The sequence below is a fragment of the Pan troglodytes genome, chromosome 15 (genome assembly GCF_028858775.2).
Source record: "Pan troglodytes isolate AG18354 chromosome 15, NHGRI_mPanTro3-v2.0_pri, whole genome shotgun sequence".
Classification (NCBI taxonomy): domain Eukaryota; kingdom Metazoa; phylum Chordata; class Mammalia; order Primates; family Hominidae; genus Pan; species Pan troglodytes.
The window spans coordinates 22,250,350-22,322,438 of NC_072413.2; the positions used below are offsets into that span (position 1 = coordinate 22,250,350).

At 43.9% G+C, this 72,089-nt stretch overlaps 1 protein-coding gene and 1 long non-coding RNA gene across 5 annotated transcripts; one reads left to right on the top strand and one right to left on the bottom strand.

Moving 5' to 3' along the window:
* Positions 1-28,893: 28,893 nt before the first annotated feature.
* On the bottom strand, positions 28,894-43,481 carry LOC104001980 (uncharacterized). The gene is made up of 3 exons (XR_673981.5): positions 43,405-43,481; positions 43,054-43,313; positions 28,894-30,449 (listed from the first exon to the last, which is right to left on the bottom strand). It is a non-coding gene; the product is annotated as an uncharacterized LOC104001980 (long non-coding RNA).
* On the top strand, positions 43,066-58,514 carry LOC452804 (dehydrogenase/reductase SDR family member 4). Of its 4 annotated transcripts, XM_001164663.7 has the most exons (8): positions 43,066-43,196; positions 44,313-44,490; positions 49,169-49,270; positions 54,998-55,068; positions 55,168-55,219; positions 55,524-55,658; positions 56,454-56,509; positions 57,997-58,514. In XM_001164663.7, exons 1-8 carry the CDS (start codon positions 43,069-43,071, stop codon positions 58,109-58,111), a joined length of 837 nt encoding a protein of 278 aa, XP_001164663.4. In that variant the 5' UTR covers positions 43,066-43,068; the 3' UTR covers positions 58,112-58,514. The 4 variants fall into 4 exon arrangements, with proteins under 4 accessions (XP_001164663.4, XP_063649343.1, XP_009425813.4 ...); XM_063793273.1 differs by lacking the exon at positions 49,169-49,270; XM_009427538.5 differs by lacking the exons at positions 54,998-55,068; positions 55,524-55,658 and having other exon boundaries at positions 57,997-58,506.
* The last annotated feature ends 13,575 nt before the right edge of the window (positions 58,515-72,089 follow it).

A 72,089-nucleotide genomic window follows, 5' to 3' on the forward strand; every position in this document is an offset into this window, starting at 1 on the left:
CCTAAGCACAATCTCCCATATACTTTAAATCATCTATGTATTACTTACAATACCTAATACAATGTAAGTGCTATGTAAATGGTTGTTGTACTGTATTGTTTAGGGAATCATGACAAGAAAAAAAGTCTGTACATATTAAGTACAGATGCAAGTTTTAACAAAACATTTTCAACCTGCCATTGGTCAAATCCATGGGGTGCAGAACCCATGGATACAGATGACTAGCTGTACATCCATAAAGTAGATTTCTGTGTCAAGGACTTATATCAATGTATACCTGAAGAGATTCCCCATATTGCCTTCTCAATGTGTTCCTTCCTGACCCCACTTAATGACAAGGGTCATTCAGTCCTATGAGGATGAGAATTCTCTATTTCCCTGCTGTTCTTTGTCACAAGAAGCTCAAAATAACCAAATGGCAGCCATAGATTATAGCTGAATAAGGCTTTTGCTTATTCCCAAATAAAAGCATTCCCCTTTGAGATCTAAGACCTCTAAATTAACAGAGTCCACAGATGTAGGAATGCAGCAGGGTACGGGGTGGGGGAGGTCCCCAAGTTGGCCACTGGGCATGATGGTAAACAGAGCCACTCCCGCTTCTACCCCTTGGTTCCCAGGGAAACTGGAAAGTCAAGATCTGGGGGCATCAACTCTGATATGTGTCAGGGTCCCACTTCTTCCCACCCAGATCCCCTGTCCTTGGCATAGCAGACCCACCTTATGTGGGAGTTTAACCTCCTTTGGAGCTCCTCTACTCTTTTTTAAAAGGTCCTCCAGCTTTGACAGTTTTTTTTTTTTTTTCTTTAACGATGTCTCGCTCTGTCACCCAGGCTTGAGTGCAGTGGTGCAATCTCAGCTCACTGCAACCTCCACCTCCTGGGTTCAAGCGATTCTTCTGCCTCAGCCTCCCCAGTAGCTGGGATTACAGGTGCCTGCCACCATGCCGGGCTAATTTTTGTGTTTTTAGTAGATACAGGGTTTCTTCATGTTGCCCAGGCTGGTCTCGAACTCCTAACCGCAAGTGATCCACACCACCCCCCCACGCCTCAGCTTCCCAAAGTGCTAGGATTACAGGTGTGAGCCACCATGCCCAGCCAACACTTAGCTTGTAATACCTGATTAATTACTTTCAGCTTTTTATTATCCTTTTCCTGAGTGTCAGTATAGTTACCACACCCCCCATATTTCTCAAATGCCTAATACCTTGTTCCAGTTAATGCACTCCCTTCCACAAGTATACCATCGCAGCTCATCACCAGTGAGCGACTGCACCACCACCTTCTGCTACTAGCTATCGATGCCCCATCTACCACCAGTGATGCCAGCTGGGTGGCTGGTAATCCCACTCTAAGACACTGTCTCCTCATCTGCTTTCCAAGAACATCCCTGGAACAACCCACTGTCCCTGTTTAGGTTTCCAGGAAGCAGACTCTGAGATGGAGGTTAGCATGCAGGAGGCTCACTGGGGAGTGCTTTGAGTATCAACACCTGTGAAAGGGAAGGGAGGGACGTGGGAATGGGCAGATGATGAAGTTCAGCTGCAATGCAGTCTCAATGAATGCCTCAGCCAATCCTGCAGAGTTCCGAAGATGGGGTGGCCATCAGAGCTCTCCTGAGTTGGGGTGTAAGAGCTGGGCTCTATACCACTCATTAGTCAATCCTGGATGTGGGCTGCTGGGAAGGGGCATGACCCTGGGCATGATGGCTCTCTTCAGTTTAAGAAATCACAGAGGAGGTTGATGGGTGAGGGCTCTCTGCCAGCAGCGCTGCCAGCAGCTGGGATAATAAATCCTCTAACCCTGAAGGGCGATTGGGTAGCAAATATCAGCAACCACCACAAAACCCAAGTTACTGAAAATAGACATACCTGTTATATACACCCTTAGGTACTGTGTGTCAATATAAAAATGTGCCTGGGGATTGTGTGCTCTGTCCTCTTCTCATTTTCCTGTACCTGGGAATCCCGAATTTCAGAATATCTCTGACATCTGGGAGCCTATGCCCTCACAGGTGGCAGAATCCATTACAATAATCTCTTTATGGATCACTCACGTGGCTGTTGGCGGGAGGCCTCAGTTCCTCAACACACAGCACTCTCCTTGGGTTGGCTTGAGTGTCCTCACAACGTGGTAGCTGGCTTCCCCCAGAACAAGGGGTTGGAGAGAACAAGACAGGAAGCCTCAACACCACTTACATCCTAGTCTCAGACATCATAAATCATCACTCCTGCCACATTCTATGCTTTAAACGTGAGTCACTAAGTCCATCCTGCACTTAAGGTGAGGGGAGTGGGTTCCACCTTTTGAAAGAAGTCATATCAAATAGTTGTGGACATATTTTTAAAACACTACCTATAGAGAGAAAGATATTCTCCAAATCAATGGTGATAGATACTTCTGAGGCAGGGTGTAGATGGGAGGAGTAAAGTAAAAGGAGGCTTTTGTTTTTTCTCTGTTTTTTATAAGAAGAATTTACTTTTGTAAATAAAAAATAAGAATATTCTTGATTGTTGAAAACATGGCAACCAGTGAAACTGGGTGGGAAAAGAGATGCTTATCTATGGAGCAGATTGTGATTTACTATTCTCCTCTACCATGGTTTATCCTGCCTGACCCCACCCAACTAAACACAAAAGAATGAGAAACTAAATGATCGTTGCCAGCAGCTTCTCCGAGGAGTCATCATTTTCCTAGCACGTGAACAAGGAGTCTGATGACTGCACTATATTGAGATGTGAAAGGTTGGGGAAAAACATTAGAGCCATTAGTCTGTTCCTGCATCCCTATCCTTCATCCACAATTTCATTTAATGCAGAAATTATCTTATTAGCTTTGATGGCTTGATCACAGGCTCTGGCTGGGGCACAGACATCCCAGGAATATCCAGGAGGGCAGAGCTACTCGGTGGGAGATTCTACACCCTCGTGGCCCCTTCCATCCAGGCCCTTGGGTGCACTCCCTCTCCTGAATCCCACATAGACTGCCATTCTCCGACATCTAGGGCCAGCCCAAGTATCTCCAGGCAGGTAGGGAACGCTGTGGGAGGATCTGTCAATGTCCAGGCAGAGAAATCACACAGTTGCTGGATAGGAGCTGTCTGTCTCCTGGGTTTTTTTCCCTCCTGGGAGTCAAGATGTCTCCACCCTATCTGGGCCTTTGCTGGCCCCTTCAGGCAAGGGAAGGAACTTCAGCTTTGTCCGCAATCACAGAGCTCATTCCCATCTCCCCAGGCTCCCACACCTCCTTCACCTGGTCCTTTGCATTAGAAAGACAGAGTCCCCAGATGCTAAACTATATGAAGGAAACCTGGCCTGTCAGAGCAACAATAGGAACAAATAAGACCTTCTCCCCTGCCTATAGGAAAGTACTCTGTAAATGTGGGCTATCCCTGTCAATTTACAGATCAAGAACCATCCTGTGAGCCTCAAAGGCATTGCGAGAGATACTCAAAGCTCAACCACTAGCTATCCCCAGTCTCTATTTGTCTTGCATTTGTCATTTGCTTATGACTCTCTCCCTTTTGAAGGAGATCACACTGAAGAATTCCCGGTCTTGGAGACATTTCTGGATTGGGCAAGGCTGCTTCCACAAATTGGGCCTACTGTCGGTGTGGGCCAGACTGCAGACAAGAGGCAGCCACTCTAGAGAGTGTAGGTAGTCACAGTGTCACTCCAATTCCATCTACTACCCCTGCAGGACTTAAGAGGAAAATCTCCCTCTGACCCCGTTCCCTATCATAATACACCCTATCTCTAGACTCCCTGCTTTTCTGAGAATGTTTACCAGGGTCAAGGTCTGGGGTCAACAAAGCTCAAGGGTCTACCCTACTTTAGGAATGAGAGTATCACCTCAGCAGCTTCCATAGAAGTAGCTCCACACATAGGCCCTGATGTTTGCTTTCAGCAATCAGGTGGTGAGGATTTTCCCAGCATCTCCCTGGTCAGACCACAGATATGATTAAAGATGAGTTAACAAAGGGCAGACTGAAGCCTTCGAGCTAAGGATTAGCTCTGCACAAAATCGTAACAATCATCTAAAGGGTCATCCTTCCCCCAGCTGCCTAAGCCCTTTATTCAAGAAAAAGCATGGCCCATGTGAGAATGGGCTTAACATGTTTAGGCTGCTATACTGGGGATGCCTTATAATCCCACACAGGAAGTGGATGACTTCTGCCCAGTGAGCTTTTTCATATAGTATCCAACCTGGAAGTTGTTCCGCTCTCTTCAAGAGCCAACACTACGTATAAATACCTCAGTGCAAAGCAGAAGGAGATAAGCCTTTCCTAGATACTAAGCAATATGCATTTTCACAGAGCGAACAATATACCATCTACAGTAGGCCGAATAATGGCCCCAAATATATCCACATTAATCCCCAGAGCTTGCAAATGTTTTCTTATGTGGCGGAAAGGACTTTGCAGGTGTGATTAAGTTGAGGATCTTGAGATGGGGAGATTATCCTGGGCTGAGTGGGCACTAAATGTAATCACAATGTAGTTATAATAAATGTACTTGCAAGAGGGAGAAGAGAAGGGGAGGTGATCTTACCACAGAGGAAAGAAGGTGATGTGATGCAGAGATTGAAGTAACTCAGTTTGAAGATGAGGAAGAGGCCACAGAGAAGGAAAACAGGTGGCAAGCAGATGTTGAACAATACAATAGATTCTCCCCTAAGATGCTGCAGAAGAGATCGGCCCTTCCCATGCCTTGACTTGAGTCCAGTGAGACTGGTCTTGGTTGGACCTTTGACCTGCAGAACTGTGAGAGAATACACTTACATTGTTTTAAGCCACTAAGTGTGTGGTAATTTGTTACAGCAGCAACAGGAAAGTAATATACCATCTTTAAACCCACCATTTTGTGTATTTTTAACAGCTTTATTGAGGTGTAACTGACATATTTAAATGAGCTGCACATATTTAAAGTGCACAATTTGATAAGTTTTGACATATGTATACATGCGTGAAACAATCATCATAGTCAAGATAGTGAACATATTCATTATCTTCAAAAGTTAACTTACACACCTCGTAATCTGTAACTCTTGGTCCTCCCTGAGCCCTTGTCTTCCAGGTAACAGCTGATCTGTTTTCTGTCACTATAAATTAGTTGCTTTTATGTATAAATAGAGTCATATAGTATGTACTCTTTTTTGTCTGGCTTCTTTTGTGCAGCCTAGTTATCAAGACCCAACCGTGCTGTTGCGTATATCAATATTTCATTCCATTTTGTTGCTAAGTAGTATTCCATTGCTTAGATATATTTTAAGCACTCACCTGTTAGTAGACTTTTGGATTATTTCCATTTTTTGGCTTTTTAAAATAAAGCTGCTACGAACATTCATGTAAAAGTCCTCATATGCTTTCGATTTTCTTGGATAAATACCTATGAGTGGAATGGTTGGATTGCATAGTCGATGTGTATTTTACTTTTTAAGAAACTGTCAAACTGTTTTCCAAAATGGTTGTACCATTTTACAGTCCCAGCAGCCACCATATCTTGTTTTTATGTTATTCAAATTATTTGTTTTTCGTTAACTGAAGCTCATCTCCTAACTGAAGCTCATCCCTAAACAAGGTAAATAAATGCAGTATTACTTTTTGTTTGTCTGTTTGGTTTTGGTTTTGGTTTTTGGTTTTTGGTTTTGTTTGTTTGCTTGTTTGTTTGGAGATGAAGTCTCACTCTGTTGCCCAGGCTGGAGTGCAGTGGCATGATCTCTGCTCACTGCAAGCTCTGCCTCCGGGGTTCACACCATTCTCCTGCCTCAGCCTCCCCAGTAGCTGGGACTACAGGCGCCCGCCACCATGCCTGGCTAATTTTTTTTTGTATTTTTAGTAGAGACGGGGTTTCACCATGTTAGCCAGGATGGTCTCAATCTCCTGACCTCATGATCTGCCTGCCTCGGCCTCCCAAAGTGCTGGGATTACAGGCGTGAGCCACCGCACCCAGCTGTATTACTTTAATAGTAATACTTTAAAACAACAGAGAAAAAATTGAGTATCAGATGGAGGAGACAGGGATAGAAAGAAAAAATGGTAGACACGGAGAGGAAATTGGAGGAGAGGAGTGAGACAAAGGAGAATAAGAGAACAAAAAAAAAGGAGGGAGAAAAAGTGAGAGAGAAACACAACAAAGTACTATCAATTAGAGCCCCCACAAGAAACTGATGGCTTGTGCACAGACTAGTTGAGGAATTTTTAATACAGGGACTATGACAAATATGTAGGAAGAACTTATGAAACCAACAACGTGTCATGTAGTTCCTTGGTTACCATCTCTAAGCATGAAGGCTGTCAGGGAAGAGAGATTTTGGGCACCCTGAGAGAGCAGCTACTGAAAAGGACCACCCACCAGAAGTGGGATGAGCTAACCCTCTTGAACTGGAAGGGAGTGAGCTGCAGTAATAAACTCCCCAACTCACTCTGCACGCCACCTCCCAGTGCCTGCTGATGACTTCCTTTAGCCAAACCCAGCTAGAAGCCAGAAAGCCTAAGTCTGTTGATGATGTTCATTTGGGCCAGCCTCCCTCCCTGGCCTGGAGTGGACAGGTAAAATGTGGATCTAGAAAGGAAAGAGAAGACACCTAGTACAGGAGCCAACAGAGGAAAGGGACAAGGAGCTGAACTGCTTTACCATCTTCCTCCATTTGTGACAGGAAAAGGTTGACAAAACAACATGTAAGTATTGAGAAACATGCCTGGGGGTGCAGTGCCTTGTGATGCACAGGGCTGCTTACTCTGTGCGCCAGAATTCTGACCACAGTTGTCAGCATGGGCCATTCCATTTTGAGATCCGTTTTGAAAGGTTATTAACTTGGGCTTTACAAACAAACAAGTCTAATTGTATCCTCCTTAGAAAGGGAAACCCTCTTCTAAATCATGAAACAGTGTCGTGGCTTTGTGTGAAGTGTGGACTATGGAAGCAGGGTCTACAGCAGGAAGGCCCGGGACTCATGACACTGGAGACGCTTTATGGGGAAGACAAAAAATGTCCGTAAACCTTGGAGGAGATAGATGCACACATTTTAGAAGGACAGGTCATCTCATTGGGTGTTTATTCTTCCAGTTTATCAGATGACCTTCCTGTCCGGGGGTTAATCATCTCCATTTTATCCCTTTTAACACAAGGACTGCAGGCAAAAAACAAGATGATCAAAAGCAGAATTCAAGCACCTGTCAGATCCACTGGAAGAGCTGAAAACTTTCTTTCTCTGCAACCTTTTTATCTTTTATGTTTTATTTTATTTATTTATTCATTTATGAGGCAGGGTCTGGCTCTGTCACTCAGGCTGGGGTGCAGTGGTGCAATCTCAGCTCACTGCACCCTCCACTTCCCGAGCTCAAGTGATCCTCCCACCTCAGCCTCCTGAGTAACTGGGCCTACAGGTGCATGCCAACACGCCCAGCTAATTTTCGTATTCTTTGCAGAGATGAGGTTTTTCCATGTTGCCCAGGCTGGTCTCTAACTTCTAGGCTCGAGGGATCCGCCCACCTCAACCTCCCAAAGTGTTGGGATTACAGGCGTGAGCCACTGCTCCCAGCCCTTTTTTATTTTTTAATCTCATAAAACTCTAAAATTTATCTCCTTTAAATTATATCTACATTTCATCTTTTATGAATCTTTGTGATGACCATAAACAAGCCATTCATAATCGGATTTTTAAAATGTTATTGTTTTATAAATTTTTTATTTTATTTTATTTTATTTTATTTTATTTATTTATTTATTTATTTTGAGATGGAGTCTCGCTCTGTCGCCCAGGCTGGAGTGCCGTGGCATGATCTCGGCTCACTGCAAGCTCTGCCTCTGGGGCTCATGCCATTCTCCTGCCTCAGCCTCCCAAGTAGCTGGGACCACAGGCACCCGCCACCATGCCTGGCTAATTTTTTGTATTTTTAGTAGAGACAGCATTTCACTGTGTTAGCCAGGATGGTCTCGATCTCCCAACTTCGTGATCCACCCACTTCGGCCTCCCAAAGTGCTGGGACTACAGGTGTGAGCCACTGTGCCCCGCCAAATTTTTTTAAAAATTTAATACTTCTATAAAGACAGGGTCTCCCTGTGTTGTCTAGGCAGGTCTCAAACTCCTGGGCTCAAGTAATCCTACTGCCTTGACCTCCCAAAGTGCTGGGATTATAGGCATGAGCCACCATGCCCAGCCAACAAGATATTTTTAGAACACTTTCTTATCTCAGGTGGGAATACCGAGGTGTTTTCTTCTCATCTATTCTATGAACATATCAGTGGCTAATATTAATACATTTTCCATCCATTTTTTACAACATAGACACTGAAGGGAAACCTGGAGGGTTGGTAGTAATTTTAACAAATGGATATGCAGTCAAGTTCCCTTTAATTGGAGCTTTTTGTGATCTGAGTTCCTTGTTCTCTTTGTTCAGAACATCTGAAGAGGAAAGTTGAGAAAAGTCGAGCTTACTGCTATTAATTGCTTCTCCCAGTTTCTGCAGTCCAAGAATCAAATGAGGTGATACGATATGGATAGGGCAAGTAGCTTGCTATGGTTCCAAACATTTTGATAAGTGGAAAGATAGTCAACAAAATTTCCTATTCACAAATGTGAGCCAATTCACAAATGTGAGCCAATTCACAAATGTAAGCCAATTCAGGGTGGAGTGGAAAGAACAGCTAGATATGAGGTCAGGAGTTTGGGATTCTAATTCCAGTTATTCTGCTAACTAGCTGTATGTTCTCAAGTAACATTAACTTAATTCCTCTGTGTCTGTTTCCTATATCCTCCTAGCAGAATTATTATACTTACCAAGACTAATATACATGAAAGTGGGCATCAAGCCGTTCAACAGAAACAACCTTACAGGCAGGTACTGCCCAGGAGAGGCTTAATGGTGTTAAACAGGAAGAACGAAGGTAAGGAACGACCTAGAACAGCACAGCAGTTAAAAGACCAGGCTAGGATGTGGTACAAAGAAAGCAGGCTTTTTAAAAAGGCTTGAAGCAGAGCAGCAGCACAGGCAGAATCCCCACACCATGGAGAGCCAGAAGCCTTCCCCAGATGAGTAACTTAGTAGCAGGGATTTTGTAAAACACATTAGAGTCTCCTCGGGATTACAACCGATTACGACTCTGGAGAGGCAAACTTTGAGCAAGTGCATAAGCAAAGGCCCTGACATCAGATAGAGCCCTGTACAGAATGACATGGGGCAAAAATAATAAGAGACACCAAGAATAAAAATAAGCAGAACATGAAAACACAAGAACAAGGGAAGTCCCGGCAGGGCAAACAGTATTCTCTCAGCCCTGGGTAAGGGTTTTTGCCAATTCCGTGAGGGTGAATCCACTTCATTAATTCATTCAACAAAAGTATGTGGAGCATCCTCTCTGTACTAGGAACTTACCAGTTTGGGAGCAGGGATACAACCATGAGCACAAACAGCTGACCTTGGAGCTTACAGCTAATAGGGAAGACAGATCAAGGACCATGAAGGAAAGCAGCCAAAGTGCTGTAGGAACACATAGACCAAGAGGCTGGGGAGACGACAGATCCAAGCACAGAACAGCAAGGGGAGAGGCCCAGACAAGACAGCAAGTGCATTCAAGAAACTGAAGGGCTAGCCCATGAGAGCAAGGAGCAAGGGCTGTGTCAGATGAGGCCAGACAGGACAGGAGCTGGGCCATGCAGGACCCAGGAGGCCTGGTTAGGGATTTTACTCTTTGCCCTAAGAATAGGGGGAGGCCACTGAAGGGTTTCAAGCACACATGTGTTTTGGTAAGACCACCCTGGCCCATTTGGAAAACAAATCAGAACCCCCTGTACATCATTTAAAGTTCATTCTCTGAAAGCATGACCACATTACCTGTATTCCTGTGGTGTTGTTTAATAAAGAATTTGTCTGGTCTTAGTCCAGGGTTCCTGGCATGGAGCTTCTAGATAGAACCCTTGGAATTTCCCAAGCGACAGAAGTGTCTTCGTTATTCATGAGCCAGCTGAGTTCATGCTAATGAGAAAACCCATGGTAGCCCCCTAGATAGCTTCAGGATGGGGCTGTTCACCAGATAGACTCAGCAGAAAGACCAACCACACGATTAGAGGGTTGGGACTCTGAGCAATGTGATGTTAGCGCAGCCTGACCTCTGGAGAGGAAAGGAGGGTGGAGATTGACTTCAATCAGTTGGCCACTGATTTAATGAACTATGCCTACATAATGAAACCCCAATAAAAACTCTGGACACCAAATATTAGTGTAGCTTCCTGGCTGGTGAACACATTGATGTGTCAGAAGGGTGACAGCACCCTGATTCCACAGGAGAGGGCACAGAAGCTCCACACTCTGGACTCTCCCAGAACTCACCCTGTGTATCCCTTCCTTTGGCTGCTCCTGATCTGTATCCTTTACAATAAAATTGTAATTATTTTTTTTAAAGTGTTTTCTCAAGCTCTGTGAGACATACTAGTGAATTTTTTAACCTGAGGGGGTTGTGAGAACTCCCAAATTTGTAGCCACTTGGTCAAAAGTGCAGGTGGCTTTGGGGCCTCTGAATTGCAGCTGGCAGCTAAAGTGAAGGAAGTCTTATGGAGGACTGAGCCTGTAACTGATGGGGTCTGCACTAGCTCCAGGGGGTTACCACCAGAATTGAATTGTAGTATGCCAGGTGGTGTCAGACCAGCTGGGGTTGAAACAGAATGCATGCTAAATTTTATTTTAGTCATTCTTAATTTCAAATCCAAGAATCCTTTGTTTAAGGAAGAAACAAACAAAATCCTCGTCCCAAAACTAAGAAATGGGAAGATTTGTCTAAATTTGAGAAAAAACACTGGCTTTGGACAGCTCAAAACTCAGACCTTGTTGCCTAGCACCCAGAAATGAGCCCCCAGTGGGTTCAATACAATCGATGCTTTCTTGTTACTAGCCCTAACATAACTTGGGGGGTAAAATCTTGTTATTCCCACACTTCAGCCTCTTGTCATTTGTTTTTGAGAAGTGTTTTCCCATGGCCTGAGTGTGCACCCCTGCCACCTCAGACGGTCCTGCCATGGGCTCCCCTCCCAACAGCTGATGTGGACTCCATGTTTTGGTAACCTTTGAAATAGAACTCTAAACTTTCATACTTTAAAAAAACTAGCTGCCTACATAAGCATCATTTATCAACTCCACAATTCCTCATTTTCATACCCTTTCTGGATGAGCAGACTCATTAGTTATCTTCTTAACAAATTAACAAGCATTGAATTGGGCTTGAGAGCAATTCATCTAAAAATGTTTATTGAACATTTCCTAGGAATGACTATAGTAAAAATTCAAATTAGTAGTGGGCAGGAAGTACCAAAACCAGGGAATAAAATACCTCTTATAGAATGGGGTCTTAATAAGGCATTTCAGTCCAGATAGATTATATTAATAGGCTATACACTTGATATGCCCAAACAAGGCACATTAATTAGCAAGATACTGGTATTTATAATTAACACATCATTTTAAAAATTCTGTCACGAGTGGTCTTTAGGTCTTTATAATCGTTTGTATTATAAATTTGTTTATCAAATTTTTCCTAATTTGAAGTAACATCTCATTATAAGTGATTCTCAATAATCCTTCTCTTCCATGTTGTCCAAAGTGGCAATACTTCTGGTCCCAGCAGTAATCTGTGTCATAATCATTGTCCAGAAGGAAAACACCTAGTTGTTCATTCTCTTTATCATAGATGGAGCTGGAAGAACACAACCAACCTTGGAGTAATTCAATTTTTTTCCCACCCCTTTACGGCAAATGCCATTTTACCACTTTCTTCTCCCCTCATGTCCTTGGATATTCCAATCATTCCTTCCAGAAAAACACATACTGAAAAAATGGTTTTTAATGTTTAGAATTGGAGATAGAAAGGAATGAGCTAGCTAGTATTGTCTTCCTTGTCTTATTGGGTGTAGAGCTCTTAATTAACTCACTTCACAGTCTCCAGGCTTCCTTCTGATTCATCTCCAGGGTCTACACCCTTAGTTACTGCTGTTATCTACTGGTTTTACAAGGACCACATAGAACCACAGGGCAGAGAAGTAGCTATTGGACTCTGCCCACAGTTTCCTGGGCTAGTCCTCCCTTATTTTATGCCACCAAAACTAACACAAAACTTAACTACAGTTTCTTACTTTGGGTAGACTTTATCAAGATTTCTAGGGGATCACTAAAAATATGTAATTACCTATTGCGTTCCTGAATATAAAGAAGAGAATGATAATATTCTCTATTTCAGAGTAGAAGAAAGAAAGTATAAGGCATATAAAAAATGTGTGCGTGTGTGTGTGTATGCACACACACTCTTTATTTATATTTTGGCTCTGTTTTGTTTCTATGCGACTTGTGATTCTGTACTTCTTCACCCAGCTTTTCACTTTTTTCAAAACATTTTCCCTTAGAGACTATATTCAGAGATACTTTCAGGTATCTCTGATGCAGTTAACAGTTACCAGTATCGAGTGTACCCTGACTAATTAGAAAGTCAAAGTGCTTTAGGCTGGGCACAGTAGTCCACACCTGTAATCCCAGCATTATGGGTGGCCGAGGTGGGCAGATGGCTTTGAGCTCAGGGGCTCGAGACCAGCCTGGGCAACATAGTGAGACCCCTCCCCTGCCATCTCCACAAAAAAATATAAAAATTAGCTGGGTGTGGTGGCACACACCTGTAGTCTCAGCTACTCAAGAGTCCGAGGTCGGGTGATGGCTTGAGTCCTGGAAAGCGGAGGTTGCAGTGAGCCAAGATCATGCCACAGCACCCCAGCCTGGGTGCTCAAAAAAATAATAATAAAACAACAACAAAAAAATCTGGTAATGTCATTGATGAGGTTTTTGTTATTTTTTAATCCTTGACTACATGACAGAGCCAGCTAAGATTTTTAAGTGTTATTTTCATTCCCATTAAGAGATAAAACATTCTTGGTCACAGCAAGAACCCGGACAACTATTTCACCTCTCTTTGCATGAATTTCACCTCAAACACACACATACAAAAATCTACTTCAAACAAACCATTATCATTAACTTTAAAAAATCCATAAACTCAGCAGAAGAGAGCCTTTCTCCATGCCATGACAGAGAAAAATACACCACTATTATTCAAGAGACCTGGGGAGAAAGGTTTGAAATTTTTTCCCCTTGAAAATAATAAGAAAAGCAAATAACAGTCTTTTAGATTCTGTGAATAAGGCAATATAGCTGAAATTTATTATACAAGATCTTCATAAAATCCTCATGCTACTTCAAATTTCATTTTAGGGCTTTGTTAAATCTGATGGCAGAAATAATTAAAACACATGCATTAAGAAATGAAACAATAAATTTTCCTCTGCTAAGTGATATGAACTTCTCATCCACAGAAATCAGTTGTTATTCCCCAGGATCTAAAACAAGACTGCACTGGTATTTGTGTAAAGGGCTCAGGGTAGACACCAACCAGCATCATCTGGTGCAGCTGGAACTCATGAGAGCAGGATCAGCCCAGCTAGGTCCCTGCCCTCCCAGCCTCCTGTTGAAAAGTGTGCTTGGGCCAAATGGATAAATGTGCCATGGGGATGCCAGCAGGGAAACTCCACCCCTTGATATTCTTCCATTTAATGAGGTATGTATAAAGGTAGTCTTGCATGGGGGAATAAACATGTTAGATAACACACCAAGCAGTTTCAACCTGACGTGTCTACTGGGTAGGCAAAGTCTCTCAGATGTCACTGCATCCAGAACTTGGAGACCTTGGGAGCCCTGCATCCCACGGGACATTGAGACGGAGAGCTGGCTCATTGTCAGGCAACTTAGAGGCCCCAGGGCCAGGGTCAGATAGCGCTGCTTGTCTCCACAACTTCCAGCAGTATAGAGTTGGGTATACACACACAACATATACAAGTATACAGCTGCGTGTTTGTAACATTTGAATTTAGACAAATTTGCTTATACGTGCCTTTTCAAACATGTCTCATAACATATGTAACCTAACATATATGGGTGAAAACTGTTCACATGATTTTTTTTACAGATCCCACCTTGAAACTGCAATTATTGGTCCCCTCAAAGATTCAAGAGAGCTCATCAGAAGTGTTAGCAATGACAGCCTTGCTTACAGGCAAATTATTAAGAGAAAAAACTCATTGACATCCACTGGGTACTTCACATTGCGTTGTTGTCCTAAACTTAAGCACACTGGTCTTCCTCCTCTTTTCCTTTCATTTTTAGTAGTTTTGCCATCACCCTAGCTAAAAATATAAAGTCATCTTTGCTTTAACTTCATCCATCTCCCCCATCAGTCACCAAATACTGTGACCCTCCTTCCCAAGTTGGAGGGGAGTGTGACCTTCCCCCAGCACCTCCTGCTGCCTCTGTCCACACTCTCATTGCTCCCACCTGGGCTAGTGCAACAGGCCCTGGGTTGTCTCCCTGATGCCCCTCTGGCCTCCATAGTCTCCGGCGTTGTCTTTCACTCATTTCACAAATGCTCATTGATTTCTTACTATGAGTCAAAAGATGGGTGACTTACTGATGACACAAGGATGAATAAGACCCCCGCCCCCGCCCTGCTGTCAAGGACCTCGAAATCTAAAACACAAATTCCATTTTGTCGCTCACCTGCCTAAAATTCTCCAGGGGACCACCATGGCCTATAGGATGAAATCAGAATGTATTAGCACAGCACAAACTGTTATTGCCCATACTCAAGGGATCTGGCCCCAATCTGCTCTGTCTCATCTCCCACCATTCTGCCCCATGTGCCCAGGTTGCAGCCACCCCAGCTACCTATAGCCTGTTCACCCTTCCAAGACTCAAGCAAACCACGCCCTCTACCTGGAATGCCCTTCCTCTAGCAAACTTCTAGGCAGCAGCACCCTGAGCAGGCTCACAGAGTCTACCGTGGATGAATCAGAATGCCAAGTCAGCGATTTTCCATAAACCCCACAAACGTGTGTACGGCACCTACCAGGCCAGGCACTGAGGGCCCTTACATGATTTATCATTATTCCTCACAAGGAACAGGAAGCTACTCTTAGTATCCCATTTTACAGATGAGGAAACTGATACAAAGAACGTCATATAATTTGCCCAAGGTCACCGATAGGAAGTGGCAGAGCCGGAATCTCAACCTGGTTCCAAAATCAGTGCTTTTAACTACTTTGGTAAGCAATGAGAATTTCTGGAGGACAGAAAGTTCTATCCCTGAGGGGCAGGCTACATGGGAAGCCAAATAACGCTATGAGAGGTTACGTGGTAACCATGCAATCGGAAAGGCGTTACCGTAACTCAAGTGTTTGATGGGGGTCAGGGTAGCATAAAACATCCTTTTCCACAAAAACACAATGCCTGTTTCTGCACCCAGAGACACCATGGCCTTGGGCTGGGCACCTCACCTGAGCAGGGCATAGACTAGCATGTACGCCTGCCTCTCCTCCTCCTGGGGTCTGTGGGTCTTTAGCCCTTGTTCTAATTAACAAAATACCTTCATTCAGGCCTGAGAGTCACTCCAGCTCTTTAATGTGACTGGGCCCCTCTCTGCTCTGATGAGTTATGCTGGTTTTACAGTTTACAGCTCAGAGAGCGCTTATCTCTGCTATTTCTTGCAGATGTTTTCACTCTTGCCTCCACGAGGCGGCTAATATTACCCATTTTGAGGATGACAAAATAGTGAGGAAGGTCACAGAGATGGTCCTCAAAGCAGGACTTGAACCTCGGCCTTCTGACTGCCAATCCTGTTCTTTCCATGCTACTCGTTGTTTAAGAGAAGAAGCCTTCAAGATCTGCAGCTAACCCAACCCCACTGGCTCCGCAACCCTGGGCCCAGCCTGTGTGTCTGCTTCCTCCCCAACTCGCACTGGTCTCAGCAGCCATCCCAGGAGGCGCCCCGGCTCCACGCTTCCCTGGTGCCCCAACTTTATGCACCCAGCATGTCTGGCCACAGCAGCCACCCACTGCATGCACCATACCTCAGTGTCTGTCCACACTACACCACAGTGAGCGGTCCTGGCCTGCCTTGGCGCCACCCTGCGGCTCCTCTCCTTGCCATCCACTCACACTCTTCCTCTGCCGTCTGTGCCACCATCTTTGCAGTTTTCTGCTCCCTTGGCCACAGCTCCAAGATTCTACCTGGTCTCCACTGCTCCATCTGGACTCCTAGGCAGGCTCACTCCCACCTATTGTTCTCTTTTTAGCCTTGGCATTGTCTCCCACTCTCTGCCTTTCCATTTATATGGCACAGTAACTAAATGTTTTGCATTTTCCAACACCACACTGACTTCAACTCTTCTGTCCCACCATCAGACCATTGGGGAAATTTTACAGGTCAGAAATATGTAGATTTATTGTGCCTAGACATCATGTTTTCATTGGCACCACACGCAAAGAATACAAAATCCAAAAGGCACCAACGAATATAGCACATATAGTGAAATTAAGTCACTTCCTAGCCCTCTTCCCCAGGCCCACAAGCCCCCACTTCCCCTACTCAGGGGCAGCAACTGTAAGCAGTTTCTTATGCTTCCAGACATAGTCCATGAACCTCTGACTTGGGCGGGATTGCCAGTGTTTCAGCAGCAGCATTGGCAACTTTCTAACCATTTGTAAATGTAATAGTATATAAAGATTTTTTAAAATTCAGCTTCGATTCCACCACCCTAAATTAACTCATGTCATTTCTCTACATTGCATCCCAATTTTTATCTACATACACACATTTTTCATTGTTTTAATCATAGTATGATTAAAAGTTTAGTTCTACTTCCATTGCTAATTTCTTACACATATTTCATCTTCATTATTTTTAACAGCTACATAATATTCATTTGGGGTAAAACTCAGTTCTTCAGTTTTTATTCCAAGTTTTCACAATTGTAAATATCAGTATAACAATCTATAATTTTTTCTTCTTTGAATTATTGCTTTAGGACAAGTTCCCAGAGTGGTAGTATTGAATCTAAGGAATGTTTTATGTCACATTTAGCCAAATAACTCTCTTAGAAAGGTGAGAGCAGTTGTAATTCCTCATACAGGTATAAGGACACATCTTACTTTTGTTCCATCAAATACAATAATTATACTTATCAACAAAAAATGCTTCCTCATAATGTTCTGTTTATGTATTTCTGTAATAAATAAATAACTCAGGTCAATGTCTTCTCTTTAGGTTTCTGTGTTTAATGCAGACTTCTGTTAGAAGCAGTCCTCAGAGCCTGTTGGAATAAGGTGAGTGAGTGACTGGTTGGATTTCTAGGACCTCAAAGAGCTTTTAGTTCTTTGTCGTGCCCCACATGAAAGGCAGTTTGGCAAGGTCAAGTATGGTGGGGATGCATTCTCTCTCTCTCTCTCTCTCTCTCTCTCATCCTTGGTAACATTGTTTCATATCCACTGAGCTCTTTTTATGTTACTAGAAAATCCAATCGTGTTTCCAATGTATATTCTTTTAAGAGTGATCTTCTCTTTTTGCGTGTCATCAAAGATGTATTTCCCTTATTATTTAAAATATGTATAAGACCCCTCCCACTTTGGAGAGCAGGACCTGGACTTGAACTTGGACTCTTCACTTACTAGTTATATCCCTTGGGCAAATCACTCCGTTTCTTGGAGGTTAATTTCTATCTGTAAGACGGGAGATTAATAATATCTGTCTACCTCACATTGTTGTAAAAATCAAATGAAAAGATGTGTAAGTGTGAGAACTGTTTCCTAAATGTTCATAACTATTCTGTTAGACCATGTGACTCCTCTCTATTTCAAGTCTAATCTCTTCTTGATTCTGGAATAAAGTATTCCTGCATCTTTAGTTATTGATTTAGGACCTTTTCTTTCTTTGGCTTACTCAGGAAGTCTAACTATTCAGAAATTGCAATACTCAGATCTATTCCCCAGATCTGCCCTCCTGAAGTGTTTCATTTCTTAATTTAGTTTCTTTAAATTCTGGATCTATTGCTCAGGTTTCTTTACTGATTTAAGTGCCATTTCTGCTTTGTGCAGTTTAAACATGATTTTCAATGTGTCTTTTGCAATAATCATTACTTTCATTCTTTTTTATTCTGACTTTCACTAGGGAGGATGTAATGTCCACTTCATTTCTTTGAAAAGAGGCTCCAGCCATTTTCTGAATTCTGTGTATGGTTCCCCGTGGTTGTTTCTTTCTTTGGGATTAATTGAAATAAAGTTTTTTGTGTGGGCTCATTGGGTGTTTTTTGAAACTTTTTTAGGAAACCCACATTGATTTTTTTTCAGTTTAGTGCATTCTCCCTTAAGTTACTTCAGTGACTGGTCTTTGCTGTACTGCTGAAAATCCTTTAGTAACATTTTTCAATTAATTTTAAGAGAATTTGCCATTAGGAGTTTGACTGGTTTTCTACTCACTCCAATATTTTCCCGGATAATTTTTTTCTACCATGTCAGGCCTTTCTATCTTCTGATTCAATGGAGTCTGGAAAGAATCCAAAGTCTAATTATGGGATTAGAACAAGAAAGCCAAGTACTTTCAATGGAAAACTGAAAAATGCCTTTTTGTGCTTTGTTGCTGCTGTTAAGGCTCAGGCTGAGTCTAAGAAAAGGGAAGAAAGATTGGAATACTGAAATAAAATCTTACCAAAAACGCTTTAATAACCTTACGTATTAGCTGCATTCCTAAAGGCTCTGAACCTTCCAGGCATCTTGCAAGCAGCAAGGGCCGCATTCATTTCTTTGGCTATAAATGAAGGGATGCTAAATTATTTCCAAGGTCACTTTTCCACCTCTGAATTTCTACAACATTAAATAATGTTTAAGCTGCGAGTTCAGGCATGAATTAATGTAACCAGAATTATTCCCACTTCTTGCTACCCTGCCCACAAAATGCACACACACACACACCCACTTTGATTTCCCGATTTTTAAATTGTTCAAATCAATTGTTATGAAACATAAAATGAAGCCGGGAGAGAGAAAATGAGGGAACCGAATACAAAATTCCTCCCTTCTGGAATCAGGGCAGCCTCTGCACCCCCAGATCTCCACCAACACATGAGGTACTTAAGAGGAGACCCCTCAAGGCAGCACCCTGCCAAGGCATGGTTGAGTCACCAAATCTCAGCCGTTTGGACTGTGAGGGGAGACCCTGCAGCCCTCTGGTGGACAAAAGTGGCATTACAGCCTTCTCTGCATCCAAAAGGTCACAGCCCATCTGAGATGGAAGCCTCCCAGGGTTCTGATCTATCTGCAAGCGTGACCTGAAATCCTAACCAAGGGCCAACCTGCCCAGGACAGGCTGGATCTTTGACTCAGAAATGGTGCTTTTGTCATTTTGAGAAACATTATCCCTGCAGATTTCAGATTTGAAACTCAAGAAGGCTATGGTGGATTTCAAATAGGGTAATGTTAAATGGCCTACATTTTTACTAGTATTGTGGGCACTCCTACCAGAAGAAAAATTTTTTAATTCCATATAATTCAGAATGAAGTTAATCAGAATGAAGTTGTTCCCCACTCCTTTCTTGTGTCCTTCCAGCCCTCAGGGTGGTAGCAGCTTCCGCTGCCACTAATAGGTGGTTGTTTCACCAGCCCATTTGGCTTCTCAGCCCAGTCCATCGTGTAACCAATTTCCTGTTTTAAATTCCCTGTTTGATGTGCCTACAATGATTTTGTTGTGCTTGGCAATAGGAATATGGCAGTGACCAAGACAGATTTCGTTCCAGATCTTATGGAGCTCATAGTCTAGCTCAGGAAAATAAATATTAAATAAGCACTCATTCAGTTAATAATTATTTCAAAAAGGAAGTACATGAGGATGCATAGCAGAGGAACTTAACCTGGAATAAGGATAAATTTTGTAGTTCCACAGGTGACACTAGAAGCTAGAAACTCTAGGCCAGCAGGACTTTACACAGAGACAGTCCCACAGCTATGATGGAAGCACAGAAAGTTGTGATGTTGCCTCTCCTCCTCCCTGGGTCCAGCAGGGAAGAAAGGAAGGGTTCCTAGCCAAAGGCGGAAGTGGAGGACTTCAGGCAGGATTCAGTGCACAGTAGTGACAGAGAAGCAAGGATGGAGTTCTTCTGACAGCCTGCAGGCACCCAAGAAAACTTGGCTCTGCTAGATCTGGCCAGGAAAGAAACCAAAATCTTGAAGGAATGTGTCATCGCCCTGGCAACCTCCAAGCCACGGGAGTCAGACAATGTCCAGACCAAGCCTGACTCAAAAAATGCTTTCCCAAAGATTTAACCTATAATATCACAATATTTCCCCAGTCTCCTCCTGACCAGCATCATATGATAGGGTACGAGGATGGGAGAACCAGCCTGCTGCTGTGCTCTCTTGTCCCAACAGGTGTCTGCTCCTGTCTTGATGAGCTCAAAACATCCTTATCTTCTCTACCTGTCAATACTGATGAACACCAGATTACTCAACATCTTGATGCGCCATGCCAAATCCTAACAACTCTCAATTTATATCAGATGGGACAGGCATACTTTATTCAGCTTTGCTATTTAGATCAGGGGTCCCCAATCCCTGGGCTACAGACCAGACAAGTCCATGACCTGTTAGGAATCAGGCTGCACAGCAGGAGGTGAGTGGTGGGCGACCAAGGGAAGCTTCATCTGTATTTACAGCCACTCCCCATCACTCGCATTACCGCCTGAGCCCCACCTCCTATCAGATCAGCAGAGGCATTAGATTCTCATAGGTGCATGAACCCTATTGTGAACTTCATGTGCAAAGGATCTAGGTTGCACACTCCTTATGAGAATCTAATGCCTGATGATCTGTCACCATCTCCCATCACCCCGATGGGGCCATCTAGTTGCAGGAAAACAAGCTCAGGGGTCCCACTGATTCTACATCATGGTGAGTTGTACAATTACATATATATATATATATATATAATGTAATAATAATAGAAATAAAGTGCACGATAAATGCAATGAGCTTGAATCATCCCAAAATCATCCACCCACAAACCCCACAGTCCGTGGAAAAACTGTCTTCTACGAAACCAGTCCCTGGTGCCAAAAGATTGGGGACTGCTGATTTAGATCACTGTTTACAAGATCTAAAGTTTTTTGAACAGAGAACTTCTACTCCCTTACCACAGAGGGAAGTCATTACTCGCCAACCTGCTTTACAGAGTCCCCGATAAGGAATGAGGGAGAGAGCAAAGTTTCAAATATTCTCTCTCCAAGTTCACTGCCTATTCTAAGTTAATATTAGATGACCTTAGAATGCCTAAACCATTATAACTCCACATACTACCCCCCACAGGGCCTTGGTCTGTCCTTTGAACTCCAATTACATTTAGTGTACACTGTCAAACTCATGACTCAAGAAGTCATTATGGGTCAGTTGCAGCAACTGAGGCAGGCCAAGAAAAGGAGGGAGCTCTGATGTTGCTTGAGACCTTTGGATGAGGGCCCAGAGCAGCCCTTCTCAATCTGGGCTACATGAGCAAACTAAGCCCTAATGCCCAAAGGCATCTATTTTATGTAATGAATTAACTTATATTTCTCGTTCTTCTAGAATGGAACTAATTATGTCACATCCTAGAGAAACTGAGAAGACAGTCACTCAAATAATGTTCTGTAGACCTTAATTCTTTCCTGGAAATCCTGTTCAGAAAGGCTGGCCTAATAGCAAAAGTAGGTTCCAGTAATACTTTTGTCACTCTCTTGAACCTGTCTAATTCAGAGGATCGTACACAAATGATGACAGTCACACAAGCATCAGCACAACTAGGGAGAAATGTATATTGAAAGGACATGGGTATAAAGACATAGCGAGAAAACATGGAAAAGCTACTAGGCAACCAGAAGAGCCCCAAGAAGGCCACACCCAGGTCTCCCGATGGCCTTTTATCTTCCTTCTGCACAAATGAGATACAGCAGATGCTTATCAATTTAACAAGAGATATCTGACCCCTCCAACTAACCAGACCCATTCCATTTTAGCAGAAGACAACCGAAGAAATTAAACCTATTTTTATCTAGCATGATCGCCTTTGCAGTGTCCATTTTCTGGATATATCCACACAAAACCACCTTCTCCCCTCATCACCCTCACACTCTCCCACCCTCAGTCCACTGAGCCCTGTGGGAAGGAGTGAAGGGGTGCAGAGGAACTAGTTACCAACAGTGACTATGTTCCATGGGATAAAGAAAGAGTGGGACACTGGAGGGAAGATTCATATGATCTGCCTCGTGGTCCCAGAGTTCTGCCGACTGGGGCAAGGTTGAGCCACTCTGTGGGAGAGATGCAGTGGAAGGGTGGAAAAGAGGTGCTGATGAATCCCATTTAGTTTAGCGCTTTTTTTGGCAGTTGTTTTCTAGGTGTTTCACTGATGCATCCTATTTTCTCAGCTAGCTTGTAAATTCCTTCAGTGCAAAGATGAAGTTTATGCTGTAAATCTTTAATTTTCTACAGTGTTTAGCACACTGCTTCTCCTGCAGATGCTTGATCAGCATATTGTTGATTAATTAGAATCTGCTTGGGAGGAAAATGGTATATCCTTGCAACAATTACAGTTAAGGTTTATGTTGAAGTACTGTATGAATATCATGTAGCTTAAAATATTTAATACTTGTGCACTATGAGCCAAAGCTCTCCCCCACATCCTGCCCTGCTATGCCTCATGGGAACCACCCACCTTGAAAATTGGACAGAAACAGAATCCTGAGTGGGGAGGGGGCCTCCTCACTGCTGGAATTTAGCAGAGCTCCTCCTGGAAACAGCCCAAAAGTCTCTTTCTCATCTAACTCTTCGGGAACAGCAGGCAAACCAGAAACTGACTGCCCATCTCCCTTCCACCCCTGCTGCCCCTTCCAGTCAGAGGTTTGTCTCATGCTACCCCCATGTGAAAGCAACGCTTTGCTGCTGAACTCTAGAGTCCCAGCAACACTCACCTCTTGCTACTCGCAGTGAGCAATCAACTTGCATAGCCCATCCCCAGGGCCTTCAGCTCAGCCTCAGGACCACCTCTCGTGGGGTCCTAGTGCTCCTCTGTGGTCTGAAGCCTGTGAAATCTGACTGCCAGTTTCAGGCTGGGGATCACAGGGCCCTGCCCCCTGCTGTGGCTCCCAGATCAGTCAGCCAGGAGCTTGGATATCAAGACCTTGGAGGGAGTTTGATGCTGAAAACTGGCACCAAACTCCCTCCAAGGTCTTGATATCCAAGCTCCTGGCTGACTGGTTCAGAGACTTTAGGAATGCAGCTAAGTAACCTAAACACACATAAAATTGACTGAGTCTCAAAACCCAGTGGAGTGGCCTGATGCCTGTAATCCCAGCATTTTGGGAGGCCAAGGCAGGTGGATCACTTGAAGTCAGGAGCTCAAGACCAGTCTGGCCAATATGGTGAAACCCTGTCTCCACTAAAAATATAAAAATTAGCCAGGCATGGTGGTGCGCGCCTGTAGTCCAAGCTACTTGGGAGGCTGAGGCAGGAGAATCTCTTGAACCCCGGAGGCAGAGGTTGCAGTGAGCCGAGATTGCACCAGTGCACTCCAGTCTGGGCAACAAAGCCAGACGCTGTCTCAAAAACAAAAATAAACAAATAAACAAACAAACAAAAAACAGTGGATTCAGTTTCAGTGGGGAACATGCCCTTCCAGTGATGAGAAAAGGTGTTGTCCATCATCCATCCCTCCAACCTGGAGTAATAATTAGAAAGTAGCAGAGTGAACATGGAACCAGGAGAGAGAGTTGGCTGGTGCTGAAGGATCCTTCAACCAGACAGGAGGACAAGCCTGCAAATAGCCTTGGCTGACCCTCCGTTGTTTGCAATTCTTGGGCAGAATGTACAGAGAATGCAACATTCTGAGATAGGAGGAAATGCCCAGAATAACCCAGGCTTTGTCTCTGTCATTCCTAGAACAGCCTGCAATGCTTGGCTCATCAATCCAAGTGGCCTCTGAGGTATAAAACCAGAGCAGAATGCTTTCAGGGTCCCTCAGTAGTGGTGCTATATCAGTCCATTTTGTTTTGCTATAAAGGAATATCTGGGCAATTTATACAAAAAAAGTTCATTTGTCTTACGGCTTTGCAGTCTCTACAAGAAGCCTAGCACCAGCATCTCCTCAGCTTCTGGTGAGGTCCTCAGGAAGCTCCCACTCATGGTGGAAGGCAAAGAGGGAGGCAGCATGTCACATGGCATGAGAGGGGGCAAAAGAGAAAGGAGAAGGTGCCAGCTTCTTTAAAACAACCAGATCTCACATGAACTAATAGCTGAGAGCTCGCTCATTACCACGGGGAGGACACCAAGCCATTCATGGGGGATCAACCCCTGTGACCCAAACACCTCCCTCCAGGCCCCACCTCCACACTGGGGATCATATTTCAACATGAGATTTGGAGGGGACAAATATCCAAACTATATCAGATGTATAGTGGAGCACATACAGATAAGACTGCATCCACCCTGGGCAGCCTCCCTAAGCCTTGGGGGACCAGCACATCATGGATCCTAGACTTCTGTTGGCCCTTGCTCCCTGCCTGGGAGTACTAAACTTGCTTTGCCTGACATGTTGCACAAGTGCTCTGTCTCACCAAACTCATACACTGGCAGCTGGGTTTGGGCAAAACCTCCTGCCAGATCTAGAAACCTGCCAAATCTAGGAACCTTAGTAGAAGCTGGCAAGGTGTTTAGAGTTCTCCTCTGGGATTCTTAATAGTTGCACAGAATTCCCCACCAGGGATTAATACCCATGCACAGTATTCTGCTTAACAGAGGTGCTGGTGATGCTGATGTGCACCCACTCTCCACGCTGTATCGCACCTTCGGGATGTCCAGAATATTCATGCCTACCAGAACATATGGATCTTCTTTGGGACAATATTAAACTCTAAAAATTCCACTTTTTTTAGAGACAGGATCTCACCCTGTCACCCAGGCTGGAATGCAGTGGCACAATCATAGCTCACTACAGCCTCCAACTCCTGAACTCAAGTCATCCTGCCTCCTCAGCCCGCTGAGTAGCTGGTAATACAGGTGCACGCAACCATGATCAGCTAATTTTTTATTTCTTGTAGAGATAAGAGTCTCACTATATGGCCCAGGCTGGTCTCAAACTCCTTGCCTCAAGTGATCCTCCCATCTCTGCTTCCCAAAGTGCTGGGATTCCAGGCGTGAACCACTGTGCCCAACTCCCTATAAATTCTTAACTCACAGCCATCTTCATCCTAAATTTGATGAGTTTAGATCTCCCTCCTTGTGTCTTAATCATTCCATCAGATTTTTGAACATATTTTTGCTCTTTTCTAAACGTGTAGACAATGTTACGTCATGCACTGACAAATAAGGGTCATCAGCGGACATATGTGATGGCAGGGATCCCATGACTTCCCTGAGAAGATGAGTCTCCTGCCCTTTCCTTTGCACTACCTTCCAGATTTCATCTCCACTGTACTTAGAAATGATGTCCTCAGCCCTCCACTCATGGCCTCCAGTGGATTCTGGCAGTCAGGACTGCCCCAGGATCCCCACAAATCTGACAAGGATTTGTGTGACGCCTTTGCTAGGTCTCATTGGTTGGTAGTGAGTATGTGGTGTGTTATCTTCCCTTCTTTTAACTACCTTGTCTTTGGGGGTAAATGCAAAGCAATTCTGTACACCTTGCCTCTCTCCATCTAAGCCAAGCTGAGGGTCAGAGTCCTGGCATGACTATCCTGCCCTGTGGTCAGGCACACCTTCTGGCTCTGCTACAAGGCAAACCTGGTCTTCTCGTTTCTGCTAGTCTGCAAAAAATTAACACTCAACTAACACGACCTTTACACCACACTTATCAACTTTGGCAAAGGGAAGCCTGAACTTTGGAAACTGTTTAGTAGGGTTGGCTGCCCAAGAAGTCAAAGACCAGCCTAGCCAATAGTATCAAAATTGACTGTGTTCTTTACAGCCATAACTAACACTTGTTGTTGTTGTTGTTGTTGTTTGTTGTTGTTGTTGTTTTTGAGATGGAGCCTTGCTCTGTCACCCAGGCTGGACTGTAGCGGCCCGATCTCAGCTCACGGCAACCTCTGCCTCCCAGGTCCAAGCTATTCTCCTGCCTCAGCCTCCTGAGTAGCTGGGACTACAGGCACATGCCAGCAGACCCGGCTAATTTTTTTGTTTTTCTTTTTTTTTGGTAGAGATGGGGTTTTGCCACGTTGGTCAACCTAGTCTCAAACTCCTGACCTCAAGTGACCCACCCACCTTGGCCTCCCAAAGTCCTGGGATTACAGATGTGAGCCACCGTGTCCAGCCTAGATTTTTATTAACGTATTTTAAGTCACTGTACTCAAATGAGCAATAAGATTTGGAATCTGATCTGCAGTTCTTATTTGGGGGCATCAAGAAGAATTTCCAGCTCAGTGAACTATACCCAAACAGGCAGTTTAATGTAGTATAGAACAGCCAGTATAGAGCTTTCAAACTGGCTCCACACTAAGAAATACATGTTAAATGATAACGGAATGCATGCACACACACACACACACAGACACACACACACTCTTCTACATCACTACAACAGAAGCTTCTTAAAGCAGTGCTGCCCTAGAGGAAGATGAACATGAAAGTGATTTATTAGGAACTATTCCCAGAGAAAAGACATATGGGAGAAAGTAGGAGTAGAAAGGGGCCAAGTAAGGGTACAACATCAAGCCAAGTCCCATGGAAGGCAATTTTGATACATTCCCTCAGAGGGCTTGGGGAACATCATAGGTCACACCTCAGTCATCCAGTGAGAGGGCAAAAGAGCTAGAGTATGTCTATCCCCACCCCCATCAGTCATTGGTTAAAGGCGTGAGGGGAGGGAAGGGACATAAATTCCCAGGCACTTCTGGCTCTCTTGTACCTTCCAACAGCATGCTGGCTTTTGGGAAAGAATGCACACTGGGATTCAACTGGTCTACACAGAGATAGCAGAGGGATCCCAGGTGACATAGGTGGAGCAGGAACAGCTTCTGCTACAAACACCCTAACCATAGGTGATGAATTGTGGTATTTTCTATTCTGATTTTTTAAATTGCTGGTCATCCATTTTAATCTCAATCCAGCCACTTTTAGGTGTTATTTAAACTGCCTGAGGCATTTTCCTCATTTCTAAAATGGGAATATCAACTTTGCTCATTGTAGTGAAAATTAAAAATGACATAGATACCCCTATGTCTATGGGATAACAGTAGTTATTCAACGTGTAGCTATTATGATTAATAAATGTGTCCTCAAAATGCCTCAAAAGAGTAACATGAAAATTTCTTTATCCTCTTAACTGTGCTCAAGACACGCATGCATAAAAACACCGGTGGTGGAGCATGAGTTCCTTCGCAGAGACACGATGCAAATGTGCACAAATATTTACCACCTCCATGACTTTGTTCTTTATTCCCTTTGCCCAACGTAGTGCTCATCATTCAAGCTTCACCTTAAATGTCCCTCTTTCATGAAGCTTTTTCAGACCCCAACTAAAAATACTCTCTCCCACCTCTGAACTGCCATACTCTTCTATTTGAAGTTATTTTATGGCAATTTTAGCACTTTCTTTTTCCTCTTTGCAATATCTATTAAAATCCTGACTTGGGAACAGACAGACAAATCAATGAAATGAACTAGAGTCCAGAAATAGGCTCAAATACATATGGTAATGATAAAGAAACCAAGGCATGGAAGAGTTACTCAGACAGTGCTGAGACAACTGGTTAACCATTTGGGAAAAAAACTAACCCGGATTTCTATCTCAATTCCCACACAAGCACAAATATCAGATGGCCAAAAGATTTAAACATGCATACACACACATTGAATAACTACAGGAAATCTTATAATTGAATATCTTATACTTTTGGAGTAAGAAAGGCCTTTCTAATCATGACACAAAACTCAGAAGCCATAAACAAAAAACTAAATAAATTTATTCCATAAAGATTTTAAACTTCTACAATTCATTAAAAAGACATAAATTCAAAAGTCAAAATGGTAAAAATATTCACAACATATGACAATCAAATGGTTAATTTCCTTTTATAAAGAGTTTATAGGAATAAATGAGAAAGAAGTAAACAACCAAATAAAAGTAGACAAAGGTCATGAGCAGTTCATTTAAAAAGAAATACAAATATCTATAAACATACGAAAAGATAATCACCTTAATATCATTAACAATTAATGTTTTCTCCCACATCAGCAAAAATCTGTATGTTTGTTAAAGCTGAGTGTTTTAAGGGTGTGATGAAATGGACACCATCACACAGGACTGCCTTTCAGGAAGGTTCTCTGCCACTGGAAAAGGGCACAGCTTTTCTAGAGGGCAACAGGTGATTTCTATTAAAATATCAAAGACACACTCCTCTGCCCTTGTACTTCAACTATTTATCTGGGCTTAGTACAAGTTCTCCTAGCTACATGTACAAGGATGCTATTGCAACATCATGCCTTAGAGAAAAACCATAAACAACTGAAGTGGATTCCAATAGGGGACTGGTAAGTGATAGTTCATCCAGATAATGAACAAAGGAACAAGAATGGAGTAGATCTGTATGGCTCGCTAGTCAAAATTCTCCTAAATACATCAACAAGCAGAGAAGCACAGACACACATTGACACACACAAATGAGTGCATGTAAAAAATAATGAAAACTGAATAAGGTCTATAGTCTATTTGGTATTGTACCAATGTCAATTTCCCAGAATTGATATTATACTACAGTTGTCACCATTGGGGGAAGAGTACTCAGGGACTCTATGTACTACTTTTGCAACTTCCTATGAGACTATAATTACTTCAAAATAAAAAGTGTTTCTTTAAAAAAAATCATGGTGCCTAAGTATTTATGGTTTCTTACAAAGTATGAAAAGGTAAGGGCAATCCTTGTTTAATTAAATTCAAAATGAGTGAGCAGAACATATGTAACCAGAAGGACAAATCCACCCTTCCCTTTTGTCAAGCACGTCTGTGTGAAGAGACCACCAACAGGCTTTGTGTGAGCAACAAGGCTGTTTATTCACTTGAGTGCAAGTGGGCTGAGTCTGAAAACAGAGTCAGTGAAGGGAGATGGGGAAGGGGTTGCTTTATAGGAGTTGGGTAGGTAATGGAAAATTACAGTAAAAGGTGGTTATCTATTGTTAGCAGAGGAGGGGGTCACAAGGTACATGGTGGGGAGATGATAAAACCCATTGTCCAGAAGAAGACTGTCACAAGGTCGATTGATCAGTTAAGGTAGGACAGGGACAGGTCACAATGGTGGAATGTTGTAATGTTGGTTAATCAGTTAAGGCAGGAACTGGCTGTTTTACTTCTTGTGTGGTTTTTCAGCTGCCCCAGACTTCTTGGCTTCTGCAGGCCATCTGGACATATATGTGCAGGTCACAGGGATTACAATGGCTGAGCTTCGGCTCAGAGGCCTGACACCTCTTACTTCTGAGGGATTGCTCAAGGTAGAAGGTTAATAAATTCTTAAACTATCCCCCACTTTCACTACAGAGATTAAGAGTACAGTTCTGTCCAAGGATTTGATCTGGCCCAACAAAGAGCCTTCTTCAGAAGTGGATTAGTTTTGTCCTTTGGTGAGGCTTGTGATGGGCCTTATTTATTCGTATTGTAGGCCTCTTATACTATTCCAAAAACAAGACAAGGGAACTGAAACCACTTTGCATAATAATGTCACCTATTATCTCCAGTGAGGCTAGTCTGGTCACCTCTGGATCAATAGTACTCTTTTTTTTTTTTTTTTTTTTGAGATGGAGTTTTGCTCTTCTTGCCCAGGCTGGAGTGCAATGGCGCGATCTTGGCTCACTGCAACCTCTGCCTCCCGGGTTTAAGCGATTCTCCTGCCTCAGCCTCCTGAGTAGTTGGGATTACAGGCGCCTGCCACCATGCCCGGCTAATTTTGTATTTTTAGTAGAAACGGGGTTTCTCCATGTTGGTCAGGTTGGTCTCTAACTCCTGACCTCAGGTGATCCATCCGCCTCAGCCTCCCAAAGTTCTGGGATTACAGGCGTGAGCCACCGCACCTGGCCATAGTTGTCTTTCTTATTGTGGATTTAATCTGCATTGTCCCTAAGAACTCAGAATTACTGTTGATGCTTCAAAGGGGTGTGTGTGTGTGTGTGTGTGTGTTCAGTTAATCCAGAAATTCCTCCCAGGAAAATAGAAGACCCCAGGAGGAGTGGGGCAACAACTCTTTATCTGCTACTGGCAGACAGATCTTCATGAAAACACACATGAACCTCCAGAACTCGATGTGCTCCACCAGCCGGCCTTAGCTTGTCAAAGCCAACCTTGGAATTTCCTGCTGAAGCCCCCATGGAATAGCTCAGCTAGCAGGAACCGTAGAACAGAGGATCCTTACTTAAGTGCATCTTGATGTTCTGAGTGAAGGAACAGCACAGACCCTCTGGGAGACCATCCCCTGTGTGTTAGTGAGGTCTTGCATTGTAAAGATCTTGAAGAAAGGAGACTGTGTCTGTGAGTCCTCAACAAAGCAGACACCTGATTGGAGTTAGGAGTCCAAAGGGTTTATCCGAAGTGGCACCTGTGAAAGGAAAAGGAAGGAAGCAGGATTGAGAAGAAAGTGTTAGACCGTGAGATGCAGGTCTGACAAATGCCTGAGAGCTCCAAAGCAAAGAGGACCTTTAGAGAAGCCACATGTTGGGCAGAAATAGTGAGGTCCTTGACCACACTGTCCTGCTCAGTAAATGGCTAGATCCACCCTGAGAAGAATGTAACCTCCTTCTAGAAGCTGAAGTAGACCAGAAGGAGTTAACAGCTGGACACTCACAGCTAATCAGGCTCTCAGCAGCTGGGCCATGAGTCCTGTCTAGAAGGAAAACCTGAGCTTTGACCTGCGTCTCCACATCTGCCACAGGGACTATCTCTGGAGGACAGAGGAAACCTCAGTTTTGAAAGCAGGCCTAGGAATTTGCTGGTGCCAATAAAAGACCCAATGGGAACTTATATTAGGCATCCTATGCCTGGTGGATTTGTCCCTCTGTATTGTGATTCATTCTGCCCCCAAATCTTCAGTGAATTTCTTAGTGCCATGGCATTGTGAGGAATAAAGAATAGGCAGCTGGGGAAGTGTGTGAGTCCATGTTACATTGCTATAAAGGAATACCTGAGACTGGGTAATTCATATTGAAACAGGATTTATTTGGCTCACAGTTCTGCAGGCTGTACAAGCACAGTACCAGCATGGAGGAGGTCCCAGGCTCCTTTTAACAACCAACTCCCGCATGCACTAAAAGAGAGAGAACTCACTCATCACCAAGGGGAGGGCACCAAGCCATTCATGAGGGATCCACCCCCATGAACCAAACACCTCCCACCAAGCTCACCTCCAATATTGGGAATCACATTTCAGCATGAGATTTGGAGGGGACAAACATCCAAACTGTATCAGGAAGTATGGTATTCCCCATCTCATCCCTGCCCCAAAGCCTGCATCTCAGCATCCATGTAGAAATAATGTAAGGGCCATAATCTTGGAGTTCCCAGAAGTGGCCAGCCCCAGAGAGTGCTGAGGCCCAAGATGGAGCCACCTGCTATTTGAAAATAGACTGTGGAACTGCACAGACAAACCCCCTTCCAACACCACCCCTTCCCAAATACAGCAGAAGAAAGCAATCCTAGGCATGAGGGGAAAGAGAAGCCCATACTTGTTTTATAAGAATATTCTGCCTGCTAGGACCATGCAAATACTGGGATATTTCCAACCAGTATTCACAAACAACTGCTTAAATACTTGGCACTCAGTGAAAAAAACTGAAAAACCAAAAATTTGAGTAAGCTACACAACAGAGTTACAAAATTCTAGGAGTCGCTTCCAAGATGGCTGAATAGGAACAGCTCTGGTCTACAGCTCCCAGCATGATTGACACAGAAGACAGGTGATTTCTGCATTTCCAACTGAGGTGTGTGGTTCATGTCACTGAGATTGTTTGAACAGTGGGTGCAGCCCAAAAGTGAGCTGAAGCAGGGCAGGGCGTCACCTCACCTGGGAAGAGCAAGGATTCGGGGGATTTCCCCTTCCTAGCCAAGGGAAGCCGTGAGTGACTGTACCTGGAGAAATGGTACACTCCTGCACAAATACCGCACTTTTCCCATGGTCTTCGCAATCAGCAGACCGGGAGATTCCCTCCCGTGCCTGGCTCAGCAGGTCCCATGCCCATAGAGGCTTACTCACTGCAAGTGCAGCAGTTTGAGATTAACCTGGGATGGTGGAACTTGGTGGAGGAGGGGCGTCCACCATTGCTAAGGCTTGAGTAGGTGGTTCTATGATCACAGTGTAAACAAAGTGGCAAAAAAGCTCAAACTGGGCAGAGCCCACCACAGCTCAGTAAGGCCTACTGCCTCTCTAGATTCCACCTCAGGGGGCAGGGCGCACCTGAATAAAAGGAAGTAGACAGCTTCTGCAGACTTCAACATCATTGCCTGACACCTCGGAAGAGACCAGTGGTTCTCCCAGCATGGCATTTGAGCTCTGATAATGGACAGACTTCCTCCTCAAGTGGGTCCCTGACCCCTGTGTAACCTGATTGGGAGACACCTCCCAGTAGGGGCCGACAGACACCTCCTACAGGTGGGTGCCCCTCTGGGACAAAGCTTCCAGAAGAAGGATCAGGCAGCAATATTTGCTGTTCTGCAGCCTCCGCTAGTGATACCCAAGCAAACAGAGTCTGGAGTGGACCTCCAGCAAACTCCAAAAGACCTGCAGCTGAGAGGCCTGTTAGAAGGAAAACTAACAAACAGAAAGGAATAGCATCAACATCAACAAAAAGGACATCCACGCCAAAACCCCATCTGTATGTCACCAACACCAAAGACCAAAGGTAGATAAAACCACAAAGATGGGAGAAACCAGAGCAGAACAGCCAAAACATCCAAAAACCAGAACAACTCTTCTCCTCCAAAGGAATACAAGTCCTGGCCAGACAGGGAACAAAATTAGACAGAGAGTTGACAGAAGTAGGCTTCAGAAAGTCAGTAATAACAAACTTCTCCGAGCTAAAGGAGCATGTTCTAACCCATCGTAAGGAAGCTAAAAACCTTGAAAAAAGGTTAGACAAATGGCTAACTAGAATAACCAGTGTAGGGAAGAGCTTAAATGACCTGATGGGGCTGAAAACCACAGTAGGAGAACTTCATGAAGGATACACAAGCTTCAATAGCTGATTTGATCAAGCAGAAGAAAGGATATCAGTGATTGAAGATCAAATTAATGAAGTTAAGTGAGAAGACAAGATTAGAGACAAAAAGAGTAAAAAGGAACATTCATTCAGGAAATACAGAGAACACCACAAACATACTCCTCAAAAAGAACAACCCCAAGACACATAATTGTCAAATTCACCAAGGTAAAGGGAAGCCAGAGAGAAAGGTTGGGTTACTGACAAAGGGAAGCCCATCAGACTAACAGGGGACCTTTCAGCAGAAACCCTACTATTGCGGGATCTGGCCAGCAGCCCGCAATGCAACAGGGCTCTCTCTCAGTTCCCAGGTGGATCAGCAGGTTGAGAAATAACAGACACACACAAGATAGTGAAAGCTGGGTCCAGGGGGTCACCGCCTTTTGGTCCCGTGGTGCCAACAACACACTGGATATACCAGCATTTATTATTAAGTTTAGTGAGGATGGGGGTAGGTTAGTGAGGGATTTAGGGTTATTTGATTATGATGTGAGATGGTCACATGGTGATGAAGTAATTCTTTAACATAACATCTGTATGCAGAAGTACAGTATACAGGGATAAGGATTTACAATATAATGTGTGCATCAGTAATTTCTAACAGAGCCTTAAAACAGAAACACAGTCTTTTCATAACCCATGATTAGCAAGATATTAATCAGCAGTAACAGTTGCAGCAAAAGATGGTTACAAACAATCCATAGAAACAGGACATGAAGCTAGACAACCGGTTAGACCAGAAATTCTCAGAAGGGAGTATGCCTTAACCCTAAAGAGGCCTAGAAGAGCCATGGCAAGATGAGGGCATTTATGGCCCTATCTTATCCATATGGACAGGTGCCCCTCATGCATCCATTTATAGGCTCTCCACAAGGGCCGCATTCCATTCCCAGAGCTATGAACATCTGCTTTTCTGGGATAGGAATCTTGGTGATGTGAAACCTCCCTGGCTGCATGTCCATTCATAGGCTCTCTGCAGAGGGAAGCACATCACGTGCTGTTGGTTCATTCTGGCAGTCCAACCTGGCATTGTCTTTAAACAATCCTGCATGCAATTTTGTATTTACAATAATCAGGAGCATTTCATCTTTTATTCCATAGCAATAGTTTCAGGGGGTCTTCCTACACCCTACAAGCCAGAAGAGAGTCAGGACCAATATTCAACATTCTTAAATAAAAGAATTTTCAAAACAGAATTTCATATCCAGCCAAACTAAGCTTCATAAGTGAAGGAGAAATAAAATCCTTTACAGACAAGCAGATGCTGAGAGATTTTGTTGTCACCAGGCCTGCCTTAGAAGAGCTCCTGAAGGTAGCACTTTACGTGGAAAGGAACAACCTTTTTGTTTTGCCACTGCAAAAACATACCAAATTGTAAAGACCATTGATGCTATGAAGACACTGTATCAATTAATGGGTGAAATAACCAGCTAACATCATAATGACAGGATCCAATTCACATATAGCAATATCAACTTTAAATGTAAATGGGATAAATGCCCCAATTAAAAGACATAGACTGGCAAATTGGATAAAGAGTCAAGACTCGGCCGGGTGCAGTGGCACATGCCTGTAATCCCAGCACTTTGGGAGGCCGAGGCGGGTGGATCATGAGGTCAGGAGATCGAGACCATCCTGGCTAACATGGTGAAACCCCGTCTCTACTAAAAATACAAAAACTTAGCCAGGCGTAGTGGCACCAGCCTGTAGTCCCAGCTACTTGGGAGGCTGAGGCAGGAGAATGGCATGAGCCCAGTAGGTGGAGCATGCAGTGAGCCGACATTGTGCCACTACACTCCAGCCTGGGTGACAGAGCGAGACTCTGTCTCAAAAAAAAAAAAAAAAAAAGAAAAAAAAAAGAGTCAAGACCTATCAGTGTGCTGTATTCAGGAGGCCCATCACACATGCAAAGACACACATAGGCTCAAAATGAAGGGATGAAGGAAGATCTACCAAACAAATAAAAAGTGAAAAAAAGCAGAGGTTGCAATCCTAGTCTCGGATAAAACAGAATTTAAACCAACAAAGATCAAAAGACACAAAGAAGGCCATCACATAATGGTAAAAGAATCAATTCAACAAGAAGAGCTAACTATCCTAAATATATATATGCACCCAATACAGAGCACCCAGGTTCACAAAGAAAGTTCAAACAGACCTACAAAGGGTTTACACTCCCACACAATAATAATGGGAAACTGTAAACCCCACTTTTAATATTAGACAGACAAAAAGACAGAAAATTAACAAGGATATCCAGGATTTGAACTCAGCTCTAGACCAAGCAGACCTAACACGCATCTACAGAACTTTCCATTACAAATCAACAGAATATACATTCTTCTCAGCACTTCATCACCCTTATTCTAAAATTGACCACACAATTGGAAGTAAAACACTCCTTAGCAAATGTCAAAGAACAGAAATCACAACAAAATGTCTCTCAGACCACAGTGCAATCAAATTAGAACTCAGGATTAAGGAACTCACTCAAAACTGCACAACTGCATGGAAACTGAACAACCTGCTCCTGAATAACTACTAGGTAAATAACAAAATGAAAGCAGAAATAAAGATGTTCCTTGAAATCAATGAAAACAAAGACACAATGTACCAGAATCTCTGGGACACATTTAAAACAGTGTGTAGAGGGAAATTTATAGCACTAAATGCCCACAAGAGAAAGCAGGAAAGATCTAAAATGAACTCCGTAACATCATGATTAAAAGAACTAGAGAAGCAAGAGCAAACAAATTCAAAAGCTAGGAGAAGACAAGAAATAACTAAGATCATGGCAGAACTGAAGGAGATAGAGACACAAAAGAAACCTTCAAAAAATCAATGAATCCAGGAGCTGGTTATTTGAAAATATCAACAAAATAGATAGACCACTGGCAAGACTAATAAGGCAGAAAAGAGAGAAAAATGAAATGGACACAATAAAAAATGAAAAAGGGGATATCACCTCCCATCCCACAGAAATACAAACTACCGTCAGAGAACACCTCTACACAAATAATCGAGAAAATCTAGAAGAAATGGATAAATTCCTGGACACATAGACCCTTCCAAGAGAAAATCAGGAAGAAGTTGAATCTCTGAATAGACCAATATCAGGTTCTAAAATTGAGATAATAATTAATAGCCTACCAACCAAAAAAAGTCCAGGACCAGATGGATTCAAAGTTGAATTCTACCAGAGGTACAAAGAGGAGCTGGTACCATTCCTTCTAAAACTATTCCAATCAATAGATAAAGAGGGAGTCCTCCCTAACTCATTTTATTAGGTCAGCATCATCCTGATAACAAAGCCTGGCAGAGACACAACAAAAAAAGAGAATTTTAGGCCAATATCCCAAATGAAAATCAATGCAAAAACCCTCAATAAAATACTGGCAAAACGAATCCAGCAGCACATCAAAAAGGTTATCCACCACGATCAAGCCGACTTCATCCCTGAGATGCAAGGCTTGTTCAACATATGCAAATCAATAAACGTAATCAATCACATAAACAGAACCAATGACAAAAACCACATGATTAATTATTTAGATACAGAAAGGCCTTCGATAAAATTGAACACCCCTTCATGCTAAAAACTCTCAATAAACTAGGTATTGATGGGACGTATCTCTAAATAATAAGAGCTATTTATGACAAAGCCACAGCCAGTATCATACTGCATGGGCAAAAACTGGAAGCATTCCCTTTGAAAAAAGGCACGAGACAAGGATGCCCTCTCACAACTACAACTCCTATTCGACATAGTATTGGAAGTTCTGGCTAGGGCAATCAGGAAAGAGAAAGAAATAAAAGGTATTCAAACAGGAAGAGAGGAAGTAAAATTGTCTCTGTTTGCAGATGACATGATTGTATATTTAGAAAACCTTATCATCTCAGCCCAAAATCTCCTTAAGCTGATAAGCAACTTCAGCAAAGTCTCAGGATACAAAATCAATGTGCAAAAATGACAAGCATTCCTATACACCAATAACAGACAATAGAGAGCCAAATCATGAGTGAACTCCCATTCACAATTGCTACAAAGAGAATAAAATACCTAGGAATCCAACTTACAAGGGATGTGAAGGACCTCTTCAAGGAGAAATACAGACACTGCTCAAGGAAGTAAGTGAGGACACAAACAAATGGAAAAACATTCCATGCCCATGGATAGGAAGAATCAATATTGTGAAAATGGCCATACTGCCCAAAGTAATTTATAGATTCAATGCTATCCCCATCAAGCTACCATTGACTTTCTTCACAGAATTGGAAAAAACTACTTTGAATTTTATATGGAACCAAAAAAGAGCCAATATAATGAAGACAATCCTAAGCAAAAAGAACAAAGCTGGACGCATGATGCTACCTGACTTCAAACTATACAGCAAGGCTACAGTAACCAAAACAGCATGGTACTGGTACCAAAACAGATATCAAGACCAATGGAACAGAACAAAGGCCTCAGAAACAACACCACACATCTACAACCATCTGATCTTTGACAAACCTAACAAAAACAAGCAATAAGAAAAAGATTCCCTATTTAATAAATGGTGTTGGGAAAACTGGCTAGCCATATGCAGAAAACTGAAACTGGACCCCTTCCTTACACCTTATAAAAAAATTAACTCAAGATGGATTAAAGACTTAAACATAAGACCTAAAACCATAAAAACCCTAGAGGAAAACCTAGGACATACCATTCAGGACATAGGCATGAGCAAAGACTTCACGACTAAAATACCCAAAGCAACAGCAACAAAAGCCAGAATAGACAAATGGGACTTAATTAAACTAAAGAGCTTCTGAACACCAAAAGAAACTATAATTAGAGTGAACAGAGAACCTACAGAATGTGAGAAAATTTTTGCAATCTATCTATCTGACAAAGGGCTAATATCCAGAATTTACAAAAAACTTAAATTTACAAGAAAAAAAAACCATCGAAAAGTGGGCTAAGAATGTGAACAGACACTTCTCAAAAGAAAACATTTATGCAGCCAAGAAACATGAAAAAATGCTCATCATCACTGCTCATTAGAAAAATGCAAATCAAAACCACAATGAGATACCATCTCACACCAGTTAGAATGGCAATCATTAAAATGTCAGGAAACAATAGATGCTGGAGAGGATGTGGAGAAATAGGAATGCTTTTATACTGTTGGTGGGAGTGTAAATTAGTTCAACCATTGTGGAAGACAGTGTGGCCATTCCACAAGGATCTAGAACTACAAATACCATTTGACCCAGCAATCCCATTACAGGGTATATATCCAAAGGATTATAAATCATTCTACTATAAAGACACATGCATATATATGTTTATTGCAGCACTGTTCACAATAGAAAAACCTTGGACCAACCCAAATGCCCATCAATGATAGACTGGAAAAAGAAAATGTGGCACATATACACCATGGAATATTATGCAGCCATAAAAAATGATGAGTTCATGTCCTTTGCAAAGACCTGGATGAAGCTGGAAACCATCATTCTCAGCAAACTAACAAAAGAACAGAAAACCAAACACTGCACGTTCTCACTCATAAGTGGAAGTTGAACAATGAGAACACATGGACACAGGGAGGGCAATATCACACACCATGGCCTTTTCAGGGGGGTGGGGGGCTAGGGGAGGGATAGCATTAGGAGAAATACTTAATGTAGATGACCAGTTGATGGGTGCGGAAAACCACCATGGCACATGTACACCTGTGTAACAAACCTGCACGTTCCGCAAGTGTATCTCAGAACTTAAAGTATAATTATTTTAAAAAAGAAATTAAAAAGTGGGGATTGGAGCATAGAAGAAAGAAAAGAAAAGAAATTTGAAGGACAGTATGTATAGTGTCATTTCAATTGTGGAAACAATTTTTAAAAGAAAAATGCATGTAAATGTACAGGAAACTTCTGGAAGGATACACAAAGCCAAGAGCTATATGGGAAGAAGGTAAAAGAACCATAGGGAAGAGTTACCTTTTACTTTTCAAATAATTTTCTGTCCCTTTTTAAAAATAATAAGCATGTGTTATTTATATAATTTAATGAGTAGATGTGTTGATTTGAAAAACACACTGATCCTGAAAGTTTAAATTCCAGTTGAGAGAAAATTGATTTCTATGAAAACTATGGATTGCCCAACAATGCCAGAAAACTGAAGTGTAACTATACAACACATACAGTGGTCAAGGTTGTCATCAGTCACTCTGATTTCACATAGAGAATTTAAAACACCTAACTGGGTGCAGTGGCTCACGCCTGAAATCCCAGCACTTTTGGAGGCCAAGGCAGGAAGATCACTAGGTCAAGGGATCGAGATCATCCTGGCCAACATGGTGACACCCCGTCTCTACTAAAAATACAAAAATTAGCTGGGTGAGGTGGTATGCGCCTGTGGTCCCAGCTACTTGGGAGGCTGAGGCAGGAGAATCACTTGAACCCAGGAGGCAGAGGTTGCAGTGAGCTGAGATTGTGCCACTGCACTCCAGCCTGGCGACAGAGCAAAACTCTGTCAAAAAGAAAAAAAAAAAAAGAAGAAGAAGTTAAAATGCCACAGTCCTTGGTGGACTTAACAAAAGAAGATGAATGTGGGAATAAAGACAAAGACAAAAGAGTATATTTGGAAGAAGGGGTCAGGAGGCTCCTTGCTTCTAGTGAAGAAGGGCCCTGAGCTTCTATAGCCCTTTGTATTTATTAAGTAAAGAAGATAGGGAGAAGGGGGTAGTTGTCAGTCAGCTGCTTGGCTTAGTGCAGGCTTGCATGACTGCATTCTTTGAACAGTAGTCTCCAGATGTTCCTGTAGATAACCTCAAGGAGCACAGCACCAGGGAGTCATTGCCCTCAGCAAACCTTCTGGTAGCAGGCGCAGAAGTGAGTTTGCCCACATTCTGCATTCACAATAAACAGTTTGCTGTTAGATCATACAGCCTTCAGTGGAATGCTGAGTTGGTCACGACCCTCAGGCCTTTGGCTCCCTACATTAAAACACCCATTTCACCAGATTAAAAATGTTCAATAAAATTTATAAAAAGCACTTAATGCTTGCCAGCATTTAGTAAGGAAGTGCTCAATAAATACTGTTAACACTCTTACTATTACTTTGTCTGCTTGGTAGTTGTCCTAACCCCACACCAGCCCTCCCACATTGCCTAATTCTGACTTGTGTCAGTGATGCAGGACTCGACTCAATCTAGGACAGTTATTGCAAAACGCAAGACTTAAATTCCACCCCAGGTGAAATCTCTTCTGGACCACAGGCAGCCCTTGAAAAGGATGGGAGTAGTGCCCTCAGTCATGAAGGCATTTGTCCCTCAAGATAGGCAGATGTTACCACCTCCATATAAGAACAATCCCATTGCCTGTTACAGTTCCCATTTCAAAGAGATACTCCCACATATGCATGTATTTCCCTGAAAGATTTCCCGTTATTTATTTATTTATTTATTTATTTATTTATTGAGATAGAGTCTTTCATTCTGCTGCCCAGGCTGGAGTGCAATGGCATGATTTTGGCTCACTGCAACCTCTGCCTCCCACGTTCAAGCAATTCTCCTGCCTCAGCCTCCTGAGTAGCTGGGATTACAGGCACATGCCACCAGGCCCGGCTGGTTTTTGCATTTTTAGTAGAGACGAGGTTTCACCATGTTGGCCAGGCTGATCTCGAACTTCTGACCACACCCAGCTAATTTTCGTATTGTTAGTAAAGAGGATTACAGGTGTGAGCCACCATGCCCAGCCCAAGATTTCCTGTTCTTATCTCCAATAAGCGAGCTTGATGAGGAGTAGTGCTAGACAGTCCCATTCTTCTTGACTTCCTTCCATCCTTTTCTGCTCACAGGCCCCCTCCCTAATGTCCCCTGTGCTCTCCACAAAAGAAATAGTGCTAGAGGCCAAATAGCAACCCTGCCCACACAAGGAAGGGCCATGTAATGTTCACCAAGCACCCAAGCCACAATTCTCTCTTCCCAGAATCCTTTGCTCTTTGAAGTGTAGTCTTCCTCACCTTCCTGCCAACCTCAGCCCCTGAGTCCACCTGTCTACCTCTGAAGAGAAGGGAAAGAGAGATCAAACGCCCCCTGCAGGACTGTCCCTTTGAACCAAGCCCTGAGAACCCCCGCAGCAGTCCTCCTATGTACCCTCCCCCAGCCGCACACACAGATGGAGAGCCCTGGGAAGGGTTCCCACAGTGCATTAGCTCCAAACAGTGCAAGAGGACAAGCAGTGTGGCGGTTCCAGCCTCTGTCAATAATTCATGAGGCTCAGACTGAGGAGCACCAGAGTCAGTTTTCCCTGGACATGGGGAAAATTATACTGAAGCTCTCCTGTCTCATCGGGATGTGCTGAGTAGCAAAGCAGAGTACTGCAGCTGTAACTTCTTGGCTGAGGAAAACACTAGAATTCCAGTGCAGGCCGTTCTATTACTTGCTCTCCATACACCCCCTTTTGAATGTTGAAACCCTTTTTCAGCTGCTCAGCTGACCTGCACATATACTAAATGAATCTTGAGCAAACATGAATTCTATTCAAAAGTCATGCCTAGAACTGGATTTCACAAACCAGGATTCTTTCCCCTTTAATTGTAGGGACTGGCATAAGGCTGCCAAACTGGTGATTTCACCAATAACACATCTCTAAACCTACCCATCTGCTTTCATCATATTTTCTGAAAGAAAACACTAACACACACACAAAAAAAGAAGCAAACGTATACTCCACAATAAAGGACTGTTAAATAAGCTTAGCTTTATGAAACTCACTGTAATTGTTTCCTTTTCTCATTTTGCCTTGAACTAGTGAAAACGCTGCCATGAACCAGCACTGCTTCTCAGTCTGGCTTTGGAGGCCAGTGGGTTAAACCAATTCAGATGCTTGCATTTGGGTCTGTTGGGGCCTTTCTACACTGTACCATAAGCCATCCAGATTTATTCATTCTCCCAGAAACCCAGGAGGGAGATCATTTCAGCCCACTTGGCAGAAGTGGAGACTGAAGTCTTGGACACAGAATTTATAGCTGGCAAGGACTTTATTCATCTACTCCATACCCTCAGTAATTTACAGATGAAGAGTCTGGCCCAGGGCACCAATAATAATCACTACATGGTGGCAGTAACTACTATGTGCTTAGTAGCTTACAGTTCATAAAGAGATTTTGCATTCAACAAATATTTATTGAACTAGGATGGAGGCTAAGACCTGGGGACAGAGGGGTTAGGGAGAACTTGAGTGCCCCGAGTTCTTTGCATTTCCACCACTGCTTGAGGGACTCTCCAGCCTCCTCGCTACCACTTAGCCCCTGTAAAGGAGGAAGTCCCTTTGTCGACGGACATGAGATGCTGTTTGGCCAATGACCATAGTCTGCCCTCCAGGGCGTGTGAAGATGGAAGAGACCCTGGGCAGAGTGAAGGGCAGTGCCAGGCCTGGCGCAGCTACTCCCTATCACGTCTCTCTCCCAGGCTCTTCCAGCCTCACCTGGTGGACTCCATGGCGACCACAGGCCTCACCTCCATGGGCAGTCTCAAAACATTTGCCCTCCTGTGGGCTGTCACATACATAGACCCAGACTTTCTTGGAGAAGGAATTCTGAAGAAGCAAAAGCAACCAACTCAAAACCCCCACTTCCCAGAGAAGAAAATGTGGGCAAGCAGATGCAGAAAGGCAGCAGCCAAAGCCTGCGGGTTCCTGCAGGGGCCAGGGGAGGGGCGAGCCCTACAGGCAACTTGAACGGAGAGCGCTTTGATCACCCGCCAGCCCGGGAAGGCAAGCCCCAGTCAGGCGGAAGGTAGATGGTGGAGGGGCGCCGCGGCGGATGGAGGCGCCCAGGGCCACAGACCGCTCACATCGGTACCGGGGCGGGGAGCAGGGCGGGCAGGGAAGCGGCCCGCCCTTCGTCCTGCCCCTCGCCCTACTCTCTGTCACCGCCCCTGGGAAGAGTGGAACCCATACTTGCTGGTCTGAGCCATGCACAAGACGGGGCTGCTAGGCCTCTGTGCCCGGGCTTGGAATTCGGTGCGGATGGCCAGCTCCGGGATGACCCGCCGGGACCCGCTCGCGAATAAGGTGGCCCTGGTAACGGCCTCCACCGACGGGTGAGTGCTCCGGCCGGAGTTTCTGAGGCCCTGGCTGCCTGGAAACAGGCACTGGCCTCTCATCCTCGGCCTCCGGTGCCCCTGTCCTCAGACCTTACACGCTGCCAAAGTCTGGCCCTGGAAAAAAGGTAGCCACGTGGTCCGCCTGAAGCCACTCCGAATCCCCTAGCCCTGGACCCTCCCTTGCCAGCCCTTCTGTCCCTGCTACCTCTGGCACAACTGTGCCACCTCTGTGCAGCCCCATCGATCTAGTCTCCCCAGTGTTCTGGGCTGCCCCAGTCAACCAGCCCCACCTAGCGTCTGGGAAGACCAGAAACTGGAAATCCAAGGAAATCTGGATTTCAAAATACTATCCCACGGCCTCCAGCACTTTGAAAATGTACCAGACATTCTATTTGGGCACCGGAAAGTCCCCCGGAACCCCTCCCCCACCTAGATGGGACACCAGAGCCATGTGTCGAGATATTTGTTTAGGTCGGTACATCTGGGCCGACCTTGCCCAGCCTGTTTCTCACCCACCATTCTTGTCTATCCTGGTTCTCATTTCTACAGGACTTTGCTAGATGCCAGCTCTTCACAAAACTAAAATACAAATGTAGGTAAAATGCTAATAGCTGACAAATGCAAAATGTGTAACTCTTCCTCCCAAGGCAATATTTACATTTTTGACCGGAGACCATCTTTTCACATGCACCCCAAAAAATAACTAAGGATAGAATTTTGAGAATGATGTAGACGAGTAAGAAAGAAACCTGGGGGCAGGGCTGTTCTGAGTGAGACCCTCAAATCACGGAAGTGGCTGCTGCTGCACACCCAGCTCATTTCTCACCTCTCAGTCCCAACAGGAGATGAAGCCTGTCACCCATGGTGGGAACTGTAGAAAGTGATGTCAGTTCTTGGGAACTGAGGCTGTGGTCCAGGTCATAATAAAAACAAGTAAAGGAATGCCAAAAATGGCCGTGCCATTAAGCCTGTTTTACACATAGTAGGCACACGTAGGGGTTATATAGAGAAAGAGCCAGAATTCAAACCCGGGCAGTCTTAACTTCAGAGCTCATACTGTCGACCTCTTCCCCTGCACAGGCCTTGGCAGTCTTTGTCTCTTTCTGCTCACAGGATCGGCTTCGCCATCGCCCGGCGTTTGGCCCAGGACGGGGCCCACGTGGTCGTCAGCAGCCGGAAGCAGCAGAATGTGGACCAGGCGGTGGCCACACTGCAGGGGGAGGGGCTGAGCGTGACGGGCACCGTGTGCCATGTGGGGAAGGCGGAGGACCGGGAGCGGCTGGTGGCCACGGTGAGCTGCAAGGAAATGGGCACAGAGCCAGGAGGTGGAAAACGGAGCCAGCCTGAGCCTCCTTCCCTGCTTTCCTAGACAGCAGCACATTTTTACTGTGTGCCTTTCTATTATGTCCATATACTAACGTCAGAGAATCATCCCATCTCAGTCAGAGAATTTTAAAACATTCTAATGCTTCAACCCTGCATCATCCCTTGAGTACCCCAAAGAAACAGCTGGTACTGGTTCTGCAGTAATTTTCAATCTAATTGAACAGATGTGAAGGGTAAATACAATCACAAAATAGATGTTCCCACCCATGAGCTAATAAACATTCCCCTCTTCTTCAGCTTATAGAGTCAAGTCCCTGGGAACCTCAGGAAGCAGCCCACCATGTTTCAGCCACTTACTATGTGCAATTTCCTGTGTTCAGAGCCTTACACAGGTTATCTCTAGACCTGACAACAACCCAAGCAAGGCAAGGACTATTCTCTCAGTCTGCAGACCCTGGCTCAGATAGCTGGAGCAACTTCCCAAGGTCCCACAGCCAGTAAGGAAAGACCCAGACCTCCCAAGCTCCCTTCCTTTATTGGCTGCCTGTGGACTACCGGGTACTGGACTTTAGTCTCAAAGAAAGTACATAAGTCAATGTCATAATTAGTAGTGGACAACAGCCTTGCAGCTGCTGAAGCAAATATGAACCATTCACAAAGGAAGCTCCTCTTCCCTTGAGGCTCAGGGCATACACTTTATTTCCCACAGTGGAAGGGAGAATCTACCCAAAAATGGAAAGTACAGGGTTGTGCTAACAGATTGGAAGGTTGGCAGAAATAATTTGCATAATCTTAGAAGAGGAGGATCTTAAGCAATAGTAGACAGTAGTATGGTAGACAGAATAGGGTAATTCCATTTTTAAGGAACTGTCTGGCAAATGCTCAAATGTGCATTGGAAAGAGCCAAATATGAGTCCAAGAAAGTCACAAATGTGAGCCCAAAAAAGCTTGGCTTAGGCTGATGGACAGAGCCCAAGATTGGGGCCTTGATCCTGATGGTGGAAGGAGCCGTTTGGGAGTCTGGATCAATTAGCACTAACCATATGACATGTAGCAATGTAATGTGAAAATCCTCCCGGAAAAACATCCTGTGGCCCCCACCAGGTTCACTTAACATGGCCTACAGGCCTGGCCCAGAGGTGGTACTTGAGCTAAACCTTAAGGAATGGATGGGAATGGACAGATGGAATAGAGATGAGGTTCCAGATAACTCTGCAAAATGAGCAGACAGCCAAGGAGGAACTGAAGGAAACAGAGGAGCACTGTCAGGCCACAATGGAGAGCACAGGCTCAGGAGTACTGCTGGGGAAGGGGCTGCATTGAAAAGATAGAGGCCATGGGCCTCCATATCCTTTTTTTTTTTTTTTTTTTTTGAGACAGAGTTTCATTCTTTTTGCCCAGGCTGAAGTGATATGGCACAATCTCAGCTCACTGCAACCTCCGCCTCCAGGTTCAAGCAATTCTCATGCCTCAGCCTCCCGAGCAGCTAGGATTACAGGCATCCACCACCACGTCCAGCTAATTTTTGTATTTTTAGTAGAGACGGGGTTTCACCATGTTGGCCAGGCTGGTCTTGAACTCCTGACCTCAGGTGATCCACCCCCTCAGCCTCCCAATGTGCTGGGATTACAGGCGTGAGCCACTGCGCCCGGCCATAGCTTCTTAAAAGGATACACGTTAAGGACCTTAAAAGGATATGGCCTCTTAAAAGGATATGTTTACACACCCTTGTAGCAAATAAGAAGCCATGTGAGGTTTTGAGCAAGAGAAAGATGGTTATTAGGAAAGCTAATCTGGCTCTGGTAGGAAGGATATACAGAGGAGACACCGAATCCAGGGCATCAGTGAGGAAGCTGTTGCTGTCGTCCAGGTTTAGAGCAGTGGCGGTGGGACTGGAGTAGATGTGCCCAAGAGACATTTAGTGGAAACGAACCAAGATTTTCCAACCCCATGTCAAAAAGTGGGAAATAGAGAAGTCAAAAATGACTCTCAGGTAGTTTGTATGACCATTGTCAGAGAGGAGAATGATAGAATACTTGTCAGCAACTTGAAATGTCTTCTGCCAGTTGCCACATGTTACCCTGCAATGAGAAAAGCCACTGCCCTGAGAATGGATACTACCCAGTGGCCTCCTCATCTGCACCATGAAGCTTCTCACTGGTGTTGTAAGTGGAAACCAGAGTAGGTGCCTATCTGCTTGATTATATTTTTTCTTAAAAATGTATAACTATCAGAACACAGAACAAACAGCTCCTAACCGCTTTAGTGTAGTGATCACACAATTTAGAATAAGACTTAGAAGACTCTTTTTTTTTTTCCAGAGACAGGGCCTCATTCTGTTGCCCAGGCTGGAGTGCAGTGACATGATCATAGCTCACTGTAACCTCGAACTCCTGAACTCAAGCAATCCTCCCACCTCAGCCTCCCAAGTGGCTAAAACTATAGGCATGCACCACCACACCAGTTCATTTTTTTAATTTTTTGTAGAGTTGGGGCTGTATTTCCCAGGCTGTTTTGAACTCCTGGCCTCAAGTGGTCCTCCCCACTGGGCCTACCAAAGTGCTAGGATTATAGGTGTGAGCCACCACACCCAGCCTCATTCATCTTTTATGGTTTGCTATCTCTGTTCAATCAAAACCCAGCCTCCTCCCATCTCTGTGCTGACAGACCTGGAAGGAGAGGAGTATGGGGTATACAGCAGAGTAGAAAATGTCTCCAGGTGATTCTAGAGCAATCCATTGTCTCCTCCCAGCCCAAACACATGTGTACTGAGCACAGCACACATCACTTATTAACTTATTCTGCACCTCCCTAGTAACAAGTCCATTGGTGAGACTTACACAGAGCCAAGGCAGGTGACTTGGCTTTGTGCCAGGATACCAAAATTTAAAGGGTGCAGGAAAGTATTAATACTGGTTTTAAAAGATTATGTGACTGTAAATTTTGTTAGATTTACACATTGACAGCCCAGCATTCCTTCAACTGTCTAGAAACAACTGAGCTTAGCACCTAGTTAACAAGAATAATTAGTTAAAACGGGAAGCTAGCAGATGGTGTACATTGTTAGTAACACCCCTCTGTGTGCCAAATCCAGAGCACAAAGTTGACCGAGGGCCCATGTACTGCTACTTGCCCAAGGCATCAAAATTGCCAGTTCCGGGCAAACGGAAAGTCTGGTTTCAGGGTGGCTTGTACTGAAAACCCTTGTTGGCAGATTCTGCTTGGCCATTCATTACTCTAGCACATGCCTCACTATCTACTTATAACTTATTAAGGAGGTGAGATGTTGCCTTTCTTCGCCTTCTCAATTTAAATTTCAGTTTCTGCCTTGAATCTTTCATGCCTCCAGGTCAAAAGAGAGAGACAGAGACAGGGAAAATGACATCATAACCAAATATGGAATTGCTTTAAATTCAGGCTGGTATCTTCTCCCATCACGGCTCTCCTGGGCAACCAGTTTCCTGATGATCCAAACTCACTTTCAGAGGGCTCTTATGAATTAGCTCTGTGCTACAAAGTGGGAGACTGACCTCAGTTCTTCCGCTACTAACTAGCTTTGTGCCCTGAAAACATCACTTCACCCCTCCCAAACACAGAATAAGCAAGCCTCCTGTTCTTACCTAGCCCCAGTGTGCCACTACTGAACTATAAGATCTTGAGAAAATTCTCTGAACCTGTTTCATCATCTCCACCTTAAGGACACTGGAATAGATGATCTCAAAGGCCCCTCCAGGGTAACTTTCTACAGCTCTATTTAAGCCAGTTTTTCCATTCAGGTAAGTGTGGACAGATTGACTTTGAGATAATGGTAACTTATTCAAGGAGAACTGGACAGTAAGCACTTGGAGAAATGTGGGTGGAACTCAGTGTGAAAGGAAGAGGAGGGGTCTGGAAATAGATTTTGGGGTGAGACTTGAAATCATGAGAATGAAGGAGCTTCCCAAAGGGGAAGTGTAAAGAAAAGAGCGTCAGAGACAGCCTTGGAAGAATAGGAGGTGGGAAGAAAAGACTGCAAAAGAAATAGGGCCAACTTCCTGGTGGGTCGCGCCTGTAACACTTTAGGATACCAAGGCAGGTGGATGGCTTGAGCTCAGGAGTTCCAGACCAGCCTGGGCAACATGGCAAGACCCTGTCTCTATAAAAAATACAAAAATTGCCCGGGTGTGGTGGCACGCACTTGTAGTCCCAACTACTTGGGGGGGTGAGCCAAGAGGATGGCTTGAACCCAGTAGGTCAAGGCTGCAGTGAGCTGAGAACATGCCACTGTGCTCCAGTCTGGATGACAGAGCAAGACTCCATCTAAAAAAGAAAGAAGCCAACCTTAAATGGTTAGCGGCAGATCTTAGGGTAGTTTTCAAAAAAGATGTTTTAAGAAATAGAAGTTATTTTGACGATAGTTTCTAAGAAGGAAGCTTTTGTTGTCATTGTTGTTGTTTTTAATACAAAGATAAGGTCTCGCTGTGTGGCCCAGGCTTCTCTCAAATTCCTCAGCTCAAGTGAGCCTCCCACCTTGGCCTCCCAAAGTGCCATGATTACAGGCATGAGCCACAGCTCCTTGCCCAGAAGGAAGTTTTTATCAACATGGGTAAATGCACCTCCCTTACTTACTGCAGCCCTGGTCCAGAACTTACCCCTCTCTCTAGGCTGTGAAGCTTCATGGAGGTATCGATATCCTAGTCTCCAATGCTGCTGTCAACCCTTTCTTTGGAAGCATAATGGATGTCACCGAGGAGGTGTGGGACAAGGTGAGAGGGGATTAAAGCAGCGGGGCCGGTGGGGGGGCCTTGGGACACATTCAGCACAAACTCCATCTGCTTTTAGAATGCATTTGTCAAGGGCAGTGTAAATGTGAGGACTCTTTGCCACGTGCCACACACCTGGAGCACACCTTGTAAAGGGCAGGTGGGGGTGGCTCTTTCTCTGCCCTTCTCATTCGTTTCTGCTGTTCCTAGTTCTCTGCTTCTATCTGCTCTTCATTAGCCACAGTCTGCTCCCCTCCCCAGGCTTCTTCCCTGGCATGCTCTTCTGCCTTGTTGATTTCCAACAGAGACGTAGCAGCTAATATGCCAACAACTACAACACTTAATTTACACACCCACCTGTCCTCTTTTCAGCTGACAAAAAGTAATCATTTTTTACTAGTTGGGAAATATTAAATGCTGCTCCTTATTTAAAATACTAATTCTGGTGAAATGACCAGTTGCCACTTTATAACATACATCCTTTAAAAAAATAAAATAAAAACCTATATTATTTTCTTCTTAACTGCAATGTCAAGAAAATCTGAGATCCAGATGTCTAAATTCAAGTGGTAGAATATTGGGTTTTATGTGAAAGTGTATAATTACATTATATTCGTAATATATTTCACACACACTCTTTAATTACAAAGCTTTAATTAAAATATTTGTCTTTGTTTATTAAGGTTAATATTCCCACATGATTGGGAAATGCTAATTTTTATGATCCCCCATGGTTCTGCGTTTTACACTGATGTTCTATTAGTCTGTTTCTCATTGCTATAAAGGAATATCTGAGCCGGGCAATTTATAAAGAAAAGAAGTGTGTTTTGGCTTACGATACTGCAGACTGTACAAGAAGCATGGTGCCAGTATCTGCTTCTGATGAGGCCTCAGGAAGCTTGCAATCATGGCAGAAGGAAAAAGGGAGCAAGTGTGTCACATGGCAAGACATGAAGCAAGAGAGAGATACCAGTCTCTTTACCAACTAGTTCTGGCATGAAGTAATAGAGTGAGAACTCACTCATTGCCACAGGGAGGGCACCAAGCCATTCATAAGGGATCCACCCTCATGTCCCAAACACCTCACACCAGGCCCCACCTGGAACACTGGTGATCACATTTCAACATGGGACTTAGAGGGGACAAACTTACCAACTATATCAGATGTCATCAAAATTTCTCAACACTAAAGTATCAGGTTGCCAAAATACTATGATTTATTTACCAGTGTTTCATACACATAAAGACCAAACTGCCAAAATGTTCTTCAGTGAGCTAGTTTTTGATTCTAGTTTGAGCTAGTTTGAGAGAAGGCTGGGCAACACAGCGAGACCTTTTCTCTATATTAAAAACAACAACAACAACGACAACAAAACCTTCCTTCTTAGGAACTATCATCAAAATAACTTCTCTTTCTTAAACCATCTTTTCTTCAAAACTACTCAGAGATTTGCTGCTAACCATTTAAGGTTGGCTTCTTTCTTTTTTTAGACAGACTCTTGCTCTGTCTTTTTTCCTTCTTTCTTTTTTTTTTTTTTTTTCTCACTGTGTCATTGAGGCTGGAGTGCTGTGGTGTGATCTCAGCTCACTGCAACCTCAGCCTCCCAGGTTCAAGCGATTCTTGGGCCTCAGCCTCCCAAGTACCTGGGACTACAGGCATGTGCCACCATGCCTGGCTAATTTTTTGTATTGAGATGGGGTTTCACTGTGTTGCCCAGGCTGGTCTCAAATTCCTGGCCTCAACTGATCCCCACACCTCAGCCTCCCAAAATATTGGGATTACAGGCATGAGCCACCACACACAGCCAGATTCTGATAGTCTTTAAAATAGAGGAGCATCATTCATGAACAGTCTGAATAGAGACCATATGAAAGTCAGTTTTAAATTAAGTACAGGCACACCTCGGAGATATTGTGGGTCTGGTTCCAGGCCACCACACAATAAAGTGAATATTATAATGAAGTGAGTCACATGAATTTTTTAGTTTCCCAGTGCATATAAAAGTTATGTTTACACTACAATGATCATCTAATGGAAGTCTATTAACTGAGCAATAGCATTATGTCTTATATATACGTATCTTAATTTTAAAATACTTTATTGCTAAAAAATGCTGACAATCATCTGAGCCTTTAGAACTTGTAATCTTTTTGCTGGTGGAGGATCTTGCCTCAGCATTGATGGTGGCTGACTTAGGGTGGTGTTGCTGAAGGCTGGGGTGGCTGTGGCAGTTTATTCAAATAAGACAGCAGTGAAGTTTGCCACATCAGTTGACTCTTCCTTTCACAAGAGATTTCTCTGTAGCATGCAATCCTGTTTGATAGCATTTACCCACAGTAGAACTTCTTTCAAAATTGGAGTCAATCCTACAAACTCTACCACTGCTTACTCAACTAAGTACATATCATATTCTGAATCCTGTGTTGTGATTTCAACAATGTTCATGGCATCTTCACCAGAAATAGATTCCATCCCAAGAAACCACTTTCTTTGCTTATCCGTAAGAACCAGCTCCTCAGCCATCTACATTTTGTCGTGAGAGTGTAGCAATTCAGTCCCATCTTCCAGCTCCACTTCTAGTTCTCTTGCTATTTCCACCACATCTGCAGTTCCTTCCTCTGATGCAGTCTTGAACCCTTCCACGTCATCCATGAGGGTTGGAATCAACTTCTTCCAGACTCCTGTTAATCTAGATATTTTGACCTCCTCCCATGAATCACAAATATTCTTAATGGCATCTAAAACGGTGAATCCTTTACAGAAGGTTTTCAGTTAACTTTGCCGAGATCCATCAGAGGAATCACTATCTGTGGCAGCTATAGCCTTACAAAATGTATTTCTTAAATAATAAGTCTTGGAAGTCAGAATTACCCCTGATCCATGGGCTGCAGAATGGACGTTGTGTTAGCAGGCATGAAAACAACATTAATCTCCTTGTACATCTCCATCAGAGCTTTTGAGTGACCAAGTGCATTGTCAATGAGCAGTAATAGTTTGAAAGGAATCTTTTTCTGAGCAGTAGCTATCAACGGTGAGCTTAAAATATTCAGTAAACCATGCTATAAACAGATGTGCTGTTATTCAGGCTTTGTTTTTCCATTTATAGAGCACAGGCAGAGTAGATGTAGCGTAAATCTTAGAGCCCTATAATTTTCAGAATGGTAAATGAGCATTGGCTTCAACTTAAAGTCACTGGCTGCATTAGCCCCTAACAAGAGAATAAGCCTGTCCTTTGAAGTTTTGAAGCCAGGCATTGACTTCTCCTCTCTAGCTATTAAAGCCCTACATGGCATCTTCTTCCACTAGAAGGTTGTTTCATCTACATTGAAAATCTGTTGTTTGCTGTAGCCACCTTCATCAATGATCTTAGCTAGATCTTCTGGATAACTGGCTGCAGCTTCTACATCAGCACTCGCTGCTTCATCTTGCACTTTTATGTTACAGAGGTGGCTTCTTAAACCTCATGAACCAAGCTCTGCTAGCTTCCAACTTTTCTGGAGCTTCTTCACCTCTCTCAGCCTTCAAAGAATTAAAAAGTTAGGGCCTTTTTCTGATTAGGCTTTGGCTTAAGGGAATGTTGTGGCTAGTTTGATCTCCTGTCCAGAACATAAGAACTTTCTCTCCATATTAACAATAAACCTCTTTTGCTTTCTTATCATTTATATGTTCAGAGAAATAGCACTTTTAATTTCCTTCAAGAATTTTTCCTTTGCATTCACAATTTGGCTAACTGGTGCACATGGTCTAACTTTCAGCCTGCCTCAGCTTTCAATATGCCTTCCTCACTAAGCTTAATTGTTTCTAGCTTTTGATTTAAAGTGAAAGATGTGTGACTCTTCCTTTTGCTTAAACACTTACAAGCCATTGTAGGGTTAATAATTGGCCTAATTTCAATGTAAATGTGTCTCAGGGAATATGGAGGCCCACAGAGAGGGAGAGAGATGGGAGAAGGGCAGAGCAGTCAGAACACACAACATTTTTCGATTAAGTTGACCTTCTTTTCTGGGTGTGGTTTGTGGTACCCCAAAACAATTATAATAAAACCATGAAAGATCACTGATCACAGATCACCATAACAGATATAATAATAATGGAAAGGTCTGAAATATTCCAAGAATTACCAAAATGTGACCCAGAGACAAAGTGAGCACATGCAGTTGGAAAAATGGCTCGAATTAATTCAGGGTTGCCACGAAACTCCAATTTGTAAAAAAAAAAAAAAAAAAAAAAAAAAAAAAAATACAACATCTGCAAAGCATAATAAAATATGTGTCTACAACTTTTCTTTTAATTTGTATATTTTTTAAACTATCAGAGTATGTCAAATCCAAACATAATGGCTGATCCTTGATTGAACTCTGGACTTTAAAAAACACACACACACATTTGGTGGACAATTGAGGCCAATATATTAGATAAAATTATCATCATTGTCAAACTCTTGGTTGTGATAACAGATTATGTTTGTGTAAAAGAAAATCCTTACTCTTTGGAAATGTATGCTAAGTATTTGGGGATAGAGTGTTGTAATATCTGCAACTGAGTTTACTTATTTTATTTTAGGTTATTTATTTATTTTTGTGATGGAGCCTCACTCTGTTACCGAGGCTGGAGTGCAGTGGTGCTATCTCAGCTCACTGCAACCTCCACCTCCCGGGTTCAAGCTATTCTGCTGTCTCATCCTCCTGAGTAGCGTGGATTACAAACACATGCCACCACATCCGGCTAATTTTTGTATTTTTAGTACAGACGAGGTTTGCCATGTTGCCCAGGCTGTTCTCGAACTCCTGACCTAAAAGTGATCCACCCATCTTGGCCTCCCGAAGTGCAGGGATTACAGGCATGAGCCACCATGCCCAGCCCTGAGTTTCTTTTTTTTAATTTACATTTTTAAATTTTTGTTCTTTGTAATTTTTGATTTTATTATATAAAATCTTTCAGAAAACTTGCAACTGAGTTTCAACGGTTCATTTAAAAAACTGTACAGATCTACAGAGAGGACAAATAGGACAAAATGTGAACAATTGGTGAATCTAAGTGAAGGATATCTAGACATTCATTGTACTTCTATCTCCAATTTTTCTGTAAGATTGAAATATTTTAATATAAGCAGTTGTCTAGAACAGTGTAAACAGGGTCATACATTTGTTTTAGATTATGGATGTGGGGATTCTGATTGTAGCCTGTCCCCCAGCTTCCCCAGAAGGTGACTCCTCATGATCCCACTTTCTAACCATGCCTAGCCAGACAGTCCTTCCTAGAGGGCCAAGAACATCTCACTCCCTAAGCCCAGAAGCCAGAGAAGTGCTAGAACAACCCCACATATCCAAGGTCAGGCCACATTTTCCCTGAGAAGCATGGCCTACTCTAGGGCAGGTCCAGGAGGCTGACAATACCAGGCTCTACCTACTTGGAAGAAACAGAGAAAACACAGCTCAAATCCAAAGGCCCCTTCTGGCCCAAATCATACTTGGCTGATTATGAAACAAGATGAACCAGGCTCCATTTTTGCTCACCTGAACCTAATGTATCATTATCTAGCTGAGCAGCTGGTGAGAGCTACTTCTCCCTGAACCTCAGTTCCTTCATGTGTAAGATGCAGGTATATCATCCTAAGATCTTCGTCAGCTCTGACAAACATCCTAGGAACCCACTCTAACTCCTCATTTTTTCATGCCTCCTCCAGTGCTCTTCACTCATGCTGTTTCCCCTTCTTCTCTTGGCTTCAGACTCTGGACATTAATGTGAAGGCCCCAGCCCTGATGATAAAGGCAGTGGTGCCAGAAATGGAGAAACGAGGGTACAGAGAGTGAGAGAGAGCCTGGGTGAGAGGGGACCCCACACGGGCTGAGGGCACTGGTCCACAATGGGAAGATGGTCAGCTCTCTTCTTTTTCCAGAGGCGGCTCAGTGGTGATCGTGTCTTCCATAGCAGCCTTCAGTCCATCTCCTGTAAGAACCCTTTTGTTTGCCTCTTCCATCCCACCCTCCACTCCACATCTTTCCACCCCTCCTGTTACATAACCCGAGGAAGTTTGTGTCCCCTTGTAGAATCACACCACCAAGTCCCTGCCCACAAAATAGATGCCTCGCCTCCACAAACCATAACCTAGGGGAGGTTTAGCCACAAGACAGTTTCCTAACTCTGCCCCTCCCTTACAGGAGATCCCTATTGAGCACTGCCCTCTATGTCTAGTTATTAGAACCAAGAATGACCTGGAAACTATGAGTCTAACACATTCTCTTCTTTCCCCAGGGCTTCAGTCCTTACAATGTCAGTAAAACAGCCTTGCTGGGCCTCAACAAGACCCTGGCCATAGAGCTGGCCCCAAGGAACGTTAGGGTGAACTGCCTAGCACCTGGACTTATCAAGACCAGCTTCAGCAGGATGGTGAGGAAGGGGAGCTTTGCATTTGACTGGGACCCCTTGAAAGGCATCCATCTTCTTGGACAGGGAAGCCCAGTACCTGAGTCCTGAGCTCTCAGCCACTCCATTCTCCTTCCCTGGACTTTCCCATATTCCCTCTCTGTACCACCTGCCCTATACAAGCCACACTCTTATCACACCGTTTCTGAGGTATAGGCTGGAGACTGAGGTATTCAGACTGTACTCACACTGTTTCCTCCCTTCTTACATGGATGAGAATTGGAGAGACGCAGCAAAATGCATCACTAGAACCTGAAACAAATGAAACAGATGAGGGCAGTGGGGAGACCTGGGAGCTAGAAAAAAATAGGAAGTGAAAGAGGGAAGTCCCTCTCCCCATCCCTCCTCTCAGTTACCATGAGGATGGGCAGTTTCTTCCCTTTCTGTTCCTCACTTTCCTCTTCTTAAACATAAAGAGATTTCTGGGTGGGGTGGCTCATGCCTGTAATCCCAGCACATTGGGAGGCCGAGGCGGGCAGATCACGAGGTCAGGAGATCGAGACCATCTTGGCTAACACGGTGAAACCCCGTCTCTACTAAAAATACAAAAAATTAGCCAGGCGCGGTGGCGGGCACCTGTAATCCCAGCTACTGGGGAGGCTGAGGCAGGAGAATGGCATAACCCGGGAGGCGAAGCTTGCAGTGAGCCAAGATAGCGCCACTACAGTCCGGCCTGGGCAAAAGAGCAAGATTCCATCTCTAAAAAAAAAAGAAGAAAAAGAAAAAAAAAACATAAAGAGATTTCCCTTCTTCCTGCAGCTCTGGATGGACAAGGAAAAAGAGGAAAGCATGAAAGAAACCCTGCGGATAAGAAGGTAAACTGTCGTGAGGGCAAGGGCACTAAGAGACATGAAGATGGGAAGGTCTGGTCCCTAGCAGCCCACAGCCCGCTGTCTCAGTCCCACAGATAACACAGGCAGGCTCTCTTCTGCCTCACAGACCACAAATTCATAAACACTATCATTACAGTGGCCTGAGCAAGAAGTCAGCTTCCCTTTCAAAAGGTAAACACAGAGACATCAGGGTTTCAGCAGTGCAGAGCTCTGGGAGAAGCCCTGAGTCCTCTCTCCACCTGGGGGATTGCCTCCACCTCTGAGCACCCATGGAGACCAGGGACCATAACCAAAACCATGCTTTTTTAGTTCCCTTGAATAATGACACATGTTTACAAAACTCAGGTTGATGATCTACAATCCAAATGAAAAGAATGAAGAGTTTTACTAAGCCCCAAACTCCCCTTGCCTAAGGAGTTACTTTCTTCCCCAGTGAGCTGAGTGAACGGTTCAAGCACCTTTGTCAGGCTCCCTTTCCTCTAAGTTCCCTGCCTCTCTTTAGCTTCTGGCTTCAAGGACAAATGCCAGCAATGCCTAACTCTGTACGGGTCCAGGCATCCCAAATCTTCCCAAAGCCATTCTGATGTGAGACATGAGCTGCAGGCCTGGTTCATAACTCATTAATAAGTCAGGGGATTGTCAACCTAGAGCACCAATGAATGATCTAGCCCATGTAGCTCAATACTGGATTCGCATTAGAATCACCCGGGGAGCTTTTTAAACTGCAGGTGCTCAGGCCCCACCCACTCCCAGAGATTCTTTTTAATTGGTCCAAGGTAGGACTTGACCATCTGGGCTTTTGTTTTTCTTTGTCTTTTCTTTTCTTTTTTGGTTTAAGCCTCTCAAATGATTGCAAGATACAACTAGAATGGAGAGCCATTAATTCAGCCCTTCTAGGTTTGAGTTACTCACTCTGCCCACCTCTAGAGCATTCTATGGCAGGCAGATTAAAGTGTCTCCTAACTATGCAGTCACTGATAAAATAAGAATTAGCATATTCTCACCAAATGAACCTGACTTTAAGGCACAAGTATAGATTCCTGAAAAAGTTCTAAGCTGACTCTGTACAAATGGAATCATTTTAAACACACCATTTACTGTCACACAGACTCCCTGATACTTTAGTGTGTGCACATGTGAAACCATTTTTTTTGAAGCATGAAATAATTGCTCACCATTTTATCTATATAACTTTGGATTTTGGTGTCCTGAGCTCTCTAAAAAACGGTGTGTTTCCATAGTATTTGAATATTATGGGTAATGGTTTTTGCAGAGTACAGTATGCTTATACTAAATTATAACAGCATATCCTCGTGGTAACACTATTTGATAGGCAGAAAGCTTGTACACCGATCCTGAAAAAGTCATCTGATAATTCTTGATTAAGCAAATTTAACTCCCTGTGTCCCAGGTGAGGGAGGCAGACCTGTTTGATTTTTACTCCCTTCCTTGCTTCCCCTATTCCCCAGGTTAGGCGAGCCAGAGGATTGTGCTGGCATCGTGTCTTTCCTGTGCTCTGAAGATGCCAGCTACATCACTGGGGAAACAGTGGTGGTGGGTGGAGGAACCCCGTCCCGCCTCTGAGGACCGGGAGACAGCCCACAGGCCAGAGTTGGGCTCTAGCTCCTGGTGCTGTTCCTGCATTCATCCACTGGCCTTTCCCACCTCTGCTCACCGTACTGTTCACCTCATAAAATCAGTTCTGCCCTGTGGAAAGTCCAGCCTTCCCTGCCGTCATGGTGGCGTCTTACTCGGGATTCCTGCTGTTGTTGTGGCCTTGGGTAAAGGCCTCCCCTGAGAACACAGGACAGGCCTGCTGACAAGGCTGAGTCTACCTTGGCAAAGACCAAGATATTTTTTGCCCGGGCCACTGGGAAATTTGAGGGGTGATGGGAGAGAAGGAACCTGGAGTGGAAGCAGCAGAGTTGCAAATTAACAACTTGCAAATGAGGTGCAAATAAAATGCAGATGATTGCGCGGCTTTGAATCGAATCGACCTGTTCATTTCTCAGTGTTGGGTGCTTAGCTGAGCAGAGAGCAGAAGTCTAACCAGGCTGGATCTCCGGATCCCCCAGCCCTCCTCCCTGTCTGCAGGACTTGAGCGTGATGTTCAGGGGTGGAGGTGTCTGCAGAGCTGCCAACTGGAAGGAAGGTGGGACGGGAACTCCCAGGACGTCACGGGAATCCCCGAGGCAGGGCGAGCCCGGAGAGAGTGGGGAAGGATGAACTCTCTAACACCTCCCCGCCCCTTGCCTCCCGGATCAGGCCAGGTCCTCTCCCCGCATGGCACTACGTCCCGAGTTCCCTCCCGAGTCAGCAAGTACAAGCTGGACGGGTCCTGAGCCGGTGGGGAATAGAGAAAGGCCCTGCAAGGTACCCAGGCCCACAAACAAAAGAAATGGGTTCTGCCCACGGGCCCGAGGATTGAGTAGACGGAAAGTGGGGACGCTGTCCCCCGCCCCAAAGGCACTGACACTGAGCGACACACGCTGAGCCTCTCACGCCGACGGGCCTCTCACGCCGGAGCCGGCAAGAAAGGTCGGCGCCAGCCCGCGGGGTCTCAGGAGGCTCGGCAGCGCGACGCGCATGCTCAGTCGGGCAGCTCTCCGGGCGGGCGTGGGAGCCCGCGCTCCAAGGCCGGGTGCGGGGAGGAGCGCTCACGCAACCGCCCCTGTCTGGAGCGGGCTCGCCTCTGCGGCAGCGCTCACCGCCCGGGCTTTACTGAAGCGGAGTCTAGCATGTGCGGCTGCTCCACAGCGGTGTGGGTGGCGGCGGCTCCTCTGCAGCAGCCTCGGCAGCAGCGGTCGCCATGGCCAAGCCCACAGTGGAGCTCATCTGAGAGCTGTAAGGTACGGGACTGCCTCGGTCTTTGGGACGCCCCGTCTGGTAGCATCGCAGATCCAGCACGTTCCTTCCGGCCCTGCACCCCGGCCCGGTGCCTCACATCCCGCCACCCCATGCATCCAGGCTCTAAAGCAGCCCCTGCATCTCAGTCCTGACATCGCTGTCCCTGGAGCATCCTCCGCTGGAGCTGGAGCTTGACGGGTAGGGTGGAGAGGGTTGGGGGGGGGGGAAACTGCATCAATTAACGGGGCGGTGGGGGAGGGAAGTCCTCCATTGCTGAGGCTTCAGTAGGCATTCTATGATCACAGTGTAAAGAAAGCCGCAGGGAAGCTCTAACTGGGCGGAACCCACCGCAGCTCAGCAAGGCCTCCTGCCTCTCTAGATTCCACCTCAGGGGGCAGGGCATATCTGAACAAAAGGCAGCAGACAGCTTCTGCAGACTTCATTGTCTTGACTGACAGCTCTAAAGACAGCAGTGGTTCTCCCAGCACGGAGTTCGTGCTCCGATAACGGACAGACTGCCTCCCCAAGTGGGTCCCTGACCCCCATGTAGCTTGACTGAAAAACACCGCCCAGTAGGGGCGGAGAGACACCTCATACAGGTGGGTGCCCCTGTGGAACAAAGCTTCCAGAAGAAGGATCAGGCAGCAATATTTGCTGTTCTGCAGCCTCCTCTAGTGATACCCAAGAAAATAGGGTCTGGAATGGACTTCCAGCAAACCCCCAAAGGCAAAAACCCCTTTGCCTTGCAGCAAAGGCCCCTGCAGCTGAGGGGCCTGTTAGAAGGAAAGCTAACAAACAGAAAGGAATAGCATCAACATCAGCAAAGGACAACATCAACATCAGAATAGCAAAGGACATCCACACTAAAACCCCATCCATAGGTCACCAACATCAAAGACCAAAGGTAGATAAAACCACAAAGATGGAGAGAAACCAGAGCAAAAAGGCTGAAACTTCCAGAAATCAGAACGTCTCTTCTCTTCCAAAGGAATACAAGTCCTCACCAGCAAGGGAACAAAACTGGATGGAGAATAAGTTTGATGACTTGACAGAAGTAAGCTTCAGAAGGTCAATAATAACAAACTACTCCCAGCTAAAGAAGCATGTTCTAACCCATTACAAGGAAGCTAAAAATCTTGAAAAAAGGTTAAACGAATGGCTAACTAGAATGAAGAATGTAGAGAAGAGCTTAAATGACCTGATGGAGCTGATAACCACAGTACAAGAACCTCATGAAGGATACACAAGCTTCAATAGCTGATTCAATCAAGTGGAAGAAAGGATATCAGTGATTGAATATAAAATTAATGAAATAAAGTGAGAAGACAAGATTAGAGACAAGAAAAGAAAAAAGAAACATTCAAGTTCAGGAAATACAGAGAACATCACAAAGACACTCCTTGAGAAGAGCAACCCCAAGACACATAATTGTCAGATTCAGCAAGGTTAAGGGCAGCCAGAGAGAAAGGTTGGGTTACCAACAAAGGGAAGCCCATCAGACTAACAGCAGATCTCTCAGCAGAAACCATACAAACCAGAAGAGAGTCGGGACCAATATTCAACATTCTGAAAGAAAAGATTTTTGAAACTAGAATTTCATATCCAGCCAAACTAACCTTCATAAGTGAAGGAGAAATAAAATCCTTTACAGACAAGCAGATGCTGAGAGATTTTGTCACCACCAGGCCTGCCTTACAATAAGAGCTCCTGAAGGAAGCACTAAACATGGAAAGGCACAACCGGTACCAGCCACTGCAAAAACATACGAAATTGTAAAGACCATTGATGCTGTGAAGAAACTGCATCAATTAATGGGCAAAATAACCAGCTAACATCATGACAGGATCAAATTCACATATAACAATACTAACCTTCAATGTAAATGGGATAAATGCCCCAATTAAAAGACACAGACTGGCAAATTGGATAAAGAATCAAGACCCATATGGTGTGCTGTATTCAGGAGACCCATCTCATGTGCAAAGACACACATAGGCTCAAAATGAAGGTGTGTCTGGAATTGGTGGGTTCTTGGTCTCACTGACTTCAAGAATGAAGCCACGGACCCTCACGGTGAGTGTTACAGTTCTTAAAGGCAGCGTGTCCGGAGTTTGTTCCTTCTGATGTTCAGACATGTTCAGAGTTTCTTCCTTCTGGTGGGTTCGTGGTCTCGCTGGCTTCAGGAGTGAAGCTGCGGACCTTCGCAGTGAGTGTTACAGCTCTTAAGGCGGCATGTCTGGAGTTGTTCGTTCCTCCCATCTGGAGTTGTTCATTCCTCCCGGTGGGTTCGTGGCCTCACTGGCCTCAGGAGTGAAGCTGCAGACCTTCACGGTGAGTGTTACAGCTCATAAAGGCAGTGTGGACCCAAAGAGTGAGCAGCAGCAAGATTTATTGCAAAGAGCGAAAGAACAAAACTTCCACAGTGTGGAAGGGGACCCAAGCGGTTTGCTACTGTTTGAAGGGGTGGCTTGCCCCTCCACACCTGTGGGTATTTCTAGTCAGGTGGGACGAGAGACTGAGAAAGAGAAATAAGACACAGAGACAAAGTATAGAGAAACAACAGTGAGCCCAGGGGACCGGTGCTCAGCATACCAAGGACTTGCACCAGCACCGGTCTCTGAGTTCCCTCAGTTTTTATTGATTATTATCATTATTTCAGTAAAAAGGAATGTAGTAGGAGGGCAGGGTGATAATAAGGAGAAGGTCAGCAACAAACGTGAGCAATAGAATCTACGTCAAAATTCAGTTCAAGGGAAGGTACTATGACTGGACAAGCACGTAAGCCAGATTTATGTTTCTCTCCATCCAAACATCTCGGTGGAGTAAAGAATAACAAGGCAGCATTGCTGCAAACATGTCTCACCTCCCACCATAGGGCGGTTTTTCTCTCATCTCAGAATTGAACAAATGTACAATTGGGATTTATACCGAGACTTTTAGTTCCCAGGGGCAGGCAGGAGGCAGTGGCCTTCCTCTATCTCAACTGCAAGAGGCCTTCCTTTTTAGCTAATCCACTGCAGCACAGACCCTTTATGGGTGTCGGGCTGGGGGACAGTCAGGTCTTTCTCATCCCAGGAGGCCATATTTCAGACTATCACATGGGGAGAAACCTTGGACAATACCCCGCTTTCAAGGGCAGAGGTCTCTGCGGCTTTCTGCAGTGCATTGTGCCCCTGGTTTATTGAGACTAGAGAATGGCGATGACTTTTACCAAGTATACTGCTTGTAAACATTTTGTTAACAAGGCACGTCCTGCACAGCCCTAGATCCCTTAAACCTTGATTTCATACAACATATGTTCTTGTGAGCTCCAGGTTGGGTCAAAGAGGTTGGGTCAAAGTGGCTGGAGCAAAGCTAAAAATTAACAACATCTTAGAAAAGCAATTATTTAAAGTACAGGTCTTTTTCAAAATGGAGTCTCTTATGTCTTCCCTTTCTACATAGACACGGTAACAGTCTGATCTCTCTTTTCCCTACATATCCCCCTTTTCTTTTTGACAAAACTGTCATTGTCACCATGGCCTGTTTTTGCTGGTCACTGTCTTTCTGGAACTGCTGGATACACCTGTAGACTAACAATAGAGAGGGCAGACATACAAGGATTAATACAAAATTTGCAATAGTGGAATTTCCAATGGTTTTAACCCAAGTGACGGGGGCAAGAGGATGGTGTGGGTGCTCCGGCACCCAGGCAGTCTCCCTTCTCCTTTGTCTTAGTTGTTGTTTCTCATAGTTTTCAATCTTTCTCCTCACCTGCTCACTCGCACTTTTTGTTTCATTGTCTCCCTTCTCTTATGGTCTCTCTCTCTTTCTCTTTTTCTTCCTTTTACACTATTTCTTTTCCCAGTCTCACTTTCTATGTCTCTCTCTGATCTCTGTCTTTCTCTTTTACATTATTTTTCTCCCCAGTCTCACCTTCTGTGTCTTTCTCTGATCTCTGTCTCTTCCAGTCTCTCTCTTACTCATTTTCTCCCTCTCTCTCTCTCTCTCTCTCTCTCTGTCATCCCCTGTGTCCTCTCTCCTTCACACTCAGTCTCTTTTTCTTTTTCTTTTTCTCCCTGGCTCTCCACATCTGCCGTTTTCTCTCCTTTCTCTCTCTGATTTCTCTTCTCACTTTCTCTCTTCCTTTCTTTCCCAGTTTCTCTTTTTTCTCTGTTGGTCTTTCCCAAATAATGAAAAGGAGTGGAGGTCTGAATCTTATCAGATGCTATTGTCAGGCCTGCGTTTGCAACCTCTGTCTGCAGAAATGTGTAACAGTCAATTAATTTGTCTCTCATTTCTGCAGCACACAAAATATCATCAACATAATGAATAATGTAACAGTCTGAAAACTTGTCTCCAACTGGTTGAAGAACTTGAGCTACAAAAGTCTGACAAATAGTTGGACTATTAAGCATTCCCTGAGGCAACACTTTCCGCTGAAATCTGGTGGCTGGTTTTTTATTATTTTTGGCTGGTATAGTAAAAGCAAATTTTTTAAAATCCTATTTTGCCAGAGGAATGGTAAAAAAGCAATCCTTTAGCTCAATTATAATTAAAGGCCAATCTTTGGGGATCATGGCCGGAGAAGGCAGCCCAAGTTGGAGAGTCCCCATGGGTTGAATTACTGCATTGATGGCTCTCAAATCAGTTAGGATGCACCATCTGCCTGATTTTTTCTGAATTACAAATGCAGGAGAATTCCAAGGTGAAAATGAAGGCTCAATGTTTCCCTTTTCTAATTGTTCCTTTGCCACTAAGTGTAAGGCCTCCAGTTTTTGCTTTGGTAGTGGCCACTGATTTACCCATACAGGCTTTTCTGTTTTCCCAGTTAATGGAATGGGTTTTGGAGGCTCTACAGTGGCCACTCCTAAAAAGGATACCCTATTTCTTTTTTTTTTTTTTTTTTTTTTAAGCCTCAATTGGGACTTTAATGCCTTCTCCATTTTTCCCTAGTCCTTTACCAGGGAGATATCCCATTTTAGTCATGATTTTTTGACTCGTGGGGCTGTAAAGGGAGACTGGAATAGTAATCTCTGCATGCCACTGTTCTAACAAGTCTCGGCCCCATAAGTTAATTGGAATAGAAATAATCATAGGCTGAACTGTACTCTCTTGATTATTAGGGCCTAGACAATGTAAAATCATGGCACTTTGATACACTTCTGAGGCAGTGCCCACGCCAACAAATCCTGTAACAGGCTTTTGTTTAGGACAATTTTTTGGCCATTGATTTAAGACAATAATAGAAACATCAGCCCCAGTAGCCACTAATCCTTCAAACTGCTTTCCCTGAATAGTGACTGTACACACAGGTCTATTCTCTGAGAGCTGACTAGCCCAATAAACAACTTTTCCAGCAGGGTTGGTACTTCCAAACCCTCCTGTTCTTTCTGTTTTGCTATTCCCAATTTTAATATAAGGCAAAAGCAATAACTGAGCAATTCTATCACCTGGATTGGCACTCCAGGGAACAGCAGAGCTGATCACTAACTGAATTTCCCCTTTATAATCTGAATCAATTACCCCAGTATGAATTTGGACTCCCTTTAAATTTAGATTTGATCTTCCTAAAATAAGGCCTACCGTCCCTTCTGGCAGCAGGCCATACACCCCTGTAGGAATCTTTTGAGGGAGCACTCCAGGGAGTGAAGAAACCATTTGAGTAGAATGTAAATCTACTGCTGCGCTGCCTGCTGTGGTGGGGGATAACTGTTGTATTGTTGTAATTGGCTGATTCCCTGGAATGGTGGTATTTACTGTGGGGGTTCTTGTCCCTGAAAACCCTGAGGAACAAATGGCTGAATCGAGAATGCCCCACTTTGTTGCGGGGTCTGGGGCTGGTCCCTCTTCCCGTTTCCTGACAATGGTTGCCCATTTTTATCAAATTTAGAACAACATTCCTTAGCCCAGTGTTTTCCTCTTTCACATTTTGGACACAGGCCAGGTGGCTGTTTATTTTTGTTCTGTTTATTTAAGACTGGGCAATTCTTTTTTAGATGACCGATTTGACCACAATTATAATATTTCCCCCCAAATGTTTTAACTTGTCCTCCTAAAGCAACCCCCGTAATTGCTTGAGCCAGTAGCATTGCCTTATGCATAGTTCCTCCAATCCCATCACAAGCCTTCACATATTCTGTAATTACATCAACTCCTGCTGAAACCTTTCCTCTTAATGGCTTTATGGCCAATTGACATTCTGGATTTGCATTTTGATAAGCCATTATTTCTACAACAACTTTTTGGGCGTTATCATCTGCAATAGATTTTTGAGCTGCATCTTGCAACCTTGCCACAAAGTCTGGATATGGCTCTTTAGAGCCTTGTCTGATTGAACTAAAAGAAGGGCAGGAGGTTCCTGGGTCCTGAATCTTTTCCCAGACCCTGAGGCAAATAGCCCTTAATTGTTCAATAGCCTCATTCTGCATTACTGATTGTTGGTTAATAGTGCTCCAATTTGGATCTGTTTCTGGCAATTGGTCTGCATCTATATTAACAACAGGATTAGTAGCCTGATTTTTCCATACCTGTTCTTGTACTCCGTCAATCCACCAGGTTTTAAATTGTAGATACTGAGAGGGTGAAAGAGAAGATTTAGCCAAAATTTCCCAATCATAAGGAATAAGTCTATTTCCATGAGCAATGGAATCTAATAATGTTCTCATATAAGGAGAGTTGGGTCCGTATTGTTTAACTGCCTCCTTCATATCTTTTAACATTTTCATGGTGAAAGATTCATATCTAGCCTCTGTTCGGACAGACGCTCCTGCTTGACTCCGTTTTCCAGCCGGTATTGGTTGTAAAATTACCAGGAACTGCCCTGCCTCAAGATCTCCCTGTTTTCTGGCTTTATCAATGATTTCATGCAGTGCACTGTCTTGTCCACTAGGTGGTACTGTAGGATCAAACACCATCGCCATGGGTTGTTGATATACTGCCCTGCTATTTGGCAAAGGACACAACACCTGGGATCTATACTGAACCACTGGAGACGGCCAATACTGAAATTCGGCTGATGGCTGGTGTTCATAAACTACTGATGGTTGGGTTTTATTTTCTACCAGCTGATATTGTGGATACTGTGTCTGGATTGGCATTTGAGGTTGTAATGTCACAGGCATCTGAACCGTGGGAGAAGGAGTTGGTGGCCATTGTGGTCTAAACTCTGATGGCCCAAATAATTCTGGACCTCCTTCCTCCAATTTTGATGATTTAGTATATATTACCTCCTGTAATTGATTATAGTCAACATTTTGTGTTGACCGAACCATTACAGACTCTACTACATTTTTACAATGTGAACTTTCCGTTCCTTTCTTGAACTGTCTTCCTACCTCTTCTTCACAAACTATTACACAGCTTTCAGGGGCATCAGAAACTGAAACGCTATCTTCTATTTGAAATAGTTCTAAAGTTGCTTTAATAATAGCCCAATCATTCCATGCTGTAAGTGGGATGATTTTACCTTCCCTACTTGCTTGTTTTAATTCTTTGCTAATTTTTCCCCAGTCTTTTAAACCTAAAGTTCCCTGTTCTGGAAACCATGGGCAGAATTGTGCTATTGTTTGAAATAGCGTAATTAGATTTTCTATAGAAGCTTAAACTCCCCCTCTTAAGAGAATTTTAATGAAGCTGAGATAAGAGGCATATTTACTTCCAGTTTGCCCCATTGTTACCCTGGATTCCTCCAAGTGCACAAGCTTACCGCAAGGCTGACCGTGGATGTACTAGGGAATCTCTTGTTGGCTGTCCTCAATACTCACTTAGCGTACTTTCATCCTAGAGAAAGGCCCCGTGTTGGATGCCAGATGAATGGGTGGCCAGCCCCTCCACACCTGTGGGTATTTCTAGTCAGGTGGGATGAGAGACTGAGAAAGAGAAATAAGACACAGAGACAAAGTATAGAGAAACAACAGTGGGTCCAGGGGACTGACGCTCAGCATACCAAGGACCTGCACCAGCACCGGTCTCTGAGTTCCCTCAGTTTTTATTGATTATTATTGTCATTATTTCAGTAAAAAGGAATGTAGTAGGAGGGCAGGGTGATAATAAGGAGAAGGTCAGCAACAAACATGTGAGGAATAGAATCTACGTCATAATTAAGTTCAAGGGAAGGTACTATGACTGGACGTGCATGTAAGCCAGATTTATGTTTCTCTCCAACCAAACATCTCAGTGGAGTAAAGAACAACAAGGCAGCATTGCTGCAAACATGTCTCGCCTCCCACCATAGGGCGGTTTTTCTCTCATCTCAGAATTGAACAAATGTACAATCGGGATTTATACTGAGACATTTAGTTCCCAGGGGCAGGCAGGAGACAGTGGCCTTCCTCTATCTCAACTGCAAGATGCTTTCCTCTTTTACTAATCCACCTCAGCACAGACCCTTTACGGGTGTCAGGCTGGGGGACGGTCAGGTCTTTCTCATCCCATGAGGCCATATTTCAGACTATCACATGGGGAGAAACCTTGGACAGTACCCCACTTTCAAGGGCAGAGGTCCCTGTAGCTTTCCACAGTACACTGTGCCACTGAGCCCACACCCACCCAGAACTAGCGCTGGCCTGCAAGCACTGTGCACAGCCCCATTTCCTGCCCATGCTTCTCCCTCCACACCTCCCTGCAAGCTGAGGGAGCCAGCTCCGGTCTTGGCCAGCCCAGAAAGGGGCTCCCACAGTGCAGTGGCGGGCTGAAGGGCTCCTCAAGCATGGCCAGAGTGGGTGCCGAGGCCAAGGAGGCGCCGAGAGCGAGCGAGGGCTGCCAGCACGCTGCCACCTCTCAAAGGGATGGAGGAAGATCTACCAAACAAATGGAAAGCAAAGAAAAGCAGGGATTGCAATCCTGGTCTCTGATAAAACAGACATTAAACCAGCAAAGATAAAAGGAGACAAAGAAGGCCATCACATAATGGTAAAGGAATCAGTTCAACAGGAAGAGCTAACTATCCTAAATATATATGCACCCAATACAGGAGAACCCAGATTCATAAAGCAAGTTCTTAGAGACCTACAAAGAGGCTTAGACTCCCACACAATAGTCATGGGAGACAGTAACACCCCACTGTTAATATTAGACAGAAAACATGACAGAAAATTAATAAGGATGTCCAGGACTTGAACTCAGCTCTAGACCAAGTAGGCCTAATACACATCTACAGAACTCTCCACCCCAAGTCAACACAATATACATTCTTCTCAGCACCACATCACACTTATTCTAAAATTGACCACATAATTGGAAGTAAAACACTCCTCAGCAAATGCCAAAGAACAGCAATCACAACAAACTGTCTCCCAGACCACAGTGCAATCAAATTAGAACTCAGGACTGAAAAACTCACTCTAAACTGCACAACTACATGGAAACTGAACAACCTGCTCCTGAATGACTACTAGGTAAATAACAAAATGAAGGCAGAAATAAACATGGTCTTTGAAACCAATGAGAACAAAGACACAGTGTACCAGAATCTCTGGGACACATTTAAAACAGTGTGTAGAGGGATATTTACAGCACTGAATGCCCACAAGAGAAAGCAGGAAAGATCTAAAATCAACACCCTAACCTCAAAATTAAAAGAACTAGAGAAGCAAGAGCAAACAAATTCAAAAGCTAGCAGAAGACAACAAATAACAATGATCAGAGCAGAACTGAAGGAGATAGAGACATTAAAAAAAAAACCTTCAAAGGATCAATGAATCCAGGAGCTGGATTTTTGAAAAGATCAACAAAATGGACTGCTAGCAAGACTAATAAGGAAGAAAAGAGAGAAGAGTCAAATAGACACAATAAAAAATCATAAAGGGGATATCACCAGTGATCCCACAGAAATACACACTACCATCAGAGAATACTATAAACACCTCTAGGCAAATAAACTAGAAAACCTAGAAGAATTGGATAAATTCTTGGACACATACTCCTTCCCCAGACTAAATCAGGAAGAAGTTGAATTGCTGAATAGACCAATAACAGCTTCTGAAATTGAGGCAATAATTAATAGCCTACCAAACCAAAAAAAGTCCAGGACCAGATGGATTCATAGCCGAATTCTACCAGAGGTACAAAGAGGAGCTGGTACCATTCCTTCTGAAACTATACCCATCAATAGAAAAAGAAAGAATCCTCCCTAACTCATTTTATAATGCCAGAATCATCCAGATATCAAAGCTTGGCAGAGACACAACAAAACAAAGAAAATTTTAGGCCAGTATCCCTGATGAACATCAATGCAAAAATCCTCAATAAAATACTGGCAAACCGAATCCAGCAGCACATCAACAAGCTTATCCACCATGATCAAGGTGGCTTCATCCCTGGGATGCAAACCTGGTTCAGCATAAGCAAATCAATAAATGTAATCCATCACACAAACAGAACCAACGACAAAAACCACATGATTATCTCAATAGATGCAGAAAGGCCTTCGAACAAAATTAAACACCCCTTCATGCTAAAAACTCTCCATAAACTTGGTATTCATGGAATGTAACTCAAAATAATAAGAGCTATTTATGACAAACCCATAGCCAATATCATACTGAATGTGCAAAAACTGGAAGCATTCCCTTTGAAAACCGGTACAAGACAAGGATGCCCTCTCTCACCACTCCTATTCAACATAGTATTGGAAGTTCTGGCCAGGGCAATCAGGCAAGAGGAAGAAATAAAGGGTATTCAATTAGGAAAAGAGGAAGTCAAATTGTCTCTGTTTGCAGATGACATGATTGTACATTTAGAAAACCCCACCGTCTCAGCCCAAAATCTCCTTAAGCTGATAAGCAACTTCAGCAAAGTCTCAGGATACAAAATCAATGTGCAAAAATCACAAGCATTCCTGTATGCCAATAATAGAGAGCCAAATCATGAGTGAAGTCCCATTCACAATTGCTACAAAGAGAATAAAATACCTAGAAATCCAACTTACAAGGGATGTGAAGGACCTCTTCAACGAGAACTACAAACCACTGCTCAAGGAAATAAGTGAGGACACAAACAAATGGAAGAATATTCCATGCTCATGGATAGGAAGACTCAATATCATGAAAATGGCCATATTGCCCAAAGTAAATTATAGACTCAATGCTATCCCCATCAAGCTACCACTGACTTTCCTCACAGAATTGGAAAAAACTACTTTAAATTTCATATGGAACCAAAAAAGAGCCGGTATAGCCAAGGAAATCATAAGCAAAAAGAACAAAGCTGGAGGCGTCACACTACCTGACTTCAAACTATACTGCAAGGCTACAGTAACCAAAACAGCATGGTACTGGTACCAAAACATATCTAGACCAATGGAACAGAACAGAGGCCTTAGAAATAACACCACACATCTTCAACCATCTGATCTTTGACAAACCTGACAGAAACAAGCAATGGGGAAAGGATTCCCTATTTAATAAATGGTGCTGGGAAAACTAGCTAGCCATATGTAGAAAGCTGAAACTGGATGCCTTCCTTACACCTTATACTAAAATTAACTCAAGATGGATTAAAGCCTTAAATGTAAGACCTAAAACCATAAAAACCCTAGAAGAAAACCTAGACAATACCATTCAGGACATAGGCATGGGCAAAGACTTCATGATAAAAACACCAAAAGTAATGGCAACAAAAGCCAAAATAGACTAATGGGATCTACCTAAACTAAAGAGCTTCAGCACAGCAAAAGAAACTATCATCAGAGTGAAAAGGCAACCTACAGAATAGGAGAAAATTCTTGCAATCTATCCATCTGACAAAGGGCTAATATTCAGAATCTACAAAGAACTTAAATAAATTTACAAGAAAGAAAAATAACCCCATCAAAAAGTGGGTAAAAAGTATGAACAGAAACTTCTCAAAAGAAGACATTTACACAGCCAACAGACATATGAATAAATGCTCATCATCACTGGTCATCAGAGAAATGCAAAGCAAAACCACAATGAGATACCATCTCACGACACTTAGAATGGCAACATTAAAAAGTCAGAAAACAACAGAAGCTGGAGAGGATGTGGAGAAATAGGAAGGCTTTTAGACTGTTGGTGGGAGTGCAAATTAGTTTAACCATTGTGGAAGACACTGTGCCATTCCTCAAGGATCTAGAACCAGAAATACCAATTGATCCAGCAACCCCATTACTGGATATCTACCCAAAGGATCATAAATCATTCTACTATAAAGACACATACACACATATGTTTATTGCAGCACTGTTCACAATAGCAAAAACTTGGAACCAACCCAAATGCCCATCAATGATAGACTGGATAAAGGAAATGTGGCACATGTATACCATGGAATACTATGCAGCCATAAAAAAGGATGAGTTCATGTCCTTTGCAGGGACATGGATGAAGCTGGAAATCATCACTTTCAGCAAAATATCACAAGGACAGAAAACCAAACGCTGCATCTTCTCACTCATAAGTGGAAGTGGAACAAGGAGAACACATGGAAACAGAGAGGAAATCATCACACACCAGGGTCTGTTGGGGGCTGGGGGACTGGGGGAGGGATAGCATTAGGAGAAATACCTAATGTAAATGACAAGTTGATGGATCCAGCAAACCAACCTGATACATGTATACCTATGTAAAAAACCTGCACGTTGTGCACATGTGCCCTAGAACTTAAAGTATAATAATAAAAAAAGAAATTCTAGATAGAGCAATATCTCACAAAATTAATAATCCATTCCATTTAAATAGACTATATCAGTCAGCCTCTGGCACCTACAAATCCA

Coding starts and splice junctions, on each gene's coding strand:
- LOC452804 (XM_001164663.7), top strand. CDS start 43,069: ATGCACAAGACGGGGCTGCTAGGCCTCTGTGCCCGGGCTTGGAATTCG. Junction 49,271..54,997: donor CCGAGGAGGTGTGGGACAAG/GTGAGAGGGGAT, acceptor TCTTGGCTTCAG/ACTCTGGACATTAATGTGAA. Junction 55,659..56,453: donor AGACCAGCTTCAGCAGGATG/GTGAGGAAGGGG, acceptor TTCTTCCTGCAG/CTCTGGATGGACAAGGAAAA.